Below are 72089 nucleotides of genomic sequence, written 5' to 3' on the forward strand. Positions count from 1 at the left end.
CTCCAAACCAACAGATACAGATACTAATGCCGGAAAAAAAATCCCCCCCCAGTACCAACAATACCACCAGTCCGATAACATTCTTCTTTGCAAATATACAGGGTCTAAAGCCAGCAACAAACAACAAAATACCTTTCATCCGTGGACTGCTTGCAGAGGCAAAGGCAATGTTCGCGGCTTTCACTGAGACCCACATAAAGGATCACTTGGACAACGAAATATGGATCCCAGGTTACAACCTATACAGATGTGACAGAGTGAACAGGCAAAAGGGGGGGGTTGGCCTGTACATTGCAGAGTCACTTGTTTGCACAGAACTGCTAAATGCCTCAAATGATGTAGTGGAAGTTTTAGCAGTAAAGGTCGAGAACCAAAACCTAGTCATTGTGATAGTCTACAAGCCTCCGGATGCAACATCCCAGCAATTCCAGGAACAGCTGTTAAAAATTGACCACTGTCTGGAAAACCTTCCAGCTCCTGCACCCAACATCTTGCTCCTGGGGGATTTCAACTTAAGGCACCTAAAATGGAGGAATATAGCAAATAATATTGTTGCAGTAATAACACCAGGAGGCAGCTCTGATGAAAACTCACACTCACGCGAGCTTTTAAATCTCTGCACAAAATTCAATTTAAACCAGCAAATAATAGAGCCTACTATACTGGAGAATACACTAGACCTCATCTTCACTAACAATGATGATCTGATAAGAAATATCACCATATCAAAAACAATATACTCAGATCACAACATAATTGAGGTTCAGTCATGTATGCGCGGAGCCCCAGACCGACATAATGAGATTAGTCACGAGGGAGCATTCACCAAATTCAACTTCAATAACAAAAACATAAAGTGGGACCAAGTAAACCAAGTCCTAACCGATATAAGCTGGGAAGATATACTAAGCAACACAGACCCCAACTTATGCCTAGAACAGATTAACTCGGTAGCACTCGATGTATGCACAAGGCTTATTCCTCTAAGAAAAAGGAGGAGTAGATGTAAAACAGAAAGAGACAGGCGCTCCCTTTACAGGCGACGGAAAAGAATAACAGAGCGGCTAAAAGAGGTCAATATATCTGAAATGCGTAGGGAGACACTGGTCAGAGAAATAGCAAGCATCGAACTTAAGCTAAAAGAATCCTTTAGGAGTCAGGAATCGCGGGAAGAACTAAAAGCCATAAATGAAATCGAAAGAAACCCAAAGTATTTCTTCTCCTATGCCAAATCAAAATCGAGAACAACGTCCAGTATTGGGCCCCTACTTAAACAAGATGGGTCATACACAGATGACAACAAGGAAATGAGTGAGCTACTCAAGTCCCAATATGACTCAGTTTTTAGCAAGCCGCTAACCAGACAGAGTCGAAGATCAAAATGATTTTTTTATGAGAGAGCCACAAAATTTGATTAACACAAGCCTATCCGATGTTATCCTGACGCCAAATGACTTAGAACAGGCGATAAATGACATGCCCATGCACTCTGCCCCAGGGCCAGACTCATGGAACTCTGTGTTCATCAAGAACTGCAAGAAGCCCCTATCACGAGCCTTTTCCATCCTATGGAGAGGGAGCATGGACACGGGGGTCGTCCCACAGTTACTAAAAACAACAGACATAGCCCCACTCCACAAAGGGGGCAGTAAAGCAACAGCAAAGAACTACAGACCAATAGCACTAACATCCCATATCATAAAAATCTTTGAAAGGGTCCTAAGAAGCAAGATCACCACGCATCTAGAAACCCATCAGTTACACAACCCAGGGCAACATGGGTTTAGAACAGGTCGCTCCTGTCTGTCTCAACTATTGGACCACTACGACAAGGTCCTAAATGCACTAGAAGACAAAAAGAATGCAGATGTAATATATACAGACTTTGCAAAAGCCTTCGACAAGTGTGACCATGGCGTAATAGCGCACAAAATGCGTGCTAAAGGAATAACAGGAAAAGTCGGTCGATGGATCTATAATTTCCTCACTAACAGAACACAGAGAGTAGTCGTCAACAGAGTAAAGTCCGAGGCAGCTACGGTGAAAAGCTCTGTTCCACAAGGCACAGTACTCGCTCCCATCTTGTTCCTCATCCTTATATCCGACATAGACAAGGATGTCAGCCACAGCACCGTGTCTTCCTTTGCAGATGACACCCGAATCTGCATGACAGTGTCTTCCATTGCAGACACTGCAAAGCTCCAGGCAGACATCAACCAAATCTTTCAGTGGGCTGCAGAAAACAATATGAAGTTCAACGATGAGAAATTTCAATTACTCAGATATGGTAAACATGAGGAAATTAAATCTTCATCAGAGTACAAAACAAATTCTGGCCACAAAATAGAGCGAAACACCAACGTCAAAGACCTGGGAGTGATCATGTCGGAGGATCTCACCTTCAAGGACCATAACATTGTATCAATCGCATCTGCTAGAAAAATGACAGGATGGATAATGAGAACCTTCAAAACTAGGGAGGCCAAGCCCATGATGACACTCTTCAGGTCACTTGTTCTATCTAGGCTGGAATATTGCTGCACACTAACAGCACCTTTCAAGGCAGGTGAAATTGCCGACCTAGAAAATGTACAGAGAACTTTCACGGCGCGCATAACGGAGATAAAACACCTCAATTATTGGGAGCGCTTGAGGTTCCTAAACCTGTATTCCCTGGAACGCAGGAGGGAGAGGTACATGATTATATACACCTGGAAAATCCTAGAGGGACTAGTACCGAACTTGCACACGAAAATCACCCACTACGAAAGCAAAAGACTTGGCAGACGATGCACCATCCCCCCAATGAAAAGCAGGGGTGTCACTAGCACGTTAAGAGACCATACAATAAGTGTCAGGGGCCCGAGACTGTTCAACTGCCTCCCAGCACACATAAGGGGGATTACCAACAGACCCCTGGCAGTCTTCAAGCTGGCACTGGACAAGCACCTAAAGTCAGTTCCGGATCAGCCGGGCTGTGGCTCGTATGTTGGTTTGCGTGCAGCCAGCAGCAACAGCCTGGTTGATCAGGCTCTGATCCACCAGGAGGCCTGGTCTCAGACCGGGCCGCGGGGGCGTTGACCCCCGGAACTCTCTCCAGGTAAACTCCAGGTACTGCTGCAGCTACTGTACTGCTGCAGCCACTGTACTGCTGCAGCCACTGTACTGCTGCAGCCACTGTACTGTTGCAGTCACTGTACTGTTGCAGTCACTGTACTGTTGCAGTCACTGTACTGTTGCAGTCACTGTACTGTTGCAGTCACTGTACTGTTGCAGTCACTGTACTGTTGCAGTCACTGTACTGTTGCAGTCACTGTACTGTTGCAGCCACTGTACTGCTGCAGTCACTGTACTGCTGCAGCTACTGTACTGCTGCAGCCACTGTACTGTTGCAGCCACTGTACTGTTGCAGCCACTGTACTGCTGCAGCCACTGTACTGTTGCAGCCACTGTACTGTTGCAGCCACTGTACTGTTGCAGCCACTGTACTGTTGCAGCCACTGTACTGCTGCAGCCACTGTACTGCTGCAGCCACTGTACTGCTGCAGCCACTGTACTGCTGCAGCTACTGTACTGTTGCAGCCACTGTACTGCTGCAGCCACTGTACTGTTGCAGCCACTGTACTGCTGCAGCCACTGTACTGCTGCAGCCACTGTACTGTTGCAGCCACTGTACTGCTGCAGCTACTGTACTGCTGCAGCCACTGTACTGCTGCAGCCACTGTACTGCTGCAGCCACTGTACTGTTGCAGCCACTGTACTGCTGCAGCCACTGTACTGTTGCAGCCACTGTACTGCTGCAGCCACTGTACTGTTGCAGTCACTGTACTGTTGCAGTCACTGTACTGTTGCAGTCACTGTACTGTTGCAGTCACTGTACTGTTGCAGTCACTGTACTGTTGCAGTCACTGTACTGTTGCAGTCACTGTACTGTTGCAGTCACTGTACTGTTGCAGCCACTATACTGTTGCAGCTACTGTACTGCTGCAGCCACTGTACTGCTGCAGCTACTGTACTGCTGCAGCCACTGTACTGCTGCAGCCACTGTACTGCTGCAGCCACTGTACTGCTGCAGCTACTGTACTGCTGCAGCCACTGTACTGCTGCAGCCACTGTACTGCTGCAGCCACTGTACTGCTGCAGCCACTGTACTGCTGCAGCCACTGTACTGCTGCAGCCACTGTACTGTTGCAGCCACTGTACTGTTGCAGCCACTGTACTGTTGCAGCCATTGTACTGTTGCAGCCACTGTACTGCTGCAACCACTGTACTGCTGCAGCCACTGTACTGCTGCAGCCACTGTACTGCTGCAACCACTGTACTGTTACGTGAAAGACGTCGACGAGTCGCAGTGTCAGTCTGAGGGTGACTGGGAAGTGGAACCACCAAGATGAGGAAGCAAACTCCATATACAGTACATAAACTCACTTTAATTTCCTTGATCATTCACAGTCATGTAAACTATATACATTCAGGGATTTTTAACAGTCAACGGATTGTTTTAACCAGAGTTCATCTGCCTTCCTACACGTGGATCAATATGGATAAAATGTATGCACAAAGTAAATTAAATTCACATAAACAATGGTTTAAATGCTCTTTGTAAGAATATAGTGACAGATACACTGATCATCTTTCATTAAAATGTACGCCCGATATACTTAATCTTAAAAAAACAAGAAAGCCTCAAACCTGCACATCCGGAGCACAACTAGCTGGCTCACTCAACAAACCTGTCTCTACTGCCCAGCTCCAGACAACACTCACAGCTACCCAGCTCCAGACAGCACTCGCAGCTACCCAGCTCCAGACAGCACTCGCAGCTACCCAGCTCCAGACAGCACTCGCAGCTACCCAGCTCCAGACAGCACTCGCAGCTACCCAGCTCCAGACAGCACTCGCAGCTACCCAGCTCCAGACAGCACTCGCAGCTACCCAGCTCCAGACAGCACTCGCAGCTTCCCAGCTCCAGACAGCACTCGCAGCTTCCCAGCTCCAGACAGCACTCGCAGCTTCCCAGCTCCAGACAGCACTCGCAGCTTCCCAGCTCCAGACAGCACTCGCAGCTTCCCAGCTCCAGACAACACTCGCAGCTTCCCAGCTCCAGACAACACTCGCAGCTTCCCAGCTCCAGACAACACTCGCAGCTTCCCAGCTCCAAACAACACTCACAGCTTCCCAGCTCCAGACAACACTCGCAGCTTCCCAGCTCCAGACAACACTCGCAGCTTCCCAGCTCCAGACAGCACTCGCAGCTTCCCAGCTCCAGACAGCACTCGCAGCTTCCCAGCTCCAGACAGCACTCACAGCTTCCCAGCTCCAGACAACACCCACAGCTTCCCAGCTCCAGACAACACCCACAGCTACCCAGCTCCAGACAACACCCACAGCTACCCAGCTCCAGACAACACCCACAGCTACCCAGCTCCAGACAACACCCACAGCTTCCCAGCTCCAGACAACACCCACAGCTACCCAGCTCCAGACAACACCCACAGCTACCCAGCTCCAGACAACACCCACAGCTTCCCAGCTCCAGCTCCAGACAACACCCACAGCTTCCCAGCTCCAGACAACACCCACAGCTACCCAGCTCCAGACAACACCCACAGCTACCCAGCTCCAGAGAACACCCACAGCTACCCAGCTCCAGACAACACCCACAGCTACCCAGCTCCAGACAACACCCACAGCTTCCCAGCTCCAGACAACACCCACAGCTTCCCAGCTCCAGACAACACCCACAGCTTCCCAGCTCCAGACAACACCCACAGCTTCCCAGCTCCAGACAACACCCACAGCTACCCAGCTCCAGACAACACCCACAGCTACCCAGCTCCAGACAACACCCACAGCTACCCAGCTCCAGACAACACCCACAGCTACCCAGCTCCAGACAACACCCACAGCTTCCCAGCTCCAGACAACACCCACAGCTACCCAGCTCCAGACAACACCCACAGCTTCCCAGCTCCAGACAACACCCACAGCTACCCAGCTCCAGACAACACCCACAGCTTCCCAGCTCCAGACAACACCCACAGCTTCCCAGCTCCAGACAACACCCACAGCTACCCAGCTCCAGACAACACCCACAGCTACCCAGCTCCAGAGAACACCCACAGCTACCCAGCTCCAGACAACACCCACAGCTACCCAGCTCCAGACAACACCCACAGCTTCCCAGCTCCAGACAACACCCACAGCTTCCCAGCTCCAGACAACACCCACAGCTTCCCAGCTCCAGACAACACCCACAGCTACCCAGCTCCAGACAACACCCACAGCTACCCAGCTCCAGACAACACCCACAGCTACCCAGCTCCAGACAACACCCACAGCTACCCAGCTCCAGACAACACCCACAGCTACCCAGCTCCAGACAACACCCACAGCTTCCCAGCTCCAGACAACACCCACAGCTTCCCAGCTCCAGACAACACCCACAGCTACCCAGCTCCAGACAACACCCACAGCTACCCAGCTCCAGAGAACACCCACAGCTACCCAGCTCCAGAGAACACCCACAGCTACCCAGCTCCAGACAACACCCACAGCTTCCCAGCTCCAGACAACACCCACAGCTACCCACACTGTTAGGGTGTTTATCTTAAGGAAGATCAAGCCAGAATGACACACACACATACACACACACACACACACACACACACACACACACACACACACACACACACACACACACACACACATACACAGGGCTTTAGAATAAATAAACTCACTTTATACCCCCCTACTATTGATTAGTAACTGGTTAGATTTAAGAATCAATACCGCACGACACCAACTTCCCACCATACTTAGAATCGCATGATAAATTCCCCAATCAATAGAGAACATTGTTCTAGTCTGCTAGTACAGGTCAAACAGAAGGGGGGCGATGTCAGCAGCAGCAGCACCAACAAAAGCAGGAGTATCGCAAAAGAGAAACCGGTAGCAATACAAGAAGAAATGCCAGAAACAGCAGACAGCATCAGTACTTGCAAAGAACAGCACCAACTTTAAAAATAGCAAGACTAACCACAGCAGCAGCAGTAATAGCAAAAGTAAAAGCAGCATCAACAATAACAACGATATAAATAACAGCACCACAACAGCAATAACATCAGCAGCAGCACAACCAGGTGTCCTCACGCTGACAAATAGCCTGCCCACCACCACGCTAACTTATAGGTCCGTTCTGCATCATAAACTGTAAGAGAAATCATTATTTACACTGATACCTGGAGCAAATTTCAATAACTGGGGCAAATTTCAATAACAATGTTGTTACTGCTATTATTACTACTGCTGCTGCTTTAAAGCAATGTTATAGTTAGCGCTTCTCCACGAATAATAATAATAATAATAATAACAATAATAATAATAATAATAATAACGGATGTTGCATCTCTTACTAGCACTAGAATCAATTACCATGATCCTTTATCCCATATTGATGTACAAGTGTTGAAGATTTCAAAACTAGACAAGTATCTTCCCTAGGTGCCAGATCAACCAGGCTGTGGTGGATATGTGGGGTAAGAGGCCTCCAGCAGCAACAGCCTAGTTGACAAGGCTAGCACCAGACTAGCCTGGACCATGGCCGGGCTCCTGGAGTAGTAGGACTCTCCTAACCTGGAGTTTACCTGGAGAGAGTTCCGGGGGTCAACGCAACCGCGGCCCGGTCTGTGACCAGGCCTCCTGGTGGATCAGAGCCTGATCAACCAGGCTGTTACTGCTGGCTGCACGCAAACCAACGTACGAGCCACAGCCCAGCTGGTCAGGAACCGACTTTAGGTGCTTGTCCAGTGCCAGCTTGAAGACTGCCAGGGGTCTGTTGGTAATCCCCCTTATGTGTGCTGGGAGGCAGTTGAACAGTCTCGGGCCCCTGACACTTATTGTATGGTCTCTTAAGGTGCTATTGACACCCCTGCTTTTCATTGGGGGGATGTTGCATCGTCTGCCAAGTATTTTGCTTTCGTAGTGAGTGATTTTCGTGTGCAAGTTCGGTACTAGTCCCTCTAGGATTTTCCAGGTGTATATAATCATGTATCTCTCCCGCCTGCGTTCCAGGGAATACAGGTTTAGGAACCTCAAGCGCTCCCAGTAATTGAGGCGTTTTATCTCCGTTATGCGCGCCGTGAAGGTTCTCTGTACATTTTCTAGGTCAGCAATTTCACCTGCCTAGAAAGGTGCTGTTAGTGTACAGCAATATTCCAGCCTAGATAGAACAAGTGACCTGAAGAGTGTCATCATGGGCTTGGCCTCCTTAGTTTTGAAGGTTCTCATTATCCATCCTGTCATTTTTCTAGCAGATGCGATTGATACAATGTTATGGTCCTTGAAGGTGAGATCCTCCGACATGATCACTCCCAGGTCTTTGACGTTGGTGTTTCGCTCTATTTTGTGGCCAGAATTTGTTTTGTACTCTGATGAAGATTTAATTTCCTCATGTTTACCATATCTGAGTAATTGAAATTTCTCATTGTTGAACTTCATATTGTTTTCTACAGCCCACTGAAAGATTTGGTTGATGTCCGCCTGGAGCCTTGCAGTGTCTGCAATGGAAGACACTGTCATGCAGATTCGGGTGTCATCTGCAAAGGAAGACACGGTGCTGTGGCTGACATCCTTGCCATCAAAGGTATATCAAAAATAAATGTACATTGTATTTATTGAAGAGCTAAACCCGTGTGCATCATACTGTGCAAGAACTGGTGGAGGCTCGACCCTCCGTCCGTAAATTGCGACCGGGTCTCTTACCAATCAGGCTATTCCCAAGAAGTAAAACATTCTTCACTCCCTACTGGCCTTCCAGAGGTGTACGCTTATGACTTTTTGACCCTGAGGGCTAAAGTGTTGCGCTGGCCCTGATAGCTAAAGTTCTGCAGTGACTTGAGAGCTGAAGTGCTGCAGTGACCCTGAGAGCTGAAGTGCTGCAGTGACCCTGAGAGCTGAAGTGTTGCAGTGACCCTGAGAGCTGAAGTGTTGCAGTGACCCTGAGAGCTGAAGTGCTGCAGTGACCCTGAGAGCTGAAGTGCTGCAGTGACCCTGAGAGCTGAAGTGCTGCAGTTACCCTGAGAGCTGAAGTGTTACAGTGACCCTGAGGGTTGAAGTGTTGCAGTGACCCTGAGGGTTGAAGTGTTGCAGTGACCCTGAGAGCTGAAGTGTTGCAGTGACCCTGAGAGCTGAAGTGTTACAGTGACCCTGAGGGTTGAAGTGTTGCAGTGACCCTGAGAGCTGAAGTGTTACAGTGACCCTGAGGGTTGAAGTGTTGCAGTGACCCTGAGAGCTGAAGTGTTGCAGTGACCCTGAGAGCTGAAGTGCTGCAGTGACCCTGAGAGCTGAAGTGTTGCAGTGACCCTGAGAGCTGAAGTGTTACAGTGACCCTGAGGGTTGAAGTGTTACAGTGACCCTGAGGGTTGAAGTGTTGCAGTGACCCTGAGAGCTGAAGTGTTGCAGTGACCCTGAGAGCTGAAGTGCTGCAGTGACCCTGAGAGCTGAAGTGTTGCAGTGACCCTGAGAGCTGAAGTGTTACAGTGACCCTGAGGGTTGAAGTGTTACAGTGACCCTGAGGGTTGAAGTGTTGCAGTGACCCTGAGGGTTGAAGTGTTGCAGTGACCCTGAGAGCTGAAGTGTTGCAGTGACCCTGAGAGCTGAAGTGTTGCAGTGACCCTGAGAGCTGAAGTGTTGCAGTGACCCTGAGAGCTGAAGTGTTGCAGTGACCCTGAGGGTTGAAGTGTTGCAGTGACCCTGAGAGCTGAAGTGTTGCAGTGACCCTGAGAGCTGAAGTGTTGCAGTGACCCTGAGAGCTGAAGTGTTGCAGTGACCCTGAGAGCTGAAGTGTTGCAGTGACCCTGAGAGCTGAAGTGTTCCAGTGACCCTGAGAGCTGCAGTGTTGCAGTGACCCTGAGAGCTGAAGTGTTGCAGTGACCCTGAGGGTTGAAGTGTTGCAGTGACCCTGAGAGCTGAAGTGTTGCAGTGACCCTGAGAGCTGAAGTGCTGCAGTGACCCTGAGAGCTGAAGTGCTGCAGTGACCCTGAGAGCTGAAGTGTTGCAGTGACCCTGAGAGCTGAAGTGCTGCAGTTACCCTGAGAGCTGAAGTGTTGCAGTGACCCTGGGGGTTGAAGTGTTGCAGTGACCCTGGGGGTTGAAGTGTTGCAGTGACCCTGGGGGTTGAAGAAGGGTTATCCGAAAGATCTTTCCGTTTTAAATGCAATCAAAACCAATTTGCAGAACCTCTGGCATTCCATTTCATTTTTACAGGAAACGAACCTAACGTTACCTAATAACTTTGGATAGACATGATTAGGACGTTAAAGATACTCTGGTACTTTCAACCCGCTCAACACTGAAGAAAAAAAAAGATGACAAAAAAAATTCCAAAAAGAGGCAAATGAACATTATATCCACGGGAAAGGACTAAACCCGTAGGGGTAACAACGCTTGGGGGGAGGGAGGTAGTCAGGTTTGATCCAAGGGAGGGAGAGCTTCAATTCCTTGAATCAAGAACTCTTCAACAGCAACGTGACACCTTATAGGGTACAGTGTAAGCGTCATATGTACAGTGTGCTTAAACCATGCACTCGATAGGCCTACAAGATATCAATCACATACTACTATACAGAAAGCCGCTTGCTATGCAGAGTATTTCGGCCAAATTAGGTTAGTTTTGTCCCAGGATGCGACCCACACCAATCGATAAACACCCGGTTACCCATTTTATACTGATGGGTGAACATGGGCAGCAGGTGTCTTATGGAAACACGTCCTAATGTTTTCCAGCCGTACCAGAGATTCAAACTCCGTACCTCAGTGTGTGAGCCGAGTGCGCTAGCGATCGAGCTACGGGACACCGCGAGGTATATACACTCATACTAATAAGATATATGCTCTCACACAAAGCTATCTACACAGACTTAGGTATATACACTAACAAGGTACACACTGATAAGGAGTACCATGGTTTTCAAGACTACAGTACTCTTCACCAACTTCAAGGCTGAGGGACTAATTACCTCGTCTTTTGTATATAGCTCTACAGTCATCCCATTATGTCCTTGAATATGTTTTGATAAAGCCACTGGATGGCGAAACGTCTACAAATAAAGATATCCAGATATTGTACATGTGTCTAAGTCTTCGCGATAACTTTCACGAGCGAAACAGACAAAATACAAAAAAGCTTCGCTGATGTTAACCCTAATTTTTAAAGGGGTGGACCGGTAAGCCAGCGGAAGACCTCGGTCAAATGACCAAAAGCTCCAGCGACGGTCATCATATGACTAAGACCCGTGTCAATAAACACTTGTCCTGTTTCCTCACAAACCTTAACCCAACTTTCGCTGAGCGGGATCATCACATGACAAACCCGTCTGCAAAGAAATTGCCTAATCTCTGCTGACAAACAAAATCCCCTTCTCTCATCCCTCGCAGCCACCCACTCGATGATTCCCTAATGATTAAAATTCATATTTATTCCTTTTAAAAATGCGACTTTGCCTTCGTTTGTGTTACTGTTACAAATCTCAAATCCTTGCGCTTTTCACTGGATGGTTGATCGTAGAGTTTGAAGACCATCGATTACGCGAGGGTCATTAAGGTCGCCCTTAACACGTTCACCACTTGTCAAAAATATTTAATGCTTTCAAAAAGGGATTAATTTGTATCAGTGATGGATTAATTATCAAAAAGTCAACAGAAAATCGTGTTGAAATTTTTAGTTAAAAAATAAATAACTAAATAAATAATAATAATAACAACAGTATAGATTTAATCAAACCAGCTGATTCAATACTGACTCAACCTTTAATGTCTCTTCACCTCCCAGTGACCTGACCTTGGCTTGGCTTCTCCACCGTGCCCTGATCTGACCTTGGCTTCTCCACCGTGCCCTGATCTGACCTTGGCTTCTCCACCGTGCCCTGATCTGATCTTGGCTTCTTCTCCACCGTGACCTGCCCTGACCTTGGCCGTCTTCTCCACCGAGTGACCTGACCTTGGCCATCTTCTCCACCGAGTGACCTGACCTTGGCCGTCTTCTCCACCGAGTGACCTGACCTGGCATTAAACTCTGGAAAAGCGTCCAGCGGTTCTGTTTAATTTGTTAGTTGTTTATTTCTCGAGGTTGTGTTAACTTTAGGGTGATCCACCGCCTGGGGAAACTTGAGGCATACAAGTTCGATGAAAGAGAATGGCAGGTCTAATCCCTTGGATCAACAACCCCGGAGTCAAGGAGCATTCCTGGGGAGATATAGAAATTGGTAAAACTCTTCCTGTATATGACACTACTAGTTGAGTTACGCTCCATATAGTCTTCTAACTCTTAGATCTCTGCAATGATATGTAACAGGGGAAACATCCTAGGAAAAACAAACAAAACAAAAGACACAAAACACGGGCCAAGTGTCTATCGACAACTGCCTTCTAACAACTGTCCCGTAGCTCGATCGCTAGCGCACTGAGGTCCGGGGTTCGAATCTTCTCCGGTACGGCTGGAAATCATTAGGGATGTGTTTCCATAAGACACCTGCTGTCCCTGTCCCTGTTCATCCATCAGTAAAATGGGTACCTGGGTATTAGTCGACTGGTGTGGGTCGCATCCTGGGACAAAACTGACCTAATTTGCCCGAAATGCTCAACATAACAAGCGGCTTTCTATATAGTAGTATGTCATTGATGTCAGCTAGGACTGTATACCTTGTACATGTACTTGTAGTAAATAAAGATATTATTATACTGGTTACTAACCAGACAGCCAGTGCGTGCCGAGTGGGTCATTCAGAGTGAGAGCTCAACTGTTCACCACCCAGCCACTTTTTTTTTTTTTTTTACACAGATCAGTTTCACAGGCTAAGAGCTGTTAGCTTACCTCAGCTCAAAGCCCAGCCTTCTCTGAGGTGTTTTATCAACCCCAGGATGCCACCCACAACAGTCGACTAACGCTGCTAGGCGAACAGGGGCAGCAGGTGTCAGGAAACATGCCCAAAGTTTTCACCCGTGCCGGGAATCGAACCACGGACCCTTAACATGTGAGATAAGTGCGCTACCAACCGAGCCACGCTAAATCAGTAGGGGTCAAACCACACCTGGGGGAACGGGAGTCAATAAGGTACGATCCAAGGAAGACGAAAATCAGGTTCAATTCCTTGGATCAAAAGCCTATTAAGATGAACCATTATTCCATTTCATTCTATTTTTAAGCTGTCACTTCTATGAATTATTATATTAAAAGGAAAAACAGCCAAGCCAATAGTTATCACAGAGCGCCTGGATTATGGGAGGCTATCAGGTCTGATCCAAGTGAAGAGTAGCTTCAACTCCTTGGAATAAGAGCCCCTCATCGGCGTCATTGGTATTATTTTATTCTCGTTTTCAGATGTCGTGAACATTCACCAACGAGCGTGTCTTGCGACTACCACTGGAAAAGGTGGGTACAATCACTGGGAATGGTGAGTACAATCACCACTGGGAATGGTGAGTACAATCACCACTGGGAATGGTGAGTACAATCACCACTGGGAATGGTGATTACAATCACCACTGGGAATAACGAGTAGTCACCACTGGGAATAACGAGTACAACTACCACATACTCCGCTAGTGCACCAGTCTAAAATTATTATTCTAATCATAACAGCGTTAAACCACAAGGGTTATACATCAGTAGTCTTCAAGAGAACACTCAACACCCCTGAAGGAAATTAGTCACTGACTAACCTCTTTTTTTTGGGGGGGGGGGGGGTTACCTTAGGTAATTTACAATATAACTGTATTATTACTATTATTATTATTACTATTATTATTATTATTATTATAATATTACAATCGAGTGATAATTGTAGTTATGTGTACATGTATCTTAATATATTTACCTTCACCTCCCCTGTCAGATCAATCAGACTGTGATGGCTATATGGGGTCAATGGACCGCCAATAGCAACTGACTGGTTAACCTGGCAGACACGCAGCCTGAGCCAGGCTGCGTAGGGTTAGAAAGCTCTAGAAACCCGTCAAAGGTATATCATCGCCTTCTATGAGGACTGCAGACACAGGGCCCGGAAAACACAGAATTCATTAAGTGTAAAGGGACCTCGAACTCTTCAGCACCCTCCCCTCATGCATAGAGGATTGAAAAAAAAAAAAAATAACTACGACTTCACGAGTGAACTTGATAAATTCCTCAAATTAGTTCCTGATCAGCCAGGTTGTGGTGCGTGCAATGGACTGTCGGCGGCGGTCACCAACAACTTGATCGATCAGACCAGCAAGATTTATTATCATGGGGGAGCGCTAAACCCGTACGATTATAAAATGCAAGTGAGGGGGGGGATGGAAGGTATTCAGATTCAATTCAGGTAAACGGAGCACAAATCCAATTCTCTAGATCAAGAGCCCTCACCAGCGTCAAGGAACCTCCCTTGAGGGGGGTGTCCAGGAAGTAAGAGACCTGGTCTGGGACCGGGACCTCCGGAAGTGACTACAAGCAACCTACAGGTAACCCAATCATTGGATTCTCGGCAATAACTGAAGAATACTACTTCTGATCGACTTCAAACTATCAGCCATTACGGGCTCATTTTGGCCTGTTATTATTTAATTGGTTTCCATGTAATAAGCAGAAAATGCCTCTTCTGATAGACTTCAAATCCTAAAGGCTGGTAATCTTAGATATTTTTCATTGATCTTCGTCTCTAAGTGCCAATCTTTCACATTTTTGTGAGTAAATAGTTAATATTGAAATACTGGTTTTTGTGATTTGTCAGCGACTCTTCCGATCGGCTTTAAGCCTTCAATGCCGATAAACTGAAAATGTAATTTCCGAGCGGCTTCAAACTAGTGTATTCTGGAATATTGGCTTCTGCAGGAAAATTACAGAAATCTTCTTCTGATTGGCTGTAAGCTTTCAAAGGTGGTACATCAGGTTCGAATTGGTTATGGGCTATGTAGATGCCAACTTACCATTAGTATTGAAGCAAATGGAATATTAGTTTCCATGTGATAACTCGTGAACGTCTTATGAGTGACTTCAACTTTTAAATATTGATATTTAACCCCATTAGAAACCGCACTCTGTACTATTCCTGTTGTGTGCATTGGCGTGCAAGGGTCTGGGTTCATGGAATACAGGGATACCTTTCCAGGGGTCATTAAGGCAGAGAGGGTTGACCTTACAGGATATGGGGATACATCTTGGACCATTATGGTAGAGTGGGCTAGTGGTATGGGATACGGGGAGAACTTTGATTTTTGCGAAATTATTACATACACAAATTTTCGCTTGCCTTATTCGGCAAGAAGAGCGTTGCCAGCGCCTGCGGCTCAACTGAGGGACCCCGAGTACAAACCCGAAACGAGGGGAAACGTTGAGAATATTTCTTACACATTTTGCTCTCCTTCACCTAGCAGTACGTACCCGGGCATTAGCTGTGGATCGTACCCTAAGGAAGAGAATCACAAGATCCTGGTGGAAATAAATCACTGACTGGGTTCCTTGCGTTATCCTGGGTTACTAATTACGTTCATAAAATGCAGCTAATCCGTATGGGTCATAAACCATTCTGGATTACTAACTTCCGGGTTGTAGTTTTCTCCCTCAGGAAAGAGGACAAGTGTTTCCTGACACGGGTCTTAATATGACGACCCAAAATGGGTTAATAATGCAAATTCTATTTATTTGCATTAACAGAAATACTTGAACATTAGTTCACCCATACGTAAGGAAGTTTATTTAGGTACAGGTATGCACAAATACAGCTGCACAAATACAGCTGCACAAATTATCATGTATCAGTAACATATGTGTAAATTGCCTAAGATAACCCAAAAAAGTCTGACTTATTTCCATCGCAAAGTTGCAAGTGCTGTTTTGCACATTCCACACTTCCTGTGTATTAAATGAACACAGTATAAGAAATACCTTTGCAGATTTAAGACTGATGAGCAATGGAAAAAACCGGGCGTGATCATTCATAGTGAGCGAGCAGTCAGCACGCGTCACAACTAGACTGGAGGCTGTGACAGCCTCATCATTACTTAATTACTCGCTAATGTAACTCTTAACTCTACTCTCTATAGACGACTAGCATTGATGTAATCCATACGTGTTTTGAAGACCTCCTCCCTATGACCTAGTGAGTCAGTGAAGGTAACAAAGAGGGAGACGCCTTCTACCCTCCTATGGCGTGTGCCACTCTTCTCTCAGCTATTTCTTACCTTCAGAGCTGCCATGGTTGCTAGTACTTCAGATTAAGGAGTGATAATCCAATGTCAATAAAGTTTATTCACTAGTAATTAAAATATCATCCGTGTAACATCACAAACGCAAACGAGATTCTGTTATTTGCAACTTCCCCGTGTTAGGCCGGTACTAACCCCCCGTCACCGCCGCCAACACCATACTGACATTTCCCGCGTTGACTGAGGCAGCAGACGACGCTGCAGCAGCCGCTCACTTCCCTCCTGCACCACAGATGGCACCACTACCAGCAAAATCTGAATGAAAATAGAAAACGTCAGAGTTTTCAGAGAAAATGCAGCGACTTATTTTCAACACGATCTCTTGCTTTCGTACTTTTCAAGGGCTATCCCTGGGTGCCAGTGAAAGGCTCGTGATCTCAGAAACTGGAGCTACATTTTGGATCAATTGTTGTATCCTCTGTATTTTCATTGAAGGAACCCACTGAGCAGGCGAAACGTCTCGTCACTAATGATATCAAACTTGCACATGTGTCTAGTAAGTCCTTCAGGAAATGGTTAGTAGACAAACTATCGTTACAACTTGGGAAAACGGAAGCCATACTCTTTGGCACGAAACATAAACTGATAAGGGTAAATAATTTTAATGTCCGGTGTAATGGGGAACCCACCACTTCAGTTTCCTCAGTAAAATATCTGGGAATCCCCTTTGACCCATGCATGTCAGAAGTTCCTCTACAGACAAGCACAGTGTCTACCTACTGAGGCTCGCAGGACCCTATATCTAGCCCTTATACAGTGTCATATGAACTACGCTTGCTCCTTATGGTACTCTGCCTTGACAAAAAAAAAAACTGAAAGATAAACTGCAAATCACCCAGAACAAAATGGTAAGATTCATCCTGGATCTGGGTCCAAGACATGTAAGCCAGGATGAATTACAGCAGTTGGATATGCTGAATGTTGAAGACAGAGTAAAACTACTGAAGTTAAATCATGTTTATAAAATTGCTCACAATGTCCAGAATATCTTGCTGCCAATTTTGCCAAGGCTGTGAACGAAAGCAATCACAGTACTAGGGGGAGAGAGCACAACTTTGTAGTAGCCACAGTCAGTGGCCAGGCTTCAAACCCCTTTTATTGTACAGCAATAAAGGAATGGAACAGACTGCCTGCACATGTCAAAGCCAGTCATAGCATGAACCAGTTCAAGAAGAGCCAAAAGTTACCTAATGAATGTAGCGACAGAAAGGGAAGAGAATTATTTTTTTTTTAGCTAACACATGTAAATATAAATAACTTATTTTACCTTATTCCTAGTATATCTCCTTTGTAGCATAATAATGAGATATTATCTCCTTTATTTTAAAATAATAAGGTACTAAAAGGACCCCAGTGGAAATAAGTCACTCTGACATTTTTGGGTTATACTAGGTTCTCTACACATATGCTGCTATGTATCATAGTCTATGTAACAGTATTTGTGTCTACCTAAATAAACTTTAGTTATTTAAGTTTATTCAGGTACAGATCCACATAAGTACAATTATCATACATAGTAACATGTGTAAATTACCTAGGATAACCCAAAAAAAGTTAGGACAAGTTATTTACTTATACTGGGATCTTTGTAATGTCTTATTTGCAGGAGCTCTTTACCAACCTCCCAAAAACCACTGTGAAAATATGTGACTGTGACTTTAGTAGATTAACATGCGTAATTTCCATAAATGTTACTAAGATAACTGGAAAAATGTAAACTTGTTTACTCTAATCCTATGTAATATATCTTGTATAATCATTCTTGAACACTTTGCAAGACTTATGACGAATATTGAACATATATATGAGTCACTAATAATTCGTGACTTGAATATCTGCCTTCTAGATAAACCAATGAACAACGTGAAACATATAAACCAAGCCTAGGATTAACTAGTTACAGTGAGACAAGTGGCAGCGCCTTTGTCTCACATCAGAAGGATTAGGGTTAGGCAAGTACGTTTATTCAGGTACAGGTACACATAAATACAGTTACATAAATTATTATACAAAGCAGTATATGTGTAGATACCTAGAATAACTCTAAAATGTCAAAGTGACTTATTTCCACTGGAGTCCTTGGGGGTGGTCCCTTATACTTACTGCCCCTGAAAAGAAAGTACCCGGGTGTTAGCCCTTGGTGGGTCGCATTCTAGGGAAGAGGATCAAAGAGCCGTAGTGGAAATATGTCATAGTGGTTTTCTTCGATTATCCTGAGTTACTAACCTTCAGAATTAATAATCCCAGTAAAATGTTAATGAACCAACCCGGATTACTTAATGAACCAACCAGGATTATATGGTACTCAGTCAGCATACTTGACCACGTAGCATGCAACTAGTCCTTTTTTTTCAATAAAAATGGTTAACGCATACATAGCCAAAATCTAATTCACACGTTTCAAAGGGACCAGTATCCTAAAATACAAGCATGTTAAGCTTGAAGCCGGCCAGAAGTTGCATTATCAAGTTATCAGCATGGAAGACTTGAAGTTAATCAGATGCCACACTAAGAAAAGTAGTATTTATTTTTTTCCAATTCCCTCCCCCCCCCCAAAAAAAAAAAAAAAAAAAACTGGACCTATGAAGACCAAAATCAGTCCAAACTTCTCTATAAGAAAGACTGGCCAACTTTTAAGACAGTAAGTGCAGTAATTAAGTTTGATGTAAGTTTAATGTGAATAACATACAAATTTTTAACAACAGTCTAGAGGGCATATAGATGTTACAGCCACTTAGGATAACCAAATAAAGTCAGACGCTGCGACTTATTTCTGATCAGATCAGAAGAGACATTCTCCATTTATTTCACAGAAACCAATTTGATTAATAAATCTGGCAGATGATAACTTACAGAGGTATGATAAAGCTCATGGAGCAGGGAGTGACCTAGTAGCGACCAGTGAAGAGGCGGAGCCAGGAGCTGTGAATCGACCCATGTAACCACAATTAGATGAGTACACACCAACACTAAAAGTTTAAAGCTGACCAGAAGATGTATTTTCCAGCTATTGCACAGAAAACTACCAAAATCTATACCTACGCAGCTTAAACCCGTGGAACGTTCCATCTCTTTCATGCGATGCATCAGTCATTGATGATTTATTTCATAACTGTTATATTTTAATCAAAGGAAAGAGCTAAACCCGTAGGGGGTCACATAGCACCTATGGAATGGGAGGCATTCAAATTCGATCCAACCAAAAGAGGAAGATAAGTAGAGTTCCTTGTATCAACACCCCCCCCCCCTCCCCGGCATCAAGACAAGACAATGCAATGAGGTAAAAATACTGTACCATTTCGAGATTAACTGTGGCAAAATGGCATCAACAGTCAACATACTCCATTAAATATTCCAACCTTCTTCTAAACAGGAAACAATTATCGAAATTTTGAAGACGATCAGAGGAGCCTGTCTCTATCACACGAAACAAAATTTGGGAATTGCGTATGTAGCATTGTGCACAGAGTATCAAAGCAAGCCAATGGTCCCATGAATCTTGCTCAATATACAGTAATACACAAACGTTAAAAATTTGAAGACGCTCAAATAAGGCATTCTCGAGTAATAAACGAAAATTTGTAAGAAAGCAATGAAAATGTTGTTGATGTGATGTTTTGGGACTGCGTCTTCAGTATCTATTTGTAACCGAAGTGATAATTCCTTGATATCTTCACACCTTAGTTTTGTCAGGAAAATCTCAGCTTTATGAGCGACCACAAGGTGAGTTTCCCAGGAGAGCTGACCTTTCTAGCTAGTAGTTATGGGGAGTGTGGAGGCTTTATATGTTAAAGGAAAGAAGCTAAGGAAGGACTTGATGCCGAACCTTGATTGTGAACAAAACTGGAGACTATGTGCTCATGAGAAATATGTGAACAGACTCTACCAGGGACCCCCAATGGAAATGAGTCACTGTCTGACTTTTCTGGGTTATTCTATGTAATTTACACATATGTTACTATGTGTGATAATATGTGTAACTATTTCTGTGTACCTGTACCTAAATAAACTTACTAGGGACAGAGCTGAGACTGTGTGAGGTCTTGGAACCTGGGGCTAGGAGCCTGACTGGCCTTCTCGAGTGATCTACGAAGGATTATTTTATACTCTAAGTGAGTATTCAATTAGTTTAGTATCAGAACCCTTTCTCTTTGACCAAGTATATTGTTGTAATAAGTATAAGTAAATCGTAAGTGTTAAATATAGTATTTACTTTATCTTATAAATATAGTATTTACTTTCCCTATCTTAAACTTGTTGGTGTGTATCTACCTAAGTGGAAGAGAGCAAAGTCCCCAGTAGTGTGTAGGAAGGTTAGTTGGGTCTGTCCTTGCCAGTGTTTAAGCGGTAATTGTTTTTTAATATTGTAATATTAAAAAGCAGTCATACGTGCCTTTTTATCGCTCGGCCAAATATGCTGTGAGTTGATACCCTTTTCGCCACGTTAAAGTGAAGATCTTTCCTGTCATATTAATGATTCTGAAAAGTGGTTGAAGTACATTGGAAATTATTCGCCTGGTCCAAGTTGACCAGAGCTGACGTCTTTGTGACTGCTTGTGTGTATGCATATATTTGTATGCTAGTGTGCATATGTCCGTGCGTGCGCCCTCGTGTGTGTATGTGTGTGCGCGCGAGCGCTAGTGTGGGTGTATGACTCACTTAATATTTGTATTTATAACTCATTACAATTGTGACCAGGTGTGGACGTATCAGTGGTTCATTACTTTGTAATTTGTTCATGACTGTAACCATGTATAGGAGTGAGGCTGATTCATTAACTTTGTAACTTGCCATGATTGTGACCAGATCTACCTGGAGTTCATTACCTTTGTAACTAGTTCAGCTATCATAACTTTGGGGTCCAGTCCCTGGACCCATTATGTACCTTTGTAATCTTTTGACTACCGCCCACAGGATGCGTATGGGGTGCATAATAAAGATATTAAACTAAAACTGATATATTTTGCCTTTGTAATTTTCTTTTTGTTTTAAAACTTTTAAATATTTGGCAAAAGAGGTCGGGGTGCTGATATATATATATATATATATATATATATATATATATATATATATATATATATATATATATATATATATATATATATATATATATATTTATATATTATTATATCACACCGGCCGATTCCCACCAAGGCAGGGTGGCCCGAAAAAGAAAAACTTTCACCATCATTCACTCCATCACTGTCTTGCCAGAAGGGTGCTTTTACACTACAGTTTTTAAACTGCAACATTAACACCCCTCCTTCAGAGTGCAGGCACTGTACTTCCCATCTCCAGAACTCAAGTCCGGCCTGCCGGTTTCCCTGAATCCCTTCATAAATGTTACTTTGCTCACACTCCAACAGCACGTCAAGTATTAAAAACCATTTGTCTCCATTCACTCCTATCAAACACGCTCACGCATGCCTGCTGGAAGTCCAAGCCCCTCGCACACAAAACCTCCTTTACCCCCTCCCTCCCACCCTTCCTAGGCCGACCCCTACCCCGCCTTCCTTCCACTACAGACTGATACACTCTTGAAGTCATTCTGTTTCGCTCCATTCTCTCTACATGTCCGAACCACCTCAACAACCCTTCCTCAGCCCTCTGGACAACAGTTTTGGTAATCCCGCACCTCCTCCTAACTTCCAAACTACTAATTCTCTGCATTATATTCACACCACACATTGCCCTCAGACATGACATCTCCACTGCCTCCAGCCTTCTCCTCGCTGCAACATTCATCACCCACGCTTCACACCCATATAAGAGCGTTGGTAAAACTATACTCTCATACATTCCCCTCTTTGCCTCCAAGGACAAAGTTCTTTGTCTCCACAGACTCCTAAGTGCACCGCTCACTCTTTTTCCCTCATCAATTCTATGATCCACCTCATCTTTCATAGACCCATCCGCTGACACGTCCACTCCCAAATATCTGAATACGTTCACCTTCTCCATACTCTCTCCCTCCAATCTGATATTCAATCTTTCATCACCTAATCTTTTTGTTATCCTCATAACCTTACTCTTTCCTGTATTCACCTTTAATTTTCTTCTTTTGCACACCCTACCAAATTCATCCACCAATCTCTGCAACTTCTCTTCAGAATCTCCCAAGAGCACAGTGTCATCAGCAAAGAGCAGCTGTGACAACTCCCACTTTGTGTGTGATTCTTTATCTTTTAACTCCACGCCTCTTGCCAAGACCCTCGCATTTACTTCTCTTACAACCCCATCTATAAATATATTAAACAACCACGGTGACATCACACATCCTTGTCTAAGGCCTACTTTTACTGGGAAAAAATTTCCCTCTTTCCTACATACTCTAACTTGAGCCTCACTATCCTCGTAAAAACTCTTCACTGCTTTCAGTAACCTACCTCCTACACCATACACTTGCAACATCTGCCACATTGCCCCCCTATCCACCCTGTCATACGCCTTTTCCAAATCCATAAATGCCACAAAGACCTCTTTAGCCTTATCTAAATACTGTTCACTTATATGTTTCACTGTAAACACCTGGTCCACACACCCCCTACCTTTCCTAAAGCCTCCTTGTTCATCTGCTATCCTATTCTCCGTCTTACTCTTAATTCTTTCAATTATAACTCTACCATACACTTTACCAGGTACACTCAACAGACTTATCCCCCTATAATTTTTGCACTCTCTTTTATCCCCTTTGCCTTTATACAAAGGAACTATGCATGCTCTCTGCCAATCCCTAGGTACCTTACCCTCTTCCATACATTTATTAAATAATTGCACCAACCACTCCAAAACTATATCCCCACCTGCTTTTAACATTTCTATCTTTATCCCATCAATCCCGGCTGCCTTACCCCCTTTCATTTTACCTACTGCCTCACGAACTTCCCCCACACTCACAACTGGCTCTTCCTCACTCCTACAAGATGTTATTCCTCCTTGCCCTATACACGAAATCACAGCTTCCCTATCTTCATCAACATTTAACAATTCCTCAAAATATTCCTTCCATCTTCCCAATACCTCTAACTCTCCATTTAATAACTGTCCTCTCCTATTTTTAACTGACAAATCAATTTGTTCTCTAGGCTTTCTTAACTTGTTAATCTCACTCCAAAACTTTTTCTTATTTTCAACAAAATTTGTTGATAACATCTCACCCACTCTCTCATTTGCTCTCTTTTTACATTGCTTCACCACTCTCTTAACCTCTCTCTTTTTCTCCATATACTCTTCCCTCCTTGCATCACTTCTACTTTGTAAAAACTTCTCATATGCTAACTTTTTCTCCCTTACTACTCTCTTTACATCATCATTCCACCAATCGCTCCTCTTCCCTCCTGCACCCACTTTCCTGTAACCACAAACTTCTGCTGAACACTCTAACACTACATTTTTAAACCTACCCCATACCTCTTCGACCCCATTGCCTATGCTCTCATTAGCCCATCTATCCTCCAATAGCTGTTTATATCTTACCCTAACTGCCTCCTCTTTTAGTTTATAAACCTTCACCTCTCTCTTCCCTGATGCTTCTATTCTCCTTGTATCCCATCTACCTTTTACTCTCAGTGTAGCTACAACTAGAAAGTGATCTGATATATCTGTGGCCCCTCTATAAACATGTACATCCTGAAGTCTACTCAACAGTCTTTTATCTACCAATACATAATCCAACAAACTACTGTCATTTCGCCCTACATCATATCGTGTATACTTATTTATCCTCTTTTTCTTAAAATATGTATTACCTATAACTAAACCCCTTTCTATACAAAGTTCAATCAAAGGGCTCCCATTATCATTTACACCTGGCACCCCAAACTTACCTACCACACCCTCTCTAAAAGTTTCTCCTACTTTAGCATTCAAGTCCCCTACCACAATTACTCTCTCACTTGGTTCAAAGGCTCCTATACATTCACTTAACATCTCCCAAAATCTCTCTCTCTCCTCTGCATTCCTCTCTTCTCCAGGTGCATACACGCTTATTATGACCCACTTCTCGCATCCAACCTTTACTTTAATCCACATAATTCTTGAATTTACACATTCATATTCTCTTTTCTCCTTCCATAACTGATCATTTAACATTACTGCTACCCCTTCCTTTGCTCTAACTCTCTCAGATACTCCAGATTTAATCCCATTTATTTCCCCCCACTGAAACTCTCCTACCCCCTTCAGCTTTGTTTCGCTTAGGGCCAGGACATCCAACTTCTTTTCATTCATAACATCAGCAATCATCTGTTTCTTGTCATCCGCACTACATCCACGCACATTTAAGCAACCCAGTTTTATAAAGTTTTTCTTCTTCTCTTTTTTAGTAATTGTATACAGGAGAAGGGGTTACTAGCCCATTGCTCCCGGCATTTTAGTCGCCTCATACGACACGCATGGCTTACGGAGGAAAGATTCTTTTCCACTTCCCCATGGACAATAGAAGAAATAAAAAAGAACAAGAGCTATTTAGAAAAAGGAGAAAAACCTAGATGTATGTATATATATATATGCATGTGCGTGTCTGTGAAGTGTGACCAAAGTGTAAGTAGGAGTAGCAAGATATCCCTGTTATCTTAGCGTGTTTATGAGACAGAAAAAGAAACCAGCAATCCTACCATCATGCAAAACAGTTACAGGTTTTTGTTTCACAGTCATCTGGCAGGACGGTAGTACTTCCCTGGGTGGTTGCTGTCTACCAATCTACTACCAATCTACCACATATATATATATATATATATATATATATATATATATGTGGGGAGAGTAATGGGTGTTATGCTTGAGAGATTTGGGGGGAGCAATTACGGGCCGAAATTTAATATCTGCAGTAGAGAGTGTCACCCAGCCAGATTTGAAAGAGTTACCCAGCATTATATCACTCGGGGCTCGAGAGCTGTATCCGCCATTTTTAAACCACTTCCTGAAGTTACCCAGCTGAGTCACCCATCATCCTGGCGTGAAGCTAAATAACAGCGCGACTGTAGATGAATGGTTCAAAGAACCGACATGTTAAATTTGACACATGTGCAACTCTTGGGTATCTTTATTGAGGAAACGTTTCGTCATACATTGGCTTCATCAGTCCATACAAAGGATAAACTTGAAGAACAGGAGGAGAATGAGGTAATCAGTCCCTCAACCTTGAGTCGATGTGGTCAGTCCATCAATCTTGAATAGAATACGGCATATGAGCGGGGAAGCAGCTTATAAATCGTAGGCAGGAGAGGTGCAGCAGTCGTAGGTGGTGTCACATTTGTCCAATGTGGAAGTAGGTCGTGTCCAAGGGTTAGGCAAGCGAAGAATTCCCAAGTATTAAGATCCCAAGAAGTTGCAGTGTCTGACAGGATTGTAGATGAATGGAAATTCTTCGCTTGTCTAACCCTTGGACACGACCTACTTCCACATTGGACAAATGTAACACCACCTACGACTGCTGCACCTCTCCTGCCTACGATTTATAAGCTGCTTCCCCGCTCATATGCCGTATTCTATTCAAGATTGATGGACTGACCACATCGACTCAAGGTTGAGGGACTGATTACTTCATTCTCCTCCTGTTCTTCAAGTTTCTCCTTTGTATGGACTGATGAAGCCAATGTGTGGCGAAACGTTTCCTCAATAAAGATACCCAAGAGTTGCACATGTGTCTAATTTAACAACAGTGCGACCTTTACCAAAACAGAGATTTAAGTAAGTTTATAAGTACAATTATCATATATAGCTTAACATATGTGTAAATTACCTAGAATAACCCCCCAAAAGGTCAAAAGTGACTTTGATAAAAATAGAAGTTAAGAATGCACATTCATTACGCATTTTTATATTTATCAGAAATCCCCCAGAGTCACTGTAACATTACAAAAGAAAAACTGTGTGTGTTAAGTTTTATGACAGAGTGGTCGCGAAACGCGTGCTAAAAAAAATAGAAATAAAGTTTGGGAAAATTATATCGGATAACATAAGTGGCTTCAACAAAAACATTTTTTGTTTTAGAACCGTCTTCATTACAGTCCTTGATGATATTGCATCAATAAAGCATATTAGGATAAAAATAAAAACAGGACCGAACCCTAGATATCCGGCAACGTGCAAAATAATATAAAATTCAGAGAACAGTGGTTTTAAAGCAAATAACATACTGCGACCGGCTGGCGATTGAACCCAAGCCATTTAGCCAGCTAAACTCTCGACGCCTTAGTCCACTACGCCATTAAGCTACCTTAGACGCTGGGTGTCCAGTAGGTACACTAGACATGCCACTCCTAACGCCAAGTGCATTCATGGTAGTGGAAAGCTCAGAAACTAATTTCATTCTCCCTCCCTCCCCCCTTCCTTTAGATATCAGTCTCACGAGCATTACACACATAATGCGTCTACAAAAACAAGTGGTTTTAAATTATTATTATAATCATGAGGGAGCGCTAAAACCATAGGATTATACAGCACATTGGGGGGGGGGGGGTTATGGAAGGTATTCAGGCTCAATTCAGGGAACTGGAGCACAGATCTAATTCCCTAGATCAAGAGCCCCTCACCAGCATCAAGGAACCTCCCTTGAGGGGTAGTAGTTTTAAAGCAAATAACATACTGCGACTGGCCAAGGAATGAACCCACGTTTCCTTATACCTGCTGCCCCTGTTCACCTAGCAGTAAGTAGGTTCCTAGGTGTTAGTCACATCCCAGAGAGTGGTAATATATCTCAGATAGGGATGGACTTTGATATGAGATGATGTAGAATAACAGCTCTTATCCTGTTAAATTGATCTGTGTAAAGAAACAAATCTACTTGCATGACTGCCAATAAGCTCACTCTCAATACTGACAAAACTTTCTACATGATGTTCGGGAACAGAACTGCAAATGTCCAACTAAATATGATTCACGGGTCTCACATCGTAAGACAAAACGAGGGAAACTTAAAATTCCAACACCCACATCCAGCACATAACCAAAAAGGTTTCCAAAACAGTAAGCATCTTCTCTAAGATACGTTACTACGTACCTCAAACAGCACTACTTACTCTGTACTACTCAATAATCTATCCTTACCTAACCTATGGGATTTGTGCCTAGGGGATTTACTACAGCAAATCACCTTAAGCCAATAATAATTCAACAAAATGCGGCTGCAAGAACGATCACCCATCAAGAGGCGGACAACACATGACCCTCACCCATCAAAACTTTCTTAACATACATAACATGCACTCATACTACTGTGCATACTATATATACTATATGCATACTATATTCTTTTCTCACGCATTTTATGCGCTATCACACCATGGCCACACTTGTCGAAGGCTTTTGCAAAGTTTGTGTATATTACATCTGAATTGTTTGTCTTCTACAGCATCCAGGACCTTGTCGTAGTGGTTCAGTAGTTGGGAAAGACAGGAGCTACCTGCTCTAAAACCATGCTGCCCTGGGTTGTGTAACTGATGGGTGGCGATCTTGCTTCTTAGAACCCTTTCAAATATTTTTTTGATATGGGACGTTAGCGTTATCGGTCTATAGTTCTTGGCTATTGTTTTATTGCCCCCTTTGTGGAGTGGGGCTATGTCTGTTATTTTTAGTAACATCTGGAAATTTTAGTTAATTTTTTGGCTGCCCGGAAAGCTCTGCATAACCAAGGCCTTTCTTTAGTGTGCCAAGAAAGTCAACTAATTTTATATCAGTTATATGATGTACTTTGTAGAAATAGATTTATTATTGGGTTGGGTAAGGTTCGTCAGGAAACAGGACAAGTGTTTCCTGAGGCTGGTCTTAGATGATGACCGGCCGTTGGAGCTTCTGGTCAACTAATCGAGGTTTTCCGCTGGCTTACCTGTCCACCCCTTGAAAAATTATGATCATAGTTATAACCATTTAGTGAGAATTATTATATAATTATTATTAATGGGAATAATAGCCATAAATAAGTTTATTTAGGTACAGGTACACATAAGTACAATTATCATAGTGTAAATTACTGAGGATAACCCAAAAAAGTCAGTGATTTATTTCTATTGAGGTGTTTGTCAGTGGCTGTATTGGGTTATCTTGGGCTGCTAACGTTACCACAACCAATATTAATCCGAAAACAAAAATATTTTTCTTCTTCAGCTATTAATCTACAAGCTGTTAATCTACTATTGTAAATCTAATGTATCTTCTTGTAAAATAAAGTTATCTTATCATAAGTTAAGAAAGCAATCGGACAAGGGAGAGGCAGCTGATTTACCCAAACACGATATGACCAACCATTATTCAGGATTCAATAATTACCCTTATAAAATCTTCCTCTGTTTAACAAAATTAAAATACCTTTCCACGTGAAATACTTTTAACAAGTTCATCCTCAAATATTTTGGCTACACTATTCCAATGAATAATTTTTATTGAGTATATACGGGAGGTATTAATTGGTCTGGAGTCTGATCCTGATATTCGGAGAGGAAGTGTAGACGAACTCTGTACTACACAAGCTGTGAAGGCTGTCTCGGATTTCTCTGATTATCGAGAGCAGAATAACTCTAATTAAGATAGGATGACTAAGGGTGAAGCTTTCCACAGTTTGCTTGAACCTGATCTGCCAGTAAAGGTTAGTTTTAACAATATTCTCTAAATTAACAGTTACAACACATTTTTTTCCTAGTTCTAGTCACAAAGGCGTAATTCTTCAGTTATATAAAAACTGCATTACGAAAGATTTATAAATTCTAAATTTACTGATCTGATTTTTTAAATGGTTGTAAATACATTATTACAGGCATACAATGGTAATATGGTATGAAATAAATCACATTGAGTATTGAATTATCCTAGGTTCAGTAGGCCACAGGCCTGGTAGACCCGTGGCCTGCTAGGCAAAGCTCTCACTTCACACACTGAGTGTCCGTGGTTCGATCCCCGGCAAGGGTGGAAACATTGGGCGTATTTCCTTACACCTATTGTCCCTGTTTACCTAGCAAGCAAGTAGGTACCTGGGTGTTAATTGACTGGTGTGGGTGGCATCCTGGGGTACAAGACTGAGGACCCCAATGGAAATATGACAGTCCCTTGATGACGCACTTCCTTTCTCCAGTTATCCTGGGTAGCTAACCGTCTGGGGTTAAAAATCTGAACAAAATTTTATCTTAACAAGATGTTTAGCACTAGTGAAAATTATAGTATTAATCTATGAGAATCCAGAAAGACTAGTGGAAAAAAGTCATATTGATTGACATTCTTGAGCTACCCTTGTTTAAATCCACATAATGCTATAAATGTGATGGGACGATACCAAAATTTCTGCCGATACCGATACCCAATTTTCAACTGATGCCGATACTTTTCCTATACTTTTTGTTTTTGAAATTGTAATGATAATGTTCAGTATATAATGGAATGCTTATTGCACAATGGATATTAAATAACACAGGATGATTAAATATTAAATAACTTAATTTCTCTGAGATGACAATGCCATTGCTTATTACTTGGCCTGTTGTGTTAGTTACTAGCTGTCAAAAAAGGCACTTGTTGATTATGAGAGTGAGAGTCAGTGACCCCTCACAATTATGAGGTAGAGTGTTAATTTTGATATTCTTAAGCGCACGTAATAAATATTTTAAAAGTATCAGACGTTTTTTCACTGATACCATAAAAATGGCTGATACTCACCAATAACAATTGGTGGTTTATCTAACATTGGTGTGCCTTCAAGACCATTGTATAACCTAAATAAAACGTTATTTTTCATACTCAGTACAGTACTATAATATATTTATTTTAAAGTGCATGCCATGTTAACCAAATGCATTTCATTAAAGTGTTTAAATTTATGACCAGGTATATCACTCGATTATTTCAGTTTTGAGTTGATTTATCCTGGACATGGGTGCAGGAAACATGTGGCTCAGGAAGTGCTACAATAATTATAGATGATTAAAGTGGCAGAATAAAATAGCTTAAAATAAATGTCTACCAAATTGTCAACTACCTTTGTTGGGCCTACAGTGTCTCAAATTTTGAAAGGGGTTGGAATTAGTCAACATGCTACTAGGGGCAGTAAACATAGCTTCCTTATTTCTACTGCATGCAACTTGGCATTAAAAATCTTTTGAACAGCTGCAAACCACTGGAATAAATACTACTCTAACCATGTCAAAAGCCTGTGGTGATATGGAACAGGTCAATACACAAATAACCCGCACATAGAAGAGAGGAGCTTACGACGACGTTTCGGTCCGATTTGGACCATTTACAAAGTCACACTAACCAGAAGTGGAGCAGGACAGCTATATATAGGCAGGAAGAGGTAGGGTAGTAGTAGCAGTAGTAGTAGTAGTAGTGGTAGCAGTGGGGAATTAAGGAGGAGGAGCCAGTCAAATACAAAGAAAGGGGAGCACTGCAAGGGAGCTAGGTGCCCACAGAGGGAGAGCAAGTGCACAGAGGTGGGGGGAAGGGAAAGTGATGAAATAAATAATGAACAGAAACACGCGACAGAAGAAGGAAAGGGGAAAAGGGAGAAGAAGAAAAAATAAGGAATCAGGTTGTCACAGGTGTTCTGAAGTTTGGAGCATTTTACAATGTAGTGGGAGAGGAAGGCATCTACAGAGACGAAGCCAGGACTAAGATTCATACAAGGAAAGTTGTGTATTAGAGAGGATTCAACTAGACGGCGACTGTTAGAGTTGGAAGTAGGGAAGACAGTTTTAGTGGAAGACCAGTCAATAGGATGGCTGTGATCTCTGACGTGACAGAGCATTGTTAGTGTCGGCAAGCCTAACACTATTTTTGTGCTAAGTCTGTCAGAAAGAGATCGGCCAGTTTTTCCAAAGTCAAGTGTAAAGTAAAGCTGCAAAGGAGAATATTTAGTGCTACAGTACTAATAGTGTTGCAGTATGAGTAGGCAATGTGCAATGGTAAATGTGTTGAATGTGAAATTTGTCCCAGACTTCAGATGAAATAGATGAATCTGTAATTTGTATTAATTCTACCAAGTAGGCAGTATGTAATGGTAAACTAGTAACACATGAAACATATCCCATATCATTGTAACAGCTTAATTTTTAATATTATCTTGGTCTATGGTATGCTTACTGTAACTATAACCATTGGTATACAGCACTGGTAAGCCTGTGGTTACATAATCACTAATATACAGCACCAGTATGTAAGTGGTTGTTTAATGACTGAGTGGATCTGTGAGAAACATAACCATCCTTTGTACTATTTGTTCTCTATAAGAAAATAGGTTCTGTATTACAAATAACATAACCAAGAATTCAACTACAGTGGTACCCCGAGTTTCGTACAGCTCCCAACTCGAACACTTATGTAAATGTATTATTGTAAGTGCTTTTGTAAGTGTATTTTTGGGGGTATGAAACGGACTAATCTAATTTACATTATTCCTTATGGGAACAAATTTATTCGGTAACGGCACTCGAACAGCCTTCTGGAATGAATTATGGCCGAAACTCGTGGTACCACTGTATTTCATAAGCTGGGGACATCTGTATATCTTAATGCATACAAAACTAACCTCATAAGCTCACACACTTCAATTCAAGCATAAAGCACTGTATAAATTATTATAGTGTATGTGCATAGAGTAGATACACTGAGAAAGGTGTGTAGTTCTTGGGAATGAAAGTAGCTTTTATGCTAGCATCTAGAAGGATTGTAGCCTTAACCCTTTCAGGGTTGGTGCCGTACTAGTACGGCTTGCATGCCAGGGTTGGTGCCGTACTAGTACGCATAAATTCTAGCGCCTTCAAATCTATCGAGAGAAAGCTGGTAAGCCTACATATGAAAGAATGGGTCTATGTGGACAGTGTGCACAGTATAAAAAAAATCGTGCAGCACACAGTGCATAATGAGAAAAAAAAACTTTGTGTTTTTGGTTTAAAACAGCGACTTTGAACTGCATTTTCGTATAGTATTTATGGTTGTATTCTCGTTTTCTTGGTCTCACTTGATAGAATGGAAGATATATCACAGGAATAAAGATGATTTTGATTGGTTTCACAATGAAAAGCACCTCGAAATTGAGCTCAAAGTAGCAGAAATGTTCGATTTTTGCCAAAGTTCAAAAGTAAACAAATCATGCCACATGTCCAGTACACGTCAACTGGTGAGTCTAATATTCTTTCACAAGTGCGCTGATATTATTTATACCATTTCTACACTAATGCAGTAGTCTGCATAATAGTAAATCTTCTACTTATTTGTGAGAATAAAAATTCAAAGTGGAAAGCAAAAGAAATGTAAGAGAGGCCTGGGGACGTGACTAATAAACAGAGGAAATGTTATTTTAGTGCCAGGAATGTCTGTCTTGTTTATTTTGGACCCTATTTGGAAATTGGCATCTTTTGAAATTGGCAAAATTGCCAATTTCTGACCACTTTATTGGATAGTTGAAATCGGTAAATGGGTGGTTTCTTATATTCATTCGATAGAAAAAATGGACTTCTAGCAAAATAGTTACGACTTTTTCGACTGGAACATTGGAATTGGCTGAAAATAGGACTCAAAGTGGGCAAAATCGCCGATGCGTAAACATCGTCAAGACCGCTAACTTCACAAGAGCATAATTCCATAAGTTTTCCATCAAATTTCATACTTTTGGTGTCATTATGATCGGGAAAAGTCTCTCTATCATTTCATTTTTTTTTTTTTTTCGAAAAATTTCTGACCCTGAGAACAAGTTTCAGAGAGGGCCTGCTGACCCTGAAAGGGTTAATGACCCTTATGTAGATGGTTGGGGTGTTAACCAACAAAGACTGAAGAGCCAGTATTGGATGAAAACAAGGGTGGCTTAAATTTAAAAATATAAAAGTTTATTATGTGTTCCTTTCTATCATGTTTTAATGTTTAACAAAAAAAACACACGTCTTACTGTATGTAAAACTTTTGCCAAAATAATTTATAATTATATCAATTTTTTTCAGACTCGGCGTAGAAGCACTGGATGCCAATTTTTTATCATGGGTATTGCAACTGCTCTCTCTCTTGCATCATTGGCTCTGGCTGTGTATCAAGTAAGGATTATAGGGGTTTTCAAGATGGAAAATTTAAAGGAAAATTTAACATTTCTGAAGAACAAGCAAAACTAAATGAAGAAAAAAGAACCTTTAGTTGATTATATTATTTTATGTATTAATGTTATATTGTTTCTTTATATATGAAATAAGAAAACAAAGATGTACTGTGTTGCTAACATTTTTATGTTAGCAGTACAGTACATCTTTGGTTTCTTATTTCAGCTAACATATTTACACTGCTAACATTTTTATTAAATTTCAGTTTTTCCCAAAAAATTAAGATATTCTGCCAAAAAACAATAATTTACATTGCATATTCATTAAATACAATATAGCACAAAAAATTGCAGAAAATGCTGCATATTGTATTTCCTATTGGATCTCCTGATATGTTTTATTCTTAAACACAAAGGCCATTTCCCACTAAGGCAGGGTGACCCGGAAAAGAAGAAACACTTTCATCATTCACTATCACTGTCTAGTTGGAGGTGTGCCTACACTACAGTTATAAAACTGCAACTTATCAATACCCTTCCTTCAGAGTGCAGGGACTGCACTTCCCACCTCCAGGACTCGAGTCCAGCCTGTTGGCTTCCCTGAATCCCTTTATAAATGCTACCTTGCTCACACTCCAACAGCACATCAAGTCCTAAAATCCACTTGTCTTCTACTTGCTCCTATCTAACACGCTCGCGCATGCTTGCTGGAAGTCCATACCCCTCTCACACGAAACCTCCTTTAACCCCTCCCTCCAACCTTTGCGGCTGAACCCTAACCCAGCATTCCTTCCACAACACATTTATATGCTCTCCAGGTCATTCTTTTTCATTCTATCGTCTTTAAATGTCCGAACCCCCTACCTCCTCCTAATTTTCAAACTACACATTCTCTGCATTATATTCACACACATTGTCCTCAGACACAACATCTCCACTGCCTCCAGCCTTCTTGTTGCAACATTCACCGCCCATACTTCACACCCATATAAGAGTGTTGGTATGACTATACTCTCATTCATTCCCCTTTTTGCTTCCATGGATAACGTTCTTTGTCCCCACAGACTCCTCAGTGCACCACTCGCCTTTTTTACCCTCATCAATTCTGTGATTCACCTCGTCTTTCATAGACCCATTTACTCACAAGTCTACTCCCAAATATATTAATACCCTCACTTCCTCCATACTCCCTCCCTCCAATCCGATATCCAGTCTTTCATTGGCTAATTTTTTTTATCCTCATCACCTTACCCTTTCCTGTGTTCACTTTTAATTTCCTTCTTTTACCAAACTCATCCACCAACCTCTGCAACTTCTCTTCAGCATCTCTCATCACACATCCCTGTCTAAGGCCTACTTTTGCTGGAAAATTATCTCCCTCTCCTACAGTATGAATGCCATGTTAAAAATATATACAGTACTGTGCTGTATAAACCTTAGACTTACATTTATTTATGTATCTGATGGTTATGTATGCATATATATAAACACTGTAATATATATTGTAGTGTATAGATACACAATAATTTTTGTCATTTCTGTTTGCGTTATGTCTGGAAGTGCTTCTAAATCGGTAAGTACAATTCATTGTCTGTCATGCCAATGTGTGCATCTTGCAAGTAGCAAACTGAATATCAAGCATCCACCAGCCATTGCACTGAATGACACACACATACCAGTTTAGCACCTCACACAATAATTTTGAGAGACAGTGCAGTAAATTCTTGTACTGTACTAGCTTTTTACTGAAATAAAAAAAAAGTATTGTAATCTGAAAAAGGAATTGTACTTGCCTTAGATTAAAAGTGAATTGAGACAACCTCGATTATGTTAATAAAATTGTAACGAAACTTACAAATTGTTGAGAAAACCATTGTAGAAAGAGGGAAATACAATATGGAAATGGTATAAGAAATTTTTTAAGGTGGCATGACAGATTGTAAATGTGGTATGCAAGTTGTAAGTAGATTAGCAAACAATGCTTTTGCCAACGGTTATCCACCCAGTCTACCTGTTTCAATATTTTATTGTAGCCATACTTAAAACTCATAATGCTCATTTGTTTTTGTTACTGTTTTGCAAACACTCACATTTAGTGTTTTGGTGCAAATTTATATGTAATATTATATTTTATGTAAAATTAATCTGATCAGTTTGTCAAACAATGACATTCTTGGAATTTTTTTTTTTTCAGGCTACTTCGACACATCAAAGTGTACATGCTATTTCAGAAGGGGTAGTTAGTGCATGGCCAACACCACCACCCCATGAACAAGTAACCAAAGTAGCAAGATATGTTGTGCATACCTCAGGTAGGCTCCACTTTAGTGATACAAGCCCAAAAATTGTATGTACAGTGGAACCTCAAATATCGAACTTTTTTCGGTCCAGAAGGCTGTTCAAGTGCCTTTACCAAATGAATTTATTCCCATCAGGAATAATGTAAATTAGATTAGTCCATTTCAGGCCCTCAAAAATACACTTATAAAAGCACTTACAAAAATACACTTACATAATTGGTTGTGTTGGGAGCAGTTTGATTTTTGAGGTTCCACTGTATTATTACCTGCTTGTAGTTAGAGTTATGTTCATTATGTCCCAGAGTTTCAGGGCTAATACTAAAAAAACTTTTGCATTTATTACATTTGTAAAAAAGAGCTAAACCCTTAAGGTTCATACAATCCTTATATCACCCTTGAAACCTGATGGTTTCTTTTAATACATTTAGCTATTATCCTCCTTACTACAATTACCAGTAGAGTAGGGTCCTGACTTATGAAGCTCTGGTTATGAGGTTTCCCACTTATGACATTGGCATTTTGAACACAATTTGTAATCTCTTATGAACCAGTGACTTGAACTTTCAATGGGGAAGACTACTTATGCTAGGGGAGGAGCATTCATGGAGGGCAGTGCTCAGCCTGGTTGCTAGAAGTAAACATTCAGCTGATACCTTGTTTACTCTTGCCTTATGTTCACTGTATTTTTCTCAAGAACTTACTTTGGAAGAAAACAATGGACAAAGTTTGTTAAATCCAGAATTGTCTGTTACTGTTAAAATAATGAAAAAACAATCTCGTAATATAGATTGAGTGGACAATCAGCTTTTACAAACACCCTCCATCCCTATTAGTCCATTAAAGAAATGGTTCACTGGTTTACTGTTATATTTTGCATACATTATGTTGTATGCAAAATATAACAGGGATAACTTAAGAGACATTTTAATCACTTTCTGCAACATGCTTGGTTTATAAGGGAAGAGCTAACTTTTTACCCTACAGAGAATTGCATAAATTTTGTTTTTAATACATAGGCTGTCTCCCATTGAGCCAGGGTAACACAAAACAAAGTAACGAAAGTGTTTCTTCTTTTTACATTTAGTAATTTATACAAGAAAGAGCTACTCTCCCCTTTCTTCTGGCATTTTAGTTGCCTCTTACAACACGCATAGTTTACGGAGGAAGGATTCTTCTCCCATAAATTTATAGCTATTTAATTATTATTATAATCAAAAAGAAGAGCTAAGCCACAAGGGCTATACAGCTATAGCTATTTAACCCTTTGAGGGTCCGTCCCGTAGATCTACGGCTTTACGTTCAGGGTCCAAACCGTAGATCTACGTCATGAGCTCAGCTCACTCTGATAAACTGTGAGTGGTACATTTGGGCCTAGATATGAGAGAATACATCTATGTGGTATGTGTGCACCACATAAAACAGATCCTGCAGCACGCTGTGTATAATGAGAGAAAAAACTGAAATCATGATTTTTCGATTAAAACAGCGACTTTGCTGTGTTTTTCGTATGTTTTTTATAGTTCTATTTGCGATTTCTTGGTCTCATTTGATAGAATGGAAGACCTATTACAGAAATAGAGATGATTTTGATTAGTTTTCGCACTGGAAATGGCTTGAAACTGAGCTCAAAGTAGCAGAAATGTTAAATTTTTGCCGATATTCAAGAGTAAACAAACGACCTCACACGTCTAATACACGCCAGCTGGTGGGTCTAATATGCATTCACAAATATGGTGATGATATTTATACAATTTTTACAGTATTGCATAACAGTAAATCTTCTATTTTTTGGTGTGAATAAAAATTCATTATGTGAATAAAAAATGAAAATGGAATTTATTTGTAAAGCCTCAAAACGTAACTAATGAACAGAGGAAATGTTAGTTTAATTCCAGGAATACCTACATTGTTTATTCTGGACCCTATTTTGAAATTGGAATATTTTGAACTTTGTGTTAAATTGGCCAAATTAACAATTTCCGATCACTTTAATTTGTAGTTGAAACAGTTGACTTGGCGATTTCTTGTGCTCAGTCGATAGAATAGAAGTAATACTAATGAAATAGCTAAGAATTTGGTTGACTGGAATAATGTAATTGGCCTAAAATGGGAGTCAAAGTTGGCAAAATCGTCGATTCGTAAATATTGCTGACACATCAAAATTCGCGAGAGCATAATTTCGTCAATTTTCCATCAAATTTCGTGCTTTTTGTTTTATTACCTTTACAAAAAGATTCTCTACCATTTCATAAGAGAAAATAAAATTTTTTTTTTTTTAAATTCTTGGACACTGGGGCACCACTTCAGATTTGGGCCTTGGACCCTGAAGGGGTTAAACATTAGCAAATATGGTCTTCATCCTGTACATTTCATCTATGTTATAATATAAAAGCATAAAAGACAGTAAATAATCATAGCATGATACAGGAAATTATTATACTGTACAGTACTAATAATTCCAATTTTAATAATGAATTATAAACTATTAGAGAAATAATATTTTTGAATAATAATAATTTTTTTTTTTTTTTTAGCATGGGCATCAATAGCAACGATCTCCACTGCTCTACCTATTCAGGGCTTTCCATTTGCCAACATCATAAGTGTCTGCGATGGCCCTGTGAATAAGTCAAGTGGCATTCCTTATATGTATATGACCCGATTCGATTTAAGTGGGAAAGATTTGCTTGTAAGTTGACATATTATTTCAATGCAGGTATAGCAGTTCTTTTCTTAAAATAAACATTTGGGATGAAGATATGTAATTATGTATGTTTTCCAGCATAATGTAAAAATTTACATTCAGGGTATAGGTGATGAGTGATAGATGTGCTTTAGACAAATGGTGCATCAAACAAAATCACATAAAGAGAACCTAATTTAACATGCAAAATGCAGTGATGTATTCCAAGATCTCTACAGTCACTCAGACCAGTCAATGTCACTTCAATTTGCTGAGTGCACTGCACTCAGCAGTGGCAGCAATTGACAAGCATGTGAAGGTCTAGTTGATAAATTGCCTTTTGAATTTGTGGAGGGGGTAAGGAAGGCTTCAAGTGTTAGGGGTATAACATCCAACAGGCTTGGGTGAGCATGTTAGATAGTAGTGGAGGCATGTGGTTTCTATGATTTGACATGCTGATGTAGTGTGAACAAGGTAATATTTAGGAAGTGATTCAGGAAAACCAGTTAGCTGGATTTGAGTACTGGAGGGGGGAAGTACAGTGCACTGTAAAGGAGAGATGATGTTGCTTCTGGCAAGACAAGTGACTGAACAAATGATGATGCAGGTGTTTCTTCTTTTTTGAGTTATCCTGGCTTACTTGTAGGTTACCAGTAGTCACTCCCAGAGGTGTCCACCCCCAGCACCTGGTCCCAGACCAAGCCTCCTGGTTGCTTGCCTGATCAGTTAGGCTGTTGGTGTGGGATATGGCCAATGTGTGTGTGTCTGAAAAAAAAATTCCATTTTTTTGTACCCCATTTTCCTTTTTGACTGGCTGACATAAAAAATGTCGCATCTAGTGGGAAGAGAGGATGGTGCAAGGTCATCTAGTTCAGACTCCACATTACTGGTAACAGGAAGGGTGACATTCAGATTATGTTTATGGGGAGTGCTAGAACCCATAGGGGTCATGTAGCACCTAGTGAATGAGAAGTGTTCAGGTTCGATCCAAGGAAGGGAAGGGCAGATCCAATTCCTTGGATTAAGAGCCCTTCACTGGCATCAAGTGACCTCCCTTGAGGGGTGTGACATCCAGATAAAACACAAATAAGGAGTTCTTATCACCAGATATCAAAGAATTTTTGTTAATTTATTCATCAAGGAAGAAAAAACTGACAGGTCTTTGTCATAAGGTGACTAATTCATTGGTGCCAGCCTTTTGGTGGAGGCATGACCAAGACATTGTAGAGCAGACATTGGCCCTATAGAGAATCACTGCAGCAGCAACTGTTGTGTTGCTGGTGCTGACCTTGACCTTTGTCGGTTTAGCACTTTATTTGATTATAATAATACTGGTGCTGAATATGGAGAGGATATGAATGTGGAATGGCTAGTTATTACTACAGTATTATTTATATTATTATTAGCGTTTTAAGTGCTAGGGTGCTGTATAGTCCTTGTGGCTTAGCGCTTCGTTTTGATTATAATAATAAGTGCTAGGGGCTTGAGCATCCAGCAGACTCGTGTGTTAGACTGGTTTGATTGGTGATTATTATTATTACAATCAAAGCTAAGTACTAAATCCTTAAGGGTCATACAGTTCAGTGGAAATAAGTGGTTTTTATGGCCTGACATGCCGTTGGGAGGCAAGCAAGACAGCATTTATGAAAGACTTCAGGGAAAATTGGTTAGCTGGACTTGAATCCTGGAGGTGGGAACTACAATGTCTTCACATTGAAGGTGGTGGTGGGAATATTACACTTCAAGGGGTCATTTGAATTGTAGTATCTGTGCACTCCTGGCAAGACAGGTAATGAATGATGGTGAATGTGTTTCCTTTTCTTGGATCTCACTGCTTTGGTGGGAGATGGTCAGTGTTAAGCTCATGTGGGTCATTCAGTGCAAGGAGGTTCAATTTTCTGTCTGCTAAGGCTGTATGACCCTTGTGTGTTTAGCACTTAGTTATGATATAATACTCTGTCTTGACAAGAGGCGTGGAGTTAAAAGATAAAAAATCACACATAAAGTGGGAGTTGTCACAGTTGCTCTTTGCTGACACTGTGCTCTTGGGAGATTCTGAAGAGAAGTTGCAGAGATTGGTGGATGAATTTGGTAGGGTGTGCAAAAGAAGAAAATTAAAAGTGAATACAGGAAAGAGTAAGGTTATGAGGATAACAAAAATATTAGGTGATGAAAGATTGGAGGGAGTATGGAGGAGGTGAATGTATTCAGATATTTGGGAGTGGACGTGTCAGCGGATGGGTCTATGAAGGATGAGGTGAATCATAGAATTGATGAGAGGAAAAGGGTGAGTGGTGCACTTAGGAGTCTGTGGAGACAAAGAACTTTGTCCTTGGAGGCAAAGAGGGGAATGTATGAGAGTATAGTTTTACCAACACTCTTATATGGGTGTGAAGCATGGGTGATGAATGTTGCAGCGAGGAGAAGGCTGGAGGCAGTGGAGATGTCATGTCTGAGGGCAATGTGTGGTGTGAATATAATGCAGAGAATTTGTAGTTTGGAAGTTAGGAGGAGGTGCGGGATTACCAAAACTTTTGTCCAGAGGGCTGAGGAAGGGTTGTTGAGGTGGTTCGGACATGTAGAGAGAATGGAGCGAAACAGAATGACTTCAAGAGTGTATAAGTCTGTAGTGGAAGGAAGGCGGGGTAGGGGTCGGCCTAGGAAAGGTTGGAGGGAGGGGGTAAAGGAGGTTTTGTGTGCGAGGGGCTTGGACTTCCAGCAGGCATGCGTGAGCGTGTTTGATAGGAGTGAATGGAGACAAATGGTTTTTAATACTTGACGTGCTGTTGGAGTGTGAGCAAAGTAACATTTATGAAGGGATTCAGGTAAACCGGCAGGCTGGACTTGAGTCCTGGAGATGGGAAGTACAGTGCCTGCACTCTGAAGGAGGGGTGTTAATGTTGCAGTTTAAAAACTGTAGTGTAAAGCACCCTTCTGGCAAGACAGTGATGGAGTGAATGATGGTGAAAGTTTTTCTTTTTCGGGCCACCCTGCCTTGGTGGGAATCGGCCAGTGTGATAATAAAATAAAAAAAAAATAATAATACTCTGTCTGCTAAACCTAAGACAGATGCTCTTCCTAGAAGATAAAAATATTGCACAAAGGTAGAAATTTTATGATACTGGACTACTACCCTTGACAAGTGCCTAATTAGTCAGACCTGCAAGCTGCTAGCAGCAAAAACTTAGTTAACCATGCAATCAGTAAAGAAGTGTGACCTCAGGCCAGGCTAACACTTGAAACTGAATACAGATATTTAAAAGCCAGTAGGCATGAGAACGTGTTCAAGAGAGAGCAAGTGTTCATAGCAGAAATGAGGGACTTCAGCTGTGAAAGACTGGATGTGTTTCTAATGGTTTTTGGCAGGTGTGTTCATGTTACCCTAGGAATGTCAAAAACTCTTCAATAATAATAGCCAGTTTGTTTAAAATTTTCATAAAAAAAAAAAAAAAGATACAGCCTCTCCTCACTTAGCTACGTACTCGTTTGCTGACACCTCGGTATTCATACCAGTATTCATACCTAAATATTGTATATTAGAGCTGATTTCCTCTAATCTGTTTATTTCAATATAGTGGAACCTAGGTTTTTGTGATTAATTTGTTCCAGAAAGTCTGATGAAAACCGAATTGTACAAAACTAAAGCAATATTTCCCACAAGAAAATGTAAATCCAATTAATCCATTCCAGACACCCAAAAATATTAACAAAAATACATTTTATAGACAATAACTATAGTTTTACATACAGAAAACAATGAAAAATAAATATAAGTGATTAATGAAATGGATAAATGAACATTTAACATAACTTTTACCTTTATTGAAGACTTGTTGGCATATGGAAGACGGCAAGGAGGGGAGAGGGAGGAGAGGTAATTGTTTGTTAGGGGAATCCCCTTCCATAAGGACTTCAGGTATCAAGGCCTTATCTGGGGTTACCGCCCTTCTTTGTCTTTTACTGGGACTAAGACCATCTTGAGAGTCACTTTCGTACTTAGCTACGACTTCTTTTTTGAATTCTATCGTGTTTCTCGCCTTCTCTATCAAAGGGCTGGCACTCCGAACTTTCTTTGGCCCCATGGTGGCTTACTTAGCAGTTGCACTCAATAAACAAGCACAAAAAACAATATGTTATTACGAAATGTTTCAGCTGAATGCATGGGGTGATGCTCACTAAACGATAAATAAAGGCAGACTTAGTCACTCGGTACTTGAGTGGCCGAGTGATGCGGGCGGGCAGGTGGACGCGTTCGGTATGGACCATTGTCAACTCTACGAAAACTGGGACAAAATTTCGACAGAAAAAGTCGTCAAAAATTGAATCCTATGAAATTGGGGCGTACGAAAACCGAGGTTCCATTGTACAGTACACTACTGTATAAACATTTAAAAATATACAAGAAATGTTACAAATGGTGCAAAGGTGACATTAAAACAATATCAAAGATGGCTGATACAAACTCACCACCATTATAGTATGCTCATCACTTAGCGACAAATTCACTTAACAATGTGGTCTTACGAACAGAACTCTCTCGTTAAGTAAGGAGAGGTTGTACTGTATCACGATCTTGAAACAAGGCAGTGTAACTTGGGCCATATTTTATGGAGGTAACATACTGTATCCAGGGGCACCGACCCCCGGAATACCTTCCAGGTATGTTTATGTTCTGATGAACGTAATCATACATTTGGTAATGCAATACAGTTGCAGACAGGTGATCTTAATAATGCAAGACAAACCACGGGGGATGAAAATCTTCAGCATCATCAATAGCTATGCAATATTGCCAATTTCCCTCACAGGAATTTACTCTGAGGAAACTTCCTCTCATTCCACCTGTTGCTGCTCTTGCAACATTGCATAGCTGCTCCTGATATATAAATGTGTAAAAGATATTGAGCTAAAGATTGAAGAGCTGTATGACCCTTGTGGGTGTAGCACTTAGTTGTGATTGTAATAATCGAGATGCAGCTTTCCATTCCCCATAGCTTGTCTTGCATGTTTGGTAATTTTAATCTATTTTACCAAATAGTGTATAATAAGTTTTTGGAAAGCATAATTTCTTTATGCATAATGCATTTTTCCTTCTGCAAAAGAGCTGTGAGCACTGATAATTTACAATACTTTATATTGCAGAGCAATGACAAAGCTACATTATCTTTTTCTGAGGCTCAGTCTGACTACTGTAGTAAAGAGGATTTTGATCCAGAGGACCCACGATGTGCACGTGTCTTACTTACTGGTCACATCATTGAAGTGAGTCCCTTGGCATATTTGATTGTGTACTGTGATATTCAGTTGTACACATTTGGGATTGTCTTTATCAAATACTCATAGCTCTAGGTTCATATTGTGCTGTTTATTTATTTAGTTCTGTGCATTAGGTCCATGACTATACTATGAGTCAGTGTGTATTGAGCACAATATCTTGTTTTCTTTTTTCTGAACTGTTATTTTTATCCCAAAATCCTTTTATTTCACTGATACATGTAGCTTTTTCTTCTAGGCTGTACTCTCTCTTGTTTTTCTGTTCATACTTTGCAATATCTAATAAATGTTCAGATCAAATGCCAGTAGATAATTGTTGAACAACTGCAGCCTGTACGTCTTTCTGGTGCCTACCTTTGTTCTTTCTCATTCTTATCCATCATTAATTTTAAAGACAAGCAAATACACTTAGGATTTTATTTTGGCCTTTACAATACAGTATTAAGAACAGTAGTGGTCCAGGTAATTTGGTACTCCCGCTACATTAGTCCAGTCAGATGTTTTATTTCTTACTGTTGCTCTGTAAAGCACTTTACCATTCTTGCTTTTGCTTCTAGTTTGTGGATTAGTTTCTGATGCAGTACTGTAGTGAATTCCTTCAAACAGTCAAAAATTCAGCCCACCTATTTCTGTCTGTCTTGTTTATCTCTGATGGTCATTTTAGCTCCAGTAAATTTGTAGGACAGTGAGTAAATTTCAAGTAATGTACATAACTTCATAAATATCCAAATTCTATTTTGTATAATCAGCCACTTGATTATCGGGTAGTTATCACATATATCTAAAATCAAGCTAGATAATGAGAATAGAAATGCAGTTTTAAAATTTTCAAATGATCTTCCTATTAAGGTTAATAACTATCTATTCATTTTCTCTCTCTCTTCTCCCACCTTTCCCCATATATTGTCCTTACATTAGCATCTCTCTATACTTTCAGCTAAAAAATGGAACTACTGAGGCAAATTTTGCACAAAATGCTCTGTTTTCAAGGCACCCAATAATGAAATCTTGGCCTTCTGGTAAGTTACATAAGAATACTGCACTATATATACTTAACCCTAGCCAAGATTTTTTAAAATCTGTAAAATGACAATGAAATGCAAGACAAATGTCATTCATCCTTTCTTGATTGGGCAATTTCTTGTACAATATTTCCATAATGACTTAATGTGTTAAAATTATAAGTAAAACATTTATTCAAGAATTGTACATGTTGATATAGTAATCCAGGTGATCACTAAATTTGGAACCTAGTTCTTAATAGAACTGGAAAATTTTAAGATTTCTGAACGTTAAATTGTCTAATTTAGAGATGTTCTTATATTTTATCACAAAATTTGATTGGTTGGGTAAAGCATGAGAGAAAATTTTAATATGGGTATAGAGTACCTGATGCCATGAATTAAGGGCAAATTCGATTTTAAATTTTGAAATAATTTCAGAGTTTAATGCCAATATTTCACCTCATAACTTTACATAATGTATGATTTAAAAATTATTTTGTAAGACATAAAATTGTAATACAGGTGAGCTCTGCTTATACATCAAGTTTGGTTTTGGGCTACTGTTGTAAACTGAATCATAACCTTTTTTCACTTTCAAATGCATATGAAAGCCTTATAACATGTTTACACTATCATATATTAAGTGAGCAATAGAGCTAGGCCTAAAAAAATACACATACAGTACACACATTACTTTAAATATTTTTGTCCTTAGCTTATAGTGAGAGGTGAATATATTGTAGAAGTCTGAATAAATGAAGAATGAATATAATTGAAAAACTGCTGCACTAGCAAAACGCTGTAAAGTACTGTAAAGCGGGGCCTGCCTGTACTAGCAAGGACTGCTGATGCCATCTATTAGTGGTTCTAGAGGAGTGATTACCTTCTGAACAGCTCAGTCTCAGACTAGGCCTCCTAGGTTACAAAGGAAATATTACAGGATTAAGAGCTATTAAAAAACACGGGAAAGTAATGGTATGTGTATAATGAATGTAAGTACAAGTTTGGAAAATTTATCATCTTACACGTGCTTAGACAAAGAAAAGATCAGCAAGCCTGCCAGAATGCATATGGTTAAATAGGAGATAGTACTATACTTCCTTGGAGGGTTGCTGAACCAACACAATGTTGCAGTGGTAAATTTATCATGTTTATAAAGGAACTTCAGTGTTTAATGCTGATATTTTGCCTAATAACCTTGCCTAGCACGTGTTTTACATGATGCTGCTTTTGTAGGACAGTTAACCCCTAAACTGTCCGAACATAGATCTATGTTCACTCACATAGCACTCCGAACGTAGATTGACGTTTTTTTTACATTTGCAAGCATGTACAGCAAAATAAAACGTAGATCTACGTTCGGACATTTTAAGGGTTAAATATAAGCAAATGATAAAATAAATTTTAAGAAAGTCTATCTGATGTCATGTATAAATAAATTCTCAGCTTTGAACGATAATCCCTTTTTGAACCTGATAGCCTGTCATTCTCCAGGCACTGTATGACCCCCATACAGGTTTTGTACCCCCCCTTGAAAGTAATAATAATAGTGTATATATAAATAGTGCCATTCTCCAACTAATTCTTATGTTTATCCCTAGATCACCATTTTTTTTTTGCCAAGATGGACATCGTGCACATCTACGTACTGGATTACTTTGGTGGACCATCTGAGGTGAATGTTGATGAATATTTCAAGACTGACCCATTTGCTTAATACTATCTAGACTTCAGGCTCTTTTGACACTGAAGGTCAACAAAATGTTCTCCAAGTTTTTTTTTTTATTTTAATTTTCAATCAGCATTCGAATTAAAAATCAAATGGGTTTACAACTCTTTTGTAATTAACTGCATCAGAACTGTATTTGGAAAAAATCTTTATAGTGGATTGTTGATTTTGCATTTATGGAAGAAATCTGAACTACCATCTATATACAGTATTTTGGTTATGAAAATATATCGAATATACTGCAAAATTTAATTGTAACGATCCATAAATATAGATTTGGATGGTCTAGTGTTATGATCAAAGCCTTTCAAGTGATGACTCATAATATAAATTTACCTGTAGGTTGACACCTTTGCATATTTTTCTGAAACTTAAAATGTTTAAGATTATTAGTACTTTTTCATGCCCAACTATCCACTTTTAAGAACTTTAGAACACAATTTTTACATTTGAGCAGAGACAAGCTGGCCATACAGGCAATACCCAGTTGGCCACTGTGCTGGGTAAAAAAAAAAAAAAGCTGAAAAAAATGTCACGAAAAACTAGTCAGCAGCTCAGTTGGAGTAGTGACGAGTCCTACAGTTAATAACTCAAGCAGCAGTCTCCTGCCTTTCATTACCCTCTCATCCGGCCCAGATGCCCAGGCCAGTTTTAAGACCCAGTCTGCTGCTGCATTTGAGCTCTGATGCAACAAACCATTCTGTAATGACCATTTTGATTGTATGTATTTTTCATATCTTTAATTATCTGAATGTGATTCCTGCACACATTGTTGTATGAAGACAAAGAAACAGGTTGCAGAATAAGTTTTAAATGGAACAATATTTTGCTCTTTGTAGAGGTTTCCAAGTGAAGTAGTGTTGTAGTAAGAGCTTGTTCGCCCTTGTGGCTTAGCGCTTCTTTTTAATTATAATAATAATCCATAGCTTGTTATATCTCAGTAATATTTGTATTTCATCCAGTGTTGCAGGGATGCCAAGCTTGCACTGTTTGGAAACTTTCTGTGAACATTAATGAACAATATATCAGTTCATTTTTAAAGACCCTGTATATATGTGGGTAACACTGTACTGTATTTTCCCTAAGCTATGCATGTAGTCATTATTGGTGGGTAGGGTTTAATTAGGATAAGTATTACACCATGTCATACCTTAAAAAAAAAAGTTATGTATTTTAATATCTTAAAATTTTGTTTAGATGAGAATCATTAAACACTATTAGACACAGAAATAGTGCTAAATAGAGTTTATTCCTTGTGAGTAAAATTTTTGAGGTACTGTACTATTTTGGTAGATTTCTAAGTCACTTATATTTGCATCCAGCTGAATATGTGTAGGAATATTGAAGCTCGGATCATGCATGTCAATGGTACCTACAATATAATTGATCTGGATTGTAAAGGCTGTGCAACTCACCCACCCATATATATGTACATTATTTAATGTCAGTTTATCCAAAGAACTTTTATTAATAATAGGTAACAGAGAGATTCTAGCATTTATGACAGTAAATGTAACAAAGTCTCTTCCTGCCTGTTCAAATTATTATTCTATTCATGGGAAAGTGCTAAACTCATACAATGCCTGAGGAACTGGAGGTTGTCAGGCTAGATCCAAGGAAGAAGACAAGCTCCAAGCCCTTGGTTCAAGAGCCTTTCACCAGCAGCAGGGTATCCTTCCTACCCTTCAAGTGTTTGTTTTTCAACGTTAAATTCATGTATTAGTGAAAGTTAGACAATGGCGATACATGTTATCAGGTTAAAAGCCCCCACCAGTGATTATTCAGAGTATCTAATTTTAATTAAGCCAAAAATGTTAATTGTGAATAGATAATAAAATGGACAAAACTGAGATTTACCCCATCATCAAAGATAGCAACATTTCAAAGCAAACACAGTGGTCCCTCATTTATCGTCGTAAATCCGTTCCTGGAAGTGCGACAATTATCGAATCAATTTTCCCCATAAGAAATAATGTAAATACAATTAATCCATTCCTGACACCCAGAAGTATTAAAACAAAATTTTCTTTACATGAAATATAGATGTAGTACATAAACAATACAATGGGACATGATGAATGAAACATTAACAGCATAACACTTACCTTTATTGGCAATTCTTCTTAGTGTATGGAAGGCTGGAGGAGGAGAGAGATTGGATTAGTTACTTTGAAAGGGGAATCCCCTTCCATCAACACCTCAGGTACCAAGTGCTTTTTCTGGGGTTACTTCTCTGTTTCTTAATGATACTAGGACCAGCTTGAGAGTCACTGCCCCTCAAGGAAGGTTCCTTGATGTTGGTGAGGGGCTCTTGATTTAGGGAATTGGATCTGTGCTCCAGTTCCCCGAATTAAGCCTGAATGCCTTCCACATATCCCCCCCCCCAGGCGCTGTATAATCCTCCGGGTTTAGCGCTTCCCCCTTGATTATAATAATAATAATTGAGAGTCACTGGAGTCCTGTCTCACAAAAAAAGTGTCCAGAGAGCTCTGTTTCTGGAGTCTCTTTAAAACTTCCCTAAAATGGGCCAAGACTCTGTCACTGTACAAGTTGCCGATATGGCTTGCAACATCCTTCTAAGGGTGATGTTTCTCCATAAATCTTTCCATCCTACCCCACATTTCACCATGCCTTATCACACTGTGTATGACACTACACTTCTTAAATCTCTCAAACCAACCTTTGCTGGCCTTAAATTCACAATTATCAGTACTCGTTGCAGGCAATTTCTTTACCAGATCGTCATGCAACTGCCTAGCCTTTTCACAAATAATTGACGTCATAAGAGTATCTCCTGCTAATTGTTTCTCGTTTATCCACACCAATAATAACTTCTCAACATCTTCGAGTGCTGGTGATCTCATTTTTGTCAGCATATTTACCCCCTTTGCAACAACAGCTTCCTTGATTTCCTTTTTCTTGGTCACGATGGAAGATATGGTTGTACGGGATTTGTTATACATCCTGGCCGGTTCAGCCACATGTATGCCACTTTCATATTGTTCAATGATGTTTTTCTTAAATTCAATCGTATTTCTCACTTTCTTTACCAAAGGCTTGGCACTAGGAGCTTTCTTTGGGGCCATGGTAGCTTATTTAGCACTTGCAAGCACTAAAATGAATGGAATATTATGAAATATTTTGTATGAACAAGTGAGGGGACCGTCGCTCACTGGTAAACAATGGCACACTGACTGGGAAGGGAGGCCAAGGCGGCTCAGAGCGTAAGTACGTGTCCAGGACGAAGGACGATTAGCGAGTAAACCAACCATTTGCGAGCCAATTTTTGGACGAGAATAACGCGACACTTTCCGAAAGGGACGACTATCGAGCCGATTATTGAGGGACCACTGTATACTCTTACTGTGGTTTAAATACAAAAGAAGAAACCCAGTCGTAGAAATGTACACAAATATAATTTCTCATCTACAGTGGAGCTATAAAATCGAATTTGTATATGGAAAACCAGCAGTCTAAAAATAGGGATGCTAGAGCTTAGTAAGTAATTAGAGAGGGCCTATGGAAACTAAAAGAGGGCCTATACAAATTATTATTATTCTTCCTTTGAGAAAAGAGAATATGAATGTGTAAATTCAAGAATTATGTGGATTAAAGTAAAGGTTGGATGCGAGAAGTGGGTCATAATAAGCGTGTATGCACCTGGAGAAGAGAGGAATGCAGAGGAGAGAGAGAGATTTTGGGAGATGTTAAGTGAATGTATAGGAGCCTTTGAACCAAGTGAGAGAGTAATTGTGGTAGGGGACTTGAATGCTAAAGTAGGAGAAACTTTTAGAGAGGGTGTGGTAGGTAAGTTTGGGGTGCCAGGTGTAAATGATAATGGGAGCCCTTTGATTGAACTTTGTATAGAAAGGGGTTTAGTTATAGGTAATACATATTTTAAGAAAAAGAGGATAAATAAGTATACACGATATGATGTAGGGCGAAATGACAGTAGTTTGTTGGATTATGTATTGGTAGATAAAAGACTGTTGAGTAGACTTCAGGATGTACATGTTTATAGAGGGGCCACAGATATATCAGATCACTTTCTAGTTGTAGCTACACTGAGAGTAAAAGGTAGATGGGATACAAGGAGAATAGAAGCATCAGGGAAGAGAGAGGTGAAGGTTTATAAACTAAAAGAGGAGGCAGTTAGGGTAAGATATAAACAGCTATTGGAGGATAGATGGGCTAATGAGAGCATAGGCAATGGGGTCGAAGAGGTATGGGGTAGGTTTAAAAATGTAGTGTTAGAGTGTTCAGCAGAAGTTTGTGGTTACAGGAAAGTGGGTGCAGGAGGGAAGAGGAGCGATTGGTGGAATGATGATGTAAAGAGAGTAGTAAGGGAGAAAAAGTTAGCATATGAGAAGTTTTTACAAAGTAGAAGTGATGCAAGGAGGGAAGAGTATATGGAGAAAAAGAGAGAAGTTAAGAGAGTGGTGAAGCAATGTAAAAAGAGAGCAAATGAGAGAGTGGGTGAGATGTTATCAACAAATTTTGTTGAAAATAAGAAAAAGTTTTGGAGTGAGATTAACAAGTTAAGAAAGCCTAGAGAACAAATGGATTTGTCAGTTAAAAATAGGAGAGGAGAGTTATTAAATGGAGAGGTAGAGGTATTGGGAAGATGGAAGGAATATTTTGAGGAATTGTTAAATGTTGATGAAGATAGGGAAGCTGTGATTTCGTGTATAGGGCAAGGAGGAATAACATCTTGTAGGAGTGAGGAAGAGCCAGTTGTGAGTGTGGGGGAAGTTCGTGAGGCAGTAGGTAAAATGAAAGGGGGTAAGGCAGCCGGGATTGATGGGATAAAGATAGAAATGTTAAAAGCAGGTGGGGATATAGTTTTGGAGTGGTTGGTGCAATTATTTAATAAATGTATGGAAGAGGGTAAGGTACCTAGGGATTGGCAGAGAGCATGCATAGTTCCTTTGTATAAAGGCAAAGGGGATAAAAGAGAGTGCAAAAATTATAGGGGGATAAGTCTGTTGAGTGTACCTGGTAAAGTGTATGGTAGAGTTATAATTGCAAGAATTAAGAGTAAGACGGAGAATAGGATAGCAGATGAACAAGGAGGCTTTAGGAAAGGTAGGGGGTGTGTGGACCAGGTGTTTACAGTGAAACATATAAGTGAACAGTATTTAGATAAGGCTAAAGAGGTCTTTGTGGCATTTATGGATTTGGAAAAGGCGTATGACAGGGTGGATAGGGGGGCAATGTGGCAGATGTTGCAAGTGTATGGTGTAGGAGGTAGGTTACTGAAAGCAGTGAAGAGTTTTTACGAGGATAGTGAGGCTCAAGTTAGAGTATGTAGGAAAGAGGGAAATTTTTTCCCAGTAAAAGTAGGCCTTAGACAAGGATGTGTGATGTCACCGTGGTTGTTTAATATATTTATAGATGGGGTTGTAAGAGAAGTAAATGCGAGGGTCTTGGCAAGAGGCGTGGAGTTAAAAGATAAAGAATCACACACAAAGTGGGAGTTGTCACAGCTGCTCTTTGCCGATGACACTGTGCTCTTGGGAGATTCTGAAGAGAAGTTGCAGAGATTGGTGGATGAATTTGGTAGGGTGTGCAAAAGAAGAAAATTAAAGGTGAATACAGGAAAGAGTAAGGTTATGAGGATAACAAAAAGATTAGGTGATGAAAGATTGAATATCAGATTGGAGGGAGAGAGTATGGAGGAGGTGAACGTATTCAGATATTTGGGAGTGGACGTGTCAGCGGATGGGTCTATGAAAGATGAGGTGAATCATAGAATTGATGAGGGAAAAAGAGTGAGTGGTGCACTTAGGAGTCTGTGGAGACAAAGAACTTTGTCCTTGGAGGCAAAGAGGGGAATGTATGAGAGTATAGTTTTACCAACGCTCTTATATGGGTGTGAAGCGTGGGTGATGAATGTTGCAGCGAGGAGAAGGCTGGAGGCAGTGGAGATGTCATGTCTGAGGGCAATGTGTGGTGTGAATATAATGCAGAGAATTCGTAGTTTGGAAGTTAGGAGGAGGTGCGGGATTACCAAAACTGTTGTCCAGAGGGCTGAGGAAGGGTTGTTGAGGTGGTTCGGACATGTAGAGAGAATGGAGCGAAACAGAATGACTTCAAGAGTGTATCAGTCTGTAGTGGAAGGAAGGCGGGGTAGGGGTCGGCCTAGGAAGGGTTGGAGGGAGGGGGTAAAGGAGGTTTTGTGTGCGAGGGGCTTGGACTTCCAGCAGGCATGCTTGAGCGTGTTTGATAGGAGTGAATGGAGACAAATGGTTTTTAATACTTGACGTGCTGTTGGAGTGTGAGCAAAGTAACATTTATGAAGGGATTCAGGGAAACCGGCAGGCCGGACTTGAGTCCTGGAGATGGGAAGTACAGTGCCTGCACTCTGAAGGAGGGGTGTTAATGTTGCAGTTTAAAAACTGTAGTGTAAAGCACCCTTCTGGCAAGACAGTGATGGAGTGAATGATGGTGAAAGTTTTTCTTTTTCGGGCCACCCTGCCTTGGTGGGAATCGGCCGGTGTGATAATAAAAAAAAAAAAAAAAAAGATGTACTCCAAGAAGTAAATGCCACTGTGTGTTGCTTTCTTTATTATTTGCCCCTCAAGAAAGGTTCCTTTATGCCAATGAATTGGACTTTTCTTCCTTTGATCAATCCTAATTGCTTGTCATTCCCCAGCTGTATAGCCCTTGTGGTTTAGCGCTTCTTTTTGATTATAATAATTGTCATTCCCCAGGTATTGTATGAACCCTACAGGTTTAGTGTTTCCCTCCTAAACATCAATAATCACTAGTTTGTGCATCATTACATTGTAGGTTTTTAAGTCTTCATTATTAGGTTAAGTTGTCAGGTTACATGATCTGATTAGAAGAGGAAAAAACACTTAATTATACAATTAAATAGATTATGTTTATGAGCTGAAACATGTAGTCAAGATCAAGGCTTGTTTTAAGTTTTACTATATATTACCAGCCATAAGACCATGGATGGGAGAAGGGTTGTATACTTTTTTTTTTATAAGTTGGGGCCTATGTTAAGTTTCAAAAGTATAGTTCAATTTGAACCTGAAGCAATTTTTTTTTTTCAGTTGATGGATCACCAGTCATACACTTGCAAAAAGTTGTCAGACACACAAAGTATTAGAAACTTACTTGTATATAACATGAGCAGAATACATGTACCAATACATACTTACCATAACTTTTTATTCTATTACACTTTACCTACATACAGTATTTTAAATTTAGCACATTAATAATTTTGGTATTCACAAACTGCTTCACCCCTTCAACTCAGGAGTAACTCATGGCCATAATCTAAATGTTTCCAGTAAATATTAGGTATTTTTTAATAGAAAAAAATTAATTTTGTAATTGTAAGACTGGGCATAATAAGAAAAAACATTAGAAATGTATCATCAGCGCAACACAACTGTGGCAACTCTCTATCAAATTCATTATATTTTAATTCCACACCTCTTTTACAACCCCATCTCTAAGTATATTTAAACAACCATGATAACATCACACATCCCTGTTTAAGGCTTACTTTGGTAAGACACATACTAGGTAACAGTTAGGCATCTTTATTCACAGTAGGCTTCTTCAGTCGAGTACAGAATTTGGCAGGAGCAGTAGAGATGTGAAGATGATGTAATCAGCCCATCACCCTTGAAGATGTAGATTTGAGGTTGTCAGTCACTCAGCCTGGAGAAGAGTTCTGTTCCATAGTCTGAAACAATGTGAAGAAGCCTACTGTGTAAGCAAAACGTTTTGGAATAAAGATGCCTAACTGTTGCCTATGTGTCTTGCTTATCAACCTGTCGGTATTGTATACCATTTTGATATTCACAAGGCCTACTTTGATTTGAAAATACAGTGGCACCTCGAGTTACGAACTTAAATAATTCCAGAAGGCTGTTTGAGTGCTGATACCAAACGAATTTGTTCCCATGAGGACTAATGTAAGTTAGATTAGTCCGTTTCAGACCCCTAAAAATGCACTTGCAAAAATACACTTACATAATTCCTTGAGTAGGGAGCTGTTCAAAACTCGAGGGACCACTGTTATTGCTCCCTCTTCTCCCTCCATACCTTAATATAAGCCTCGTTAAAACTAATGCATACCTCTTAGACCCCCCTCCTCATTACCTGCACTCTCTCAACCCCACTTTTCACCCAACAGTTGTTTATATATTACCTTATCTCCTTTAATTTGTTAACTTTGACTTCACTCCTACCTACTGATGACATTCTTCTTGTACCCCATTTACCCCTTACTCTTGGCAAATATTATACATACAAAACATACACATCCAGAAGTTGACCCATCATCCTTTTATCTAAATAACAAAAAAGGCACAATATTGCGACTGGAACAATACACAAATAACCCACACATAGGAGAGAGGAGCTTACGACGACATTTCAGTCTGACTTGGACCATGTAAATATAAATGGTCCAAGTCGGACCGAAACATCATCGTAAGTTCCTCTCTCCTATGTGCAGGTTATTTGTGTAATGTATCCTTTTATCTACTAATACATAATCGAACAAACTATTTTGTCATTACACCCTATGTTGTATTTCATGCATACCATAATACCTAATATGCAGTTTAGTTAGGCAACCCCATTATTGTTTACCCCTCGCACTACAAACTTTACTCCTACACCATCTACAAAAGTTTTGCTCACTTTACAATTGAAGTCTCCTACAACATTTCACTTAGTTCACAATTCCCCAAATATATAGTATGTATGTACATGCAGATCTGACACCAATACAATTTTCTTTCATAATACACCTAGGTATGCTCTCTCCTCCCCACAACACATTCAGTTTAATATGAATGGTAATTTGCTTCATTTTCTTAATATCTTGTCCAAAAGTCATGGGTATAACAGAATGCTAACTGGCTTCAAAGGCACAGAAATCCCCAACAATTCCCAAACAGTTGACATGTATTCTGAAAAAGTGACAGGGCACTTCCAACCAAAACAAAACAAAGTCCGTCCTACATTTGTCCAATTTTGGAAAATTTCAGTACCATTAATGATTTTGATTTGTCGGACTGATCAGTTTAGGAAAATTTGGTTTTCTGGCTCTTCCCTTTTCTGTACTAAAACAGTGTTACATGTGTAATCATTGCAGTACTGTATCAGCATAATAAAGTAGTCGCATGCATAAAATTTGTTGCAGTAAGGTAAATATACTAAGAGGACATACACTAGTTATAAGGAAAAAAAATAATCCAGAAACTGTGATAGTGTCATTACCACTGATTATAATTATTTTTATTAAGTGGTTATAAGGTGAATATTTAGCTATTAATTACAAATTACTGCTGAAATGGGAGAACTGTTTGGTATGGGCTACAACGGTCCCCAAGCCATATTAACCATCACTAACATCAATATTGCTACATTCATGAGGAAGTGCTAAACTGGTAGGGGACATTTAATGCCAAGGGAATGGGATGAAATCTGATTCAAATACAAAGAAAGGGAGGGTAATTTCAATTCTCTGGATCATTTGCCCTGCACTAGCATCAAGGCATCTCCCTCCCCTGAAGGTACTATTGCTAATAGTAGTAGTAGTAATTTTGTAATTTTCATAGTCATTTGGTGCCACATAGTTGTGTGCTGACTTTCCTTTTTAACTGTAGCTATAACTTTGGCTGTGATGTAGTGTAGTGAACTTTTATAGTCAGATACATGACGGCTAATATACTATACATATTTTTGAATGTTTTCCTACATGGAACAGGGTGGTACTTGTAGACTCTCACCATGTTTCTCATTTACTCTATGGTGACTCATGTATTCTTTTTCTTATAACATTTTCAAAAATATCATACATAAATGATTTTAGCAATTGTAGTGTTGAAAACAATGACATTAAAATGCTATAAAAAATATATTTGTGGATATATTTTAAAAAGGAAATTATTTGCTTTTAACTTTTGTCAACATGTATGCAGTTATTCAGCACTGAATGATGCATATGGGTTTAGTATTTTCTTTTGTGAATTTATTAATAATAAAATATGTAGTAAAAATTTTTTTCACTTACATCCAGCTGTTTTCTATATACAGTGGACCCTTGGTTTTCGTGTTTAATCCGTTCCAGAGCCATCGGCCAAAACCAAAATCAGCAAAAACCGAAACCATTTTCCCCATAAGAAATAATGTAAATGGAATTAATCCGTTCCAGACACCCAGAAGTATCAACAAAAATTTTTTTTACCTTAAAGGTAGAGTTACATGCACAAAAGAATGAACATTACATCAAGGTAAACCACCTAATGCCCTCTTCCAACCATACTGCCACCCCTGAGCCCCTCTTCTCTTCTATAAGACTTGCAAGTCATTGCTGTGTCCATGGTACACTGACCACACACTAGCTCCTGAGTCAGTGTGTCAAGTGTCTCTCCACTTCATGAGGGGGACTTGTTTACACCATGATCCTCAATTCCAAATTACTACACTAACAGCCCTTTGAAAGGTAAGTGCCTTGATGCTGGTGAAGGGCTCTTGATTCAAGGAACTGAAGTTACTTTAATTTTTTCCTGGGTTAATCTTATTACTCCCTATTTCTCAGAAGCAAAGACTCCCATGGGTTTAGTTCTTCCCATTAACATAATACAGCATAACCACTCTATTATATACCCTTGATTGGGAATGCCTTGGTGCTTCTAAAAGACTCTTAGATTCATGGAATTCCAACTACGCAATAGAGCAAAACACTAATATGTAGGACCTGGGAGTGATAATGTCAGAGAGTCTCACTTTCAAAGATCACAACAATGTATGTATCTACAAAATCTGCTAGGAAAATGGTAGGATGGATAATGAGAACCTTCAAAGCTAAGAATGCCAAGCCAATGATGATTCTTTTCAAATTGCTTGTTCTCTCTAGGCTGGAATACTGCTGTTCACTAACAGCCCTTTTCAAAGCAGGCAAAATTGCAGACCTGGAGAATATACAGAGAATGTTTACTGCATGTACAAGTACAATTACTGGGAACAGTTGAAGTCCCTTGGCCTGTACTCCTTGGAATGCAGGCAAGAGATTCATCATAATATACACTTGGAAAATCTACACGTGGAAATCACTCCCTACGAAAGCAAAAGAATTGGCAACAACCCCCAATGAAAAGCAGGGGTGCCATGAGTGCACCAAGAGATAACACTAAATGTCAGGGGCCCAAGACTGTTTAACTGCCTCCCAGAATACATAAGAGGGATTACCAATAGCCCCTGGCTGTCTTCAAGAGGGAGCTGAACAGTCGCCTAAAGTCAGTACCTGACTAGCCTGGTTGTGGTTCGTACATCGGCCTGCGTGCAGCCGGCAGTAACGGCCTGGTTGATCAGACCCTGATTCACCGAGAGGCCTGGTCATGGACTGGGCTGCAGAGGCGTTGACCCTCGGAACATTCTCCAGGTATGCTATCCCTGTAGCCTATACTAAGACCGTAACCTTGTAAATGGTCCAAGTCGGACCGAAACTTTGTAAGCTTCTGACCTACATGCGGGTTGTGTATTGTTCCAGTCATGGTATTGTGCCTTTTTGTTCTTTTCTATACTGAGAGTTAATGTACCTTCCCTGTAGGCTGTAGCCTATACTGAGAGTTAATGCACTATCCCTGTAGCCTATGCTGAGAGTTAATGCACCATCCCTGTAGGCTGAAGCCTATACTGAGAGTTATTATACCATCCCTGTAGCCTATACTGAGAGTTAATATACCATCCCTGTAGCCTATGCTGAGAGTTAATGCACCATCCCTGTAGGCTGAAGCCTATACTGAGAGTTATTATACCATCCCTGTAGCCTATACTGAGAGTTAATATACCATCCCTGTAGCCTATGCTGAGAGTTAATATACATGATGATTCTCTTCAAATCGCTTGTTCTCTCTAGGCTGGAATATTGCTGTACACTAACTTCCCCCTTCAAGGCTGGCGACATTGCAGACCCGGAGTGTGTACAAAGAACTTTCGCGGCACACATAAGTACGACAAGGCACCTAAATTACTGGGAATGGTTGAAGCTCCTTGATCTGTATTCCCTGGAACGCAGCCAAGAGAGATACATGATAATATACACTTGGAAGGTCGTGGAGGGATTGGTACCAAACCTGCACATGAAAATCACTCCCTATGAAAGCAAAAAACTCGGCAGGAGATGCAACATTCCCCAGATGAAAAGCAGGGGCGCCACGAGTACATGGAGAGACAACACAATAAGTGTCCGGGGCCCAAGACTGTTCAACTGCCTCCCAGCATACATAAGGGACAGGCACTTAAAGTCAGTACCTGACCAACCAGGCTGTGGTTCGTACTTCGGACTGCGTGCGGCCAGCAGTAACAGCCTGGTTGATCAGACCCTGATCCACCATGAGGCCTGGTCTCAGACCGAGCCGCGGGGGCGTTGACCCCCAAAACCCTCTCCAGGTAAACCGTCAGCCCCATAGCCTATACTGATAATTAATATACCATCCCGGCAGCTTATACCGAGTTAATATAATACTTCCCTGTTGCGTAGCTTAAAGCTGCCGTGGTTGTTGAACCCATTCTGTAGTGAAATGCTTGACGATATCCTCATCGACCTACTAAAATCTCCCCGCTCAGACTAATAGATTTCATCAGGTTTTGGGTTAGTCTATCCTCCGTGATGGAGTATGACAGGAAGACCACTATGTGTGATGAAGTACGACAGAAAAACCATCGTGTGTGATGTAGTACGGCAGAAAAGCCATCCTGTGTGATGTAGTACGACAGAAAAAGCCATCCTGTGTGATGGAGTATGAAAGGAAAATCATCCTGAGTGATGGAGTATGACAGAAAAAGCCATCCTGTGTGATGGAAAGCCATCCTGTGTGATGGAGTATGACAGACAAACCATCATGTGTGATGGAAAGCCATCTTGTGTGATGGCTAGGGAAGCCATCGCGCGTTCTACAACAAGTAGAATGAAGAAAAACTGATAAAAATGTCATAAAATCACTAGTGGCTATTTGACAATTTTTTTGGCAACATTATATATCGTACAAATGACTACTTTCATATGACAGACAGAAAGTTTAACGGTCACTTCCTAAACTGCGTATAAATTGTAAACCACGACAGATATCTGTACAAGTTATTATGGTGCACGTGCAGAACAAAAAGGCACAATACCGAGGGTTACTTGTGTATTGTGCGTTCACAAAGAACAAAAAGGCACAATACCGCCGGTTACTTGTGTATTGTGCGTTCACAAAGAACAAAAATTCAATTCAAAGTTTATTCTCTATAAAGATTACAATGTTGAATTTACAGAATTTGGTTGTTGTGTGGTTTACATGTAGTTAAATAATGATTACAGAGTGTACCACTAGAACGCCTAGCATGGCTAGGCATTTCGGGCAGACTTAGTTTAATTCTTTATTTTAAATTATTACAAATTATGAGGTAAGTTGGTATTATGGCTAAGTGACTAAATACTAGTTTGTGAGTTTAGCAATGTGAATGCTTTTGTTTTGGCACAGTACATAGTTTCAGTATTGGAGTATCATAGGATTCATTATTTTAAGATTGAGATTAATATTTCTGTTTATGGTCAAATGGGTAAGTGAGTGTAAGTGTGAACCACCAGGTGGTATTCGTGTAGTTAGTTGATGGGGTGTATCAGGGAGATAAGATGTTTTCTAATGGTAGTTTTGAAGGTGATGAATGTGTCTGCAGTTCTAGAGTTCTCAGGTAGGGTGTTCCAGATTTTAGGGCCTTGGACATACATTGAATTTTTGTAAAGGTTTAGTTGGACACGGGGAATGTCGTAGAGATGTTTGTGTCTGGTGTTATGCCTGTGGGTTCTGTCACAACTATCAAGAAAGCGTTTTAGGTCAAGGTTGATATTGGAGTTTAAGGTCCTGTAGATGTGGATTGCACAGTAGTAAGTGTGGATGTACTGAACAGGGAGTAAGTCTAGATACATGAAGAGTGGGGGGGGGGTGTTGCCAGGGATGGGATTTAGTGATTATTCTTACTGCAGCTTTTTGTTGGGTTATTATTGGCTTTAGGTGTGTTGCTGCAGTTGATCCCCAAGCACAAATAGCATAGGTGAGGTATGGATAAATGAGTGGTATAGTGTGAGAAGGGCATTTTGTGGCATGTAGTATCGTATCTTGGAGAGGATCCCAACTGTTTTGGATACTTTTTTGGTTATGTGTTGGATATGGGTGCTGAAATTCAGGTTGTTGTCAAGGTATAGGCCTAGGAATTTGCCCTCATTATGTCTGGTAATTAGAGTGTTGTCGATCTTAATGTTAATTTGTGCATCTCCTGCTCTGCTACCAAACATAATATAGTAGGTTTTGTCAGTGTTAAGCGTAAGTTTATTGGCTGTCATCCAAGTCGATATTTTAAGAACATAAGAACATAAGAAAGGAGGAACACTGCAGGAGGCCTGCTGGCCCATACTAGGCAGGTCCTTTACAATTCATCCCACTAACAAAACATTTACCCAACCCAATTTTCAATGCTACCCAAGAAATAAGCTCTGATGTGAAAGTCCCACTCAAATCCAACCCTTCCCACTCATGTACTTATCCAACCTAGATTTGAAACTACCCAAAGTCCTAGCCTCAATAACCCAACTAGGTAGACTGTTCCACTCATCAACTACCCTATTTCCAAACCAATACTTTCCTATGTCCTTTCTAAATCTAAACTTATCTAATTTAAATCCATTACTGCGGGTTCTCTCTTGGAGAGACATCCTCAAGACCTTATTAATATCCCCTTTATTAATACCTATCTTCCACTTATACACTTCGATCAGGTCTCCCCTCATTCTTCGTCTAACAAGTGAATGTAACTTAAGAGTCTTCAATCTTTCTTCATAAGGAAGATTTCTGATGCTATGTATTAATTTAGTCATCCTACGCTGAATGTTTTCTAACGAATTTATGTCCATTTTGTAATACGGAGACCAGAACTGAGCTGCATAATCAAGGTGAGGCCTTACTAATGATGTATAAAGCTGCAGTATGACCTCTGGACTTCTGTTGCTTACACTTCTTGATATAAATCCCAGTAATCTATTTGCCTTATTACGTACGCTTAGGCATTGCTGTCTTGGTTTAAGGTTGCTGCTCACCATAACCCCCAAGTCCTTTTCGCAATCTGTATGGCTAAGTTCTACATCATTTAATTTATAAGTACTAGGGTTATGGGCACTCCCAAGCTTCAGAACCTTGCACTTATCTACATTGAACTGCATCTGCCACTTTTCTGACCAAGAATAGAGTTTGTTTAAGTCCTCCTGAAGTTCCCTAACATCTACGTTTGAATCAATTATCCTACCTATCTTTGTGTCATCGGCGAATTTGCTCATATCACTAGTAATTCCCTCATCAAGATCATTGATATATATTATAAACAACAACGGGCCCAAGACTGATCCCTGTGGAACGCCACTTGTTACAGATCCCCACTCGGATTTAACCCCATTTATGGACACTCTCTGCTTCCTGTCAGTGAGCCATGACTCGATCCACGAGAGCACTTTTCCCCCAATGCCATGGGCTGCCACTTTCTTTAACAGTCTATGGTGCGGAACTCTATCAAAAGCCTTACTAAAATCTAAGTAAATAATATCAAATTCTTTATTGTGGTCAACAGCCTCAAAAGCTTTACTGAAGAAAGTTAATAAATTAGTTAGACAAGACCGGCCTCTTGTGAATCCATGCTGAGTATCATTAATCAAGCTATGCTTATCGAGATGGCTTCTTATAATCTCAGCTATAATTGACTCTAGTAATTTGCCTACAATTGAGGTCAGGCTTATTGGGCGGTAATTTGACGGTAACGACTTGTCCCCTGTTTTAAAAATAGGAGTTACATTAGCCATCTTCCACATATCAGACACTACACCTGTTTGAAGAGATAAATTAAAAATATTAGTTAATGGTTCACAGAGTTCCATTTTGCATTCCTTAAGAACCCTTGAAAAAACCTCATCAGGACCCGGCGACTTATTTTGCTTCAGTCTGTCTATCTGCCTCACAACCATCTCACTAGTGACTGTGATGTTACATAATTTATCTTCTTCTAGCCCACTGTAAAAATTAATTACTGGAATATTGTTAGTGTCTTCCTGTGTAAAAACTGAGAGAAAATAATTATTTAAAATCAAGCACATTTCATTCTCATTGTCAGTAAGGTGCCCATAGTTATTTTTAAGGGGACCTATCTTATCTCTAACTTTTGTTCTATAGACCTGGAAAAAACTTTTTGGGTTAGTTTTAGAATCCCTAGCAACTTTAATTTCATAGTCCCTTTTAGCTTTTCTTATCCCCTTTTTAATGTCCCTCTTAATGTCAATATACTGATTCATAAGATGACCCTCACCTCTTTTGATACGCCTATAAATTCCTTTCTTATGCCCTAGTAGATATTTGAGCCTATTATTCATCCATTTTGGGTCATTTCTATTTGATCTAATTTCTTTATATGGGATAAACGCTCTTTGAGCAGCATGTATAGTGTTCAGAAAACTGTCATATTGATAGCTCTCTTCGTTACCCCAGTCAACAGATGATAAGTGTTCTTTAAGCCCATCGTAATCTGCTAAGCGAAAATCTGGGACTGTTACTGAGTTATCGCTACTATCGTACTTCCATTCAATGCTAAATGTAATTGATTTGTGGTCGCTAGCACCCAGTTCCTATGAAATTTCTAAATTATTAACAAGGGATTCATTGTTTGCCATAACTAAGTCAAGCAGGTTATTTCCCCTTGTAGGTTCTGTCACAAACTGCTTCAAAAAACAATCCTGAAATACTTCTAAGAAGTCGTACGATTCTAAATTCCCAGTCAAGAAATTCCAATCAACATGACTAAAGTTAAAGTCTCCTAGAATTACTACATTATCGTGCCTTGTGGCCTTAACAATTTCCTCCCATAGTAGTTTCCCTTGGTCCCTATCTAAGTTAGGGGGACGGTATATCACTCCTAAAATCAGTTTTTCATGCCCCTCTGAAAATTCTATCCAAACAGACTCTGTATGTGTTACTTCAGACTTAATACCCGTTTTTATGCAACAGTTCAAGCGATCTCGGACGTACAATGCCACCCCACCCCCCCTCCCAATACTTCTATCTTCTTGGAACAATTTAAAACCCTGAATATGACATTCCGCAGGCATGTCCCGACTTTTTGAATTAAACCACGTCTCAGTTAAGGCAAATACATCAATGTTACCTACACTAGCAACTAATCTCAACTCGTCCATCTTATTCCTAGCACTACGGCAATTAGCATAATAAACATTGAAAGACTCTCCTTTCTCTTTACCCTTCCTGCTCATTTCTATTTTTCTACTAAACCTATTACCGTCTTTATCACCCAAGGTCCCTGGCTTTTCAATATCTATCTCGTTCTTATTATTACTAGTTCCCCTAGAACTCGTAATATTACTACACTGGGACTTCACTGTTTTCCTGCCAAAACCCATACCACTAACTATTCCTAGTTTAAAGTCCTAACTGCTCCCTCCACTGCAGTTGCCAGTGCTCCCACCCCACACCTAGATAAGTGAACCCCATCCCTAGCATACATGTCATTTCTGCCATAGAAGAGGTCCCAGTTGTCAATGAATGTTACCGCATTTTCCTTACAGTATTTGTCCAGCCAGCAATTGACACCAATTGCCCTGGACAACCATTCACTTCCAACTCCCCTCCTTGGCAAAATACCACATATGAGAGGGTTCCCACCCTTACTTCTAATTATTTCTATTGCTGACCTATACCTGCTAATCAGGTCCTCACTCCTACGTCTGCCAACATCGTTGCCTCCAGCACTGAGACAGATAATAGGATTGCTCCCATTACCTCTCATGATGTCATCCAGACGGCTAACAATATCCTCCATCCCAGCCCCAGGAAAGCAAACTCTCTGTCTCCTACTCCTGTCCTTCAAGCAGAACGCCCTATCCATATACCTAACTTGGCTATCCCCAACAACAACAGCTCCTCGTTAACAATGGTGTTGAGGGTGGCAAGATTAGGGTGAGAGATGACATAAGTCGTGTCGTCAGCAAAGAGAATGGGTTTCAGGTGTTGGGATACGTTTGGAAGATCATTGATGTATATGAGGAAGAGCAGGGGACCAAGGACACTTCCCTGCGGAACTCCAGTATCAAGTGGCCTTGTTGTTGATGCTGTGTCTTTAATGGTAACATACTGATATCTATTAGTAAGGTAAGATTTGAAATAAGCAAGCGCATGGCCTCTTATACCGTAATGGTCAAGTTTGTGGAGTAGGATGTCGTGGTCTACCATGTCAAATGCTTTTCTTAGGTCAATAAAAATTCCTAGTGGATATTCCTTATTTTCCAATGCTGTGTAAAGCAGATCTAGCATTTTTATGATTGCATCATTAGTGCTTTTATTTTTCCTAAATCCAAATTGGCAGGGGTTGAGTATGTTTTGTGCTGTTATACATGAATATAGTCTCCTGTGCACGAGTTTCTCAAAGATTTTGGATAGCAATGGTAAGTTTGATATTGGCCTATAGTTGTTTAAGTCTGTAGGGTCACCACCTTTATGTATTGGTGTAACCCTTGCCATCTTGAGTAGTTTCGGGAAGGTGCTAGTTTCTAGTGACTTGTTAAAAAGTAATGAAATAGCATGCGAAAGGATATGGGCCGCTCGCTTGTACAGTAATGGTGGGACATTAGACAGATTCCCTGAGTTGTTTTTAAGTGACTTTATAATCTCGGTGACTTCCGAGGGCTCAGTTGGTGCAAGATAGAAGGAATTTGGGAAATTCCCATCTAGGTAGTCCCCGGCATGGGCATTGGTATGTGGGATTTTATTGCCGAGATTAGATCCTATGGTTGAGAAGAAGTCGTTTATCTTGTTAGCTGTGTCAGTGGGATGTAGTGGTGTTTCATTAGGTTTAGTTAGGACAATATTCTTGTTTTTTTTTCAGTTTGTGGGTCCCTAGAATCTGAGAGAGAGTTTTCCAGGTCTTTTTTATATCTCCTCTAGTGTCTGTGAATCTACTGGAGTAGTATAGTTGTTTGGCTTTCTTTATTACTTTGGTGAGAACTGATGAATAGTGTTTAAGAATATCTTTGTGTATCAAGCCCTGTCTATATTGCTTTTCATATTGGTGTTTCTTGTCAATGGATTTCAGAATGGTGCTGGTTAGCCATGGGCAACCAAGCCGTTTGTTTGTGATCTGTTTCGTTTTTATAGGACAATGTTTGTTGTATAGTCTATGTAATTTGTTAAGAAAAATGTCTGTCCAGTCATCAATACCATTGGCCTTGGAGAATTCTGTAGGCCAGTCAACAATCTCTAGGTCAGCTGTGAACTTCCTTATTGAGGCCTCGTCATGGAGTCTAAATGAGACTTTGTTGTATTCAAGTGGTGGTTTATTAATGTTTGTCAGGAAGAAGGTAGGGTAGTGGTCTGTAGTGCTATCTGTGATTATCCCTGATTTAAGGGGGGCTAGTATATTGGTCCATATGTGGTCTATTATGGTTGCACTTGTCTCAGTGAGCCTGGTTGGTTTAGTTATTGTTGGTATGAGAAGTGTGTTGTTCATATTGTTGATGAAATCAGTTACAGGCTGATCATCTAGTAAGCCAAGGTTGATGTTGAAGTCTCCAGCTAAGAGAAGGTGGTGCTTATTCATTTGTCTATTTGTTATTAGTGACTTTAATTTCTCACTGAAATTTGGGATGTTTGTGTGAGGTATCCGGTAAATGGCACCGATTGTTATAGGTGTCTTAAGTTTTTTTACAGCAAAATTAGCAAAAATGTATTCCCCATATTCATCACTAAAGCAAGTGGTGCTAATACAAGATAATTGGTTAGAGTAATAGATTGCAATACCACCCCCAACTTGGTTTGGTCTGCACATTACCACCGGTTAATTGTGTAATGTGCGTTCACAAGCCTTTTTACAGCAAAAATCCGTCATCTGATTCACTCTGAACTATTTTTTTCAGGCAAGCGTGGCTATTGCGGCGGTATTTTATTCATATTTTGTTATCTACTTGTAGGCAAAACATTTAGCTTTTATTATTTTTTACGAGTCTCAGCAGAAAAAGTACTGATCATGGTGTTGTACAAAGTTGAAAAATAAGAAAGATGACAGATATTTACATTATCTTGAAATTTTCGCTGAAATTGGTCAGAGGCGCCTGAAGACCAGACCTACTCTCCTACAACCATAAGCAACTCCCTTTTTACACTCCTTACTAACTACTTACACTATAACACACTCTAATCTACCCTTACCTTACCTATGGTATTTGTGCTTGGGGTTCTACTACGACTAATCACTTTAAACCATTAAATACCCAACAAAAAGCTGCTGTGTGGGTGATCACCAATTCCTGCACCAGACAACACCCCCTCTGCTCTTCAAGAGTTTGAACTTAATATACAAAATATACTCTCATATTACTGTGCCTACTATATATACAGAACATTAAACGGCAATATAAACCTTCCTCTCAAACTTCTTGATAGCTACAACAGAACACACAGGCATAACACAAGGTACTAAACTCTCTTCGACACCCCCCCGTGTCCGTCTCACACTATGAAAAAATGTAATGCATACGAAGACCCCCAAGATCTGGAACTCATTACCTGAACCAGCAAAAGGTCCCATGTCTGCCAATCAATTTAGAGCTATAATTAAAAATCACCTCATCTCCCAATCGTAATTATACCAAACAAAACCAACTCATCCAACTACTTCGGCTTCTTCACTATCTCACATAATCTTTCCTAGCCTGAGATCATAGAACCAGTTAAACTACTCAACAAATCCCAATTAACTTAAGATCACTAAACAGCTTAAAGTATTAATACACACCTAAAAGTGTACTACTGTAAACTGTACTAATTGTAATATTTTTTCTCTACAACTCTACAATAAATTTTTCTAATTATTTTTACTAGCTCATTTTTGTATTAATACACAAATAAAATTTACCACTCCATAACCTGTATCTAGTTTTAAGTGGACTATAAACATTAGGATTAGTCTTCCCGAAATGCTCAAGCATGATAGTGGTTTTCTCTCTGCTTAACAATAATTTTGTGAATTATGTGAGCAAATTACCTGCATGAGGTTTACAAGGTATTGAATTATTACAGGCAAGGAATCTGGGTGAAATAAGTGGGATTTAAGTCACAGGACTGTCACTCCCTCGATGCCCACTCCTTACCACTCTCACAAAAACTTAGACCCGACATTAAATTAATAATTACAATATTAAAACCAGCTACTCTGGTAAATTAAAGTTGTGGATTGTATATGATTAGGCTTGCTGGGTACACAAAAGAAATTCGTATTACCACTTACCGTTTAATTACTGTAGATGGATCACACCACCACCTGCCTGACACCTAGACCTTACACTAGCCAATTAAATGAAAGAACTAATGGCACACTTCCCTGTGAGTGATGGTCATATCCCTTATCTTCCGCCATCCACAAGTAATTTTTGAGGTCCCGCAAATTTTTTGTCCCAATTTTTTAGCAGGGGACATTAACACGGGTTCCTATTACAAATTCAGGCCGAAAAAGCCCAATTTGGCCATGAAGATGCCGGATTATTAGCTGAATTTTCCACAACAACCAGTGCCCACAAATTACAAATGAGGTCTTCTCTTCCGACGTCACTCAGCAGCTGTTCTACACCCCCCCCCCTCACACTCGAAATTTCTCGAAAGGGTCAAATTAAATTTACACATCCTGAATTTAGGAAAATCCAAAATTTTCCAAAAATACTTTATTACATGTAAACTATAGTTTGTATACTACACAAAGAAATATTTTTTAAATTCATTTTTATTTTCTGAATAAGTGACTCCTTACAAATAGAAGTAACCCCTTCTACAACCACAAATAAAAATTACATTAACACGTATACAATCTACAGAGAGTTTTACAAGCAAGTACGACAGAAACCAAAGATTAAAGAGTATATCCTGAGGAATACTTGCGCCAGCAGAGCTAGTAATCCAAAATAATCCACCCAAGTCAAGTAGTGCGAGTTATTTCCTGGTAAATACTAAGTATGCGACCCACAACAGACGACCAATATCTAAGTACAAAGTTACTGCTAGGTGAACATGAGCACCAGGTGTACGAAGACTCGCCCCTGCGTCTCGTTTCTCCCAGGAATCAAACCCAGGGCCTGTTGGTTGTGAGCCGACTTCTCTGCCATTCAGGTACAGGACATCACGTAAGCTAGAGCTTAATACCCACATACTCAAGCACAAATACACTGGTGGAAGTTGAAGAGTTGATATAATGATAAAAAAAAGCGGCGGGGCCAGGAGCTGAGTCTCGAACCCCACAAACACAATTCAGTGAGTATACACATTTCCTAATAAAAAATCAAGGTACAGTTTCACATTCTCTCCCTGGCAGCCAGTATGTCTCTCAGTTTATATATGCTGAGAGTTTAACACGTATTTCAACATATAATAATCATATTTTTTAAAGGGGTGGAGGGGTAAGCCAGCGGAAGGCTTCAGTCAAATGACCAAAAGCTCCAGCTGCGAGTTATCATATGACTAAGACCCGCGTCAGGAAGCACTTGTCCTGTTTCCTGACAAGCCTACCTAATTTATCTCAGGAATGAAAGTATTCTTTATGTTAGTGCACAGATCAACTGTGACTTGAGAAAACCCCGATAAGCTGATAGGCTTCAAACCTAATAACTCTCTCCCACCTTAACATTATTTATATCCCCTCGAAAGCACCAAACTTGTAGTGGACATAAATGCCTGGGAGGTAATCAGGGTTGACGTGAAAAAGAGGGCAGCTCAAATTTCTCGAATTAAGAGCCCCCTCAGTGGGATCAAGGCACCCACCTCAACACTGAGAAACCTAACTCATGCGTGAGCACTAAAGCTCTCTTGAAGCTCCAATAGCAAAGCCAGAGGCCCGATTAGGCGTCTTGTAAGTGATACTGGGGAGAGATTGAGCTCTGTACTGATTCCAACTGTTAGGAGCGTCTGAACCACCACCATGCAACACAATACTCGTCTGGCATTGCCCACGCTACTTTCACCTTCACTGTGGTTCTTCTTCTAGCTTTACTTGCTTCAACGTTAGTAAGTTTATGTAGGTACAGGTACACATAAGTACAATTATCATACATAGTAACGTGTGTAAATTACCTAGAATAACCCCCCTCCCCAAAAGTCAAAGTGACTTATTTTCACTGGGATCCTTGTAATATTTTATTATTTAAACCTTAAAAGTTAAAACAGCAAGGTAACTCAGCTGTATGAGAATCAGTAACAATAAAAGAGATATGTAAAAATTAAGGTAATCTGAGTTGTGGTTCTCAGTATGACACACAATGGAAATAAGCCACTTTTTTTGTTATCCTAGGTAACATACACTATATATGATAATTGTGTTTATGTGTACAGCTGTGACTAAATAAACTTACTGTGCGTTTAGCTAGACCCCGCACTGTGATGCCACGCCCCGTAGGAGTCACTTGACCACTGTGGCGTGTACGAGGAGAATGATTTACAGGGGTGACGAGGCTTCCAATATATCACCACAGGGATGACGAGTATTCCAAAATAACGCCTCAAATGATTTCTTGGCTGCCACCCTTGAAAAGGGTAAATAAAAAACCTCACAAAACATAACACACAAAACATCACCATGTGTAAGTAAAGAGGTGTACCTCTCCTTTCTTTTTCCCAAAAACTGAGTTTTATGGCTATTGTCTAACATCAGATTAACTAGGAAGGAGTTCCTCTACTGCATGGCTTCTTGACAAGGAGCAACAGGAATCATAATAATACTTAAAAGATTTAGCTGTCAAAGAGGGTGGGAGGGGAAGCCATAAGTAGCGCCCTGTCTGTGTTACTGTTGCTCGTCTCCTCTGTAACACCATCCTCCAATCGTTTCTGTCTACGTCGCAACTGGCATCAAAATTTGGCTCCTGGATTTTAAAGGATACGAGATCACTTCAACATGGTTGTTTCTTTATTATCAGAGCATAATTTTAACAGTCTGCGTATAGGTGTAGTTGTGTACATACAAATACATGTACATATATGAATGCATACCTGCGTGTATATGTGTACATATAAGCGTGTATGTGTGTACATATAAGCGTGTATGTGCATACACATACGTATGTTTACACAAAAAAAGTAAATAAAAGCAATAAAAGTACCAGAATCATAAACTAACATACCAGGGAAAAACTAGCACCCAACTGCTCTTATTCCCCATTAATTCCCACCCTGACAGGGGATAAAACTCAACAGTGTGTCCTGTGGGGAAATTCACTCTTCCAGCTTCAGGGGAAAAGAGGGGGAGGGGGGAGGGGAAGGAGGGGTGAAGGAAGAGATGTAATGAAGCTTGTGTCTCAGGCAATTAACGAAGAACATTGGAGAAGTTTTTAAATGAGCTCCAGCCATAATGAGATGATGAGCTGGGGAGGAAAATGTATTAACAAGCTTGTAGGAGCAGCCTCACACACGCACGCAGATCAACACTAAACCTATACAGCGTAAGTGGGCATACGAACATTATAAGGTATGGATTATCAAGCTGAATTTCGCAGAAGCCTAGGGTTCAAGTTCCCTTAGAACCTCCAGGGCTCTGAGGAGACTTGTTGGGGTCTCGCGTGCTCACTGATAACTGAGAAATAAGATATAACATGATTTTACCAAGAACAAACCACGTTAAAGGTATGAATCTAACTCACGACAAGCGAGTCGTAAGATTTCAGATCGTACCGTGGTTTGTTTGCAATTGTGTTATGATTTCGCGAGTTATGATTTTATCATCTTTGTTCCATTTGTTTCTAATCCAAAGGTGACTAACATGGAAAAGACCTTTAGGCCTTCGCCCAGTCATATACATTTACAACATTTTTTCAAGGGAATGATGAGATATTCATGATTCAGAACTATCGACAGAGATCTGCCATCACTATCATGGTTTTATATGCACTGCGCCCTTCCCTCCACTGTTAACAGTCAGCAAGAAACAGCAGCACCTCTCGTAAACACGTAACTGTTGTGTGCTGACACCACACAGTAACAGCACTGAACAGCAACGTCACTTGTTAACACAGTAACAACAACAAACAGCGTCACTTGTTAACACAGTAACAACAACAAACAGCGTCACTTGTTAACACAGTTACAACAACAGTGTCACTTGTTAACACAGTAACAACAACAAACAGCGTCACTTGTTAACACAGTTACAACAACAGTGTCACTTGTTAACACAGTAACAACAACAAACAGAGTCACTTGTTAACACAGTTATAACAACAGTGTCACTTGTTAACACAGTTACAACAACAAACAGCGTCACTTGTTAACACAGTTATAACAACAGTGTCACTTGTTAACACAGTTACAACAGCAGCGTCATTTATTAACATAGTTACAACAACAAACAGCAACGTCACTTGTTAACACAGTTACAACAACAGCTTCACTTGCTAACACAGTTATAACAACAGTGTCACTTGTTAACAGTTACAACAGCGTCACTAGTTAACACAGTTACAACAACAAACAGCGTCACTTGTTAACACAGTTACAACAATAAACAGCATCGTCGCTTGTTAACACACAGTCCCAACACAAACAGCAGCGTAACTTGTTAACACAGCTCGTGACCAAACATTGTTCACCCTGTATTATCAGGTTAAGTTACGACTATTTCTGGCCTCACGAGAGTTATCACTGTGTTAATGTTACTAAATGCATTTTAAATGTTCCTTGTGTTTCATTCCACGTAATTAAACACTCTTGATGTTTTGTCAAGATAGTTTTATAGAAAGGCTTTAAACGGGTCA

The 72089-nt window shown here is 40.5% G+C and overlaps 2 protein-coding genes across 3 annotated transcripts in view; one reads left to right on the plus strand and one right to left on the minus strand.

Annotated features, from left to right (window-relative positions):
• The window catches only part of LOC128702211 (FYVE, RhoGEF and PH domain-containing protein 2), a 506005-nt gene extending 489620 nt beyond the window's left edge, over positions 1-16385 (minus strand). For both annotated transcript variants that reach the window (XM_070091876.1, XM_070091875.1), the window contains exon 1: positions 16216-16385. The gene's annotated coding sequence lies outside the window, so the exon portion shown is untranslated. The remainder of the gene's footprint in view (positions 1-16215) is intronic.
• A 12276-nt stretch (positions 16386-28661) lies between these two features.
• On the plus strand, positions 28662-47467 carry CREG (Cellular Repressor of E1A-stimulated Genes). The gene is made up of 7 exons (XM_053796444.2): positions 28662-28822; positions 33159-33248; positions 35442-35559; positions 38082-38236; positions 43373-43492; positions 44442-44523; positions 46110-47467. Exons 1-7 carry the CDS (start codon positions 28769-28771, stop codon positions 46223-46225), a joined length of 735 nt encoding a protein of 244 aa, XP_053652419.1. The 5' UTR covers positions 28662-28768; the 3' UTR covers positions 46226-47467.
• The last annotated feature ends 24622 nt before the right edge of the window (positions 47468-72089 follow it).

The sequence above is a fragment of the Cherax quadricarinatus genome, chromosome 37, assembly GCF_038502225.1.
Source record: "Cherax quadricarinatus isolate ZL_2023a chromosome 37, ASM3850222v1, whole genome shotgun sequence".
Lineage (NCBI taxonomy): Eukaryota > Metazoa > Arthropoda > Malacostraca > Decapoda > Parastacidae > Cherax > Cherax quadricarinatus.

Bases quoted from the DNA above. Each gene is read 5' to 3' on its own strand.
- CREG (XM_053796444.2), top strand. From the start codon at position 28,769: ATGACTAAGGGTGAAGCTTTCCACAGTTTGCTTGAACCTGATCTGCCA. The intron at 33,249-35,441 runs GTAAGGATTATA...TTTTTTTTTCAG, and splicing joins TGGCTCTGGCTGTGTATCAA to GCTACTTCGACACATCAAAG. The intron at 44,524-46,109 runs GTAAGTTACATA...GTTTATCCCTAG, and splicing joins AATGAAATCTTGGCCTTCTG to ATCACCATTTTTTTTTTGCC.